The 72,089-nt window shown below is 39.7% G+C and overlaps 1 protein-coding gene across 5 annotated transcripts; it reads left to right on the top strand.

Moving 5' to 3' along the window:
* The first annotated feature begins 18,666 nt into the window (after nucleotides 1-18,666).
* Nucleotides 18,667-52,365, top strand: VSTM2A (V-set and transmembrane domain containing 2A). Of its 5 annotated transcripts, XM_084618327.1 has the most exons (6): nucleotides 18,691-18,760; nucleotides 18,841-19,163; nucleotides 21,212-21,378; nucleotides 22,497-22,547; nucleotides 29,691-30,027; nucleotides 51,207-52,365. In XM_084618327.1, exons 2-6 carry the CDS (start codon nucleotides 19,085-19,087, stop codon nucleotides 51,293-51,295), a joined length of 723 nt encoding a protein of 240 aa, XP_084474453.1. In that variant the 5' UTR covers nucleotides 18,691-18,760; nucleotides 18,841-19,084; the 3' UTR covers nucleotides 51,296-52,365. The 5 variants fall into 5 exon arrangements, with proteins under 5 accessions (XP_084474454.1, XP_084474455.1, XP_084474456.1 ...); XM_084618328.1 differs by having other exon boundaries at nucleotides 18,667-19,163; nucleotides 51,085-51,300; XM_084618329.1 differs by lacking the exon at nucleotides 51,207-52,365 and adding an exon at nucleotides 50,947-51,078 and having other exon boundaries at nucleotides 18,667-19,163.
* Nucleotides 52,366-72,089: the final 19,724 nt, after the last annotated feature.

Here is a 72,089-nt window from a genome sequence, read left to right as displayed (position 1 = left end):
TTTGTGGAGTTCTCCCCACAACAGATCAGCCTGTTTAGGAGATATGTATAGTATTTGCTCCCCAAACCCGTCAGATCTCAGGGGATCAGGTTCAGTCTGGGAGCATCCCTACAGAGACTTTAGCCTCTGTTCACTGCTCGTGGACAACACAGCTCGACTGTTGCCATGCTCTCCTTTGTGTCTTGTCCCTGGATTCCCCACCAAAAGCCAATTCCCTAGTATAGAACAGAACTCTCAGAAAAGCAAAATGGCAAAGCTCATTGACAAATGGGAAAACAACTGCACAAAAAAACTGAGGAAATGTCAAGGTTGTTTGCATTTAGCAGGGTTTGAAATTTACTCATCTACTGTTAAAAAAAAATCCCACAATATTTCTCAACAGAATATTTACTGATATGCTTCTTTATTTAAAGGCTGGGTGTTGGAGGTAAATGTGGTTTTTGGTAAGTTACAATTTTCTATAACAGATTTTAATGCACATTTTGGCAAAAATATGCCTGAAAAATTTGTGGAAAATGTGGATAATGTCAACACCTTTTCACTATGTTTCATTTTTAAAGAAACACTTTTTTTTTTTTTGATGGAGAAGCCTTTACAGGTGAAAAACTTTGATCCATTTCACTAAATGGCCACAAAATGGATTCTCTTTTCCAATTGAAATCAACAGGCATTTGTCACCTAACTGGCATAGGTGCTTTTGAAAATCCCACTAGTCACCTAGGTGCATCTTCGAAGGCTTAAATATCTTTACAAAAGTGCCCTTAAGTGACATAAGAACCCTAATCTTGTCTTCAAAAATTATTTACTCCTGAAACATAAGCCTATAATAAGGGTCAAGATTCTGCTACTGAGAGTATGTCTATGCAGCCCCGGAAGTGAGCCTCTCAGTCCCAGCACTTTGGAGTTGTGGCTCAGGCTGGAGCTCAGGCTCTGAAGCCCACCCCCTGCATTAGGTGTAAGAGCCTAACCTCCAGCCCAAGCAGCAACACCTGCACAACTGTTCTTAGCTCGGTAGCGTTGATCCAGGCTGGCAGGCTTGCTTCTGCAGGCTGCATAGGTGTACACCTGGTGTACAAAACGTGTAAACAGCTTCAGATGTTGTCATAAATATAAAGGGAAGGGTAAACCCCTTTGAAATCCCTCCTGGCCAGGGGAAAGCTCCTCTCACCTGTAAAGGGTTAAGAAGCTAAAGGTAACCTCGCTGGCACCTGACCAAAATGACCAATGAGGAGACAAGATACTTTCAAAAGCTGGGAGGAGGAAGAGTCAACACTTGCTCCTGATATCCAGGCATCCCAATGTTTCACAATGTGGTAGGCATGTCGGGTAAATGACATGTCTCGTCGGAGGTTCAGAGCCCTAAGGTTGAAACCAGACTGCTTGGGTGTTATCCCCATTCTGACTCTCGCCTTGGATTTAAACAGTTCATACTTGTTCATGTGTTCTTTAGGCATTTCAGCTGCCACCTCAGCTAAGGGTCCACTGAGCTGCGGCCTCAGCTCTACCATGTATTGGTCAGTAGAGATGTTGTACCCAAGGCAGGCCCTTTCGAAGTTTTCTAAGAAGGCCTCAGTATCATCACCTGCCTTGTAGGTGGGGAACTTTCTGGGATGGGAAGTGGTACCTGGAGAAGGATTGCTAGGGTTTGTTGGTATATTCTGCTGGGCCTTTATCCTCTCCACCTCCTCCACATGCTTCCTCTCTTTTTCTTTCTCCTCCTCCACATGCTTCCTTGCCTCCATTTCCCTCTTGTGGGCAGCCTCCTGTACCTCCTTCTCCAGCCGCATGAGTTCTATCTGTCTTTCATGTTCCCTTTGTTTTTCCTCAGCCTGAAATTTGGCTAATTCCAGCTGTAGTCGAGCTGAGGATTTGGTCATTCTAACCTCTCTGTTTTTAACTAACTTTACACCCGAGGTTTAGAAATAAACAAACAAAACTTGGCTGTAAAATTTTGCTGTGCTGGAATAGAATACCTATTCTCTGATAGTGACTGTCAGCCTACAGAAAAAGACAATTCCCTTGTCTCTGCTCTGGGCCCAAATTAAAGCAAAAAACCTCCAACTACTTGGATACCTGCTTACCCAGCCCAAAGAAAAAGCAAATGGGTAGAACACACACCGCCTATTTACTTTTAGGAAGAAAAGAAAAAAAAAAAACCTCTGGGTTGGAAGACTGTGAATTTCCCTGCAGGAGTTAAGTACCCTGCCTCCAGGCAAAGAAAACCTGCAATTCACAAGATAATCCCCTTTTGTCTCTGCTTGGCCACAAAGCAGAGAAAAAACAATCTGCTTTCAGTTTCAGCTGCTTTCTGGACTTCCTTTCCAAAGGAAAAAAAAAATTCCTTTTTAAAATCTGTATTTCTAGTTCAAAAAATCTCAACTGGATCTCAAAATGATTTCAGGTTAATCCCACCACTATGCCACCATGTCAAGGTTCCTCCCCCACTCTGAACTCTAGGGTACAGATGTGGGGACCTGCATGAAAAACCTCCTAAGCTTATCTTTACCAGCTTAGGTCAAAACTTCCCCAAGGTACAAAATATTCCACCCGTTGTCCTTGGACTGGCCGCTACCACCACCAAACTAATACTGGTTACTGGGGAAGAGCTGTTTGGACGCGTCCTTCCCCCCAAAATACTTCCCAAAACCTTGCACCCCACTTCCTGGACAAGGTTTGGTAAAAAGCCTCACCAATTTGCCTAGGTGACTACAGACCCAGACCCTTGGATCTTAAGAACAATGAACAATCCTCTCAACACTTGCACCCCCCCTTTCCTGGGAAATGTTGGAATAAAAGCCTCACCAATTTGCATAGGTGACCACAGACCCAAACCCTTGGATCTGAGAACAATGAAAAAGCATTCAGTTTTCTTACAAGACGACTTTTAATAAAAATAGAAGTAAATAGAAATAAAGAAATCCCCCCTGTAAAATCAGGATGGTAGATATCTTACAGGGTAATTAGATTCAAAAACATAGAGAACCCCTCTAGGCAAAACCTTAAGTTACAAAAAAGATACACAGACAGAAATAGTTATTCTATTCAGCACAATTCTTTTCTCAGCCATTTAAAGAAATCATAATCTAACACATACCTAGCTAGATTACTTACTAAAAGTTCTAAGACTCCATTCCTGTTCTGTCCCTGGCAAGAGCAGCATCCAGACAGACACAGACCCTTTGTTTCTCTCCCTCCTCCCAGCTTTTGAAAGTATCTTGTCTCCTCATTGGTCATTTTGGTCAGGTGCCAGCGAGGTTACCTTTAGCTTCTTAACCCTTTACAGGTGAGAGGAGCTTTCCCATGGCCAGGAGGGATTTCAAAGGGGTTTACCCTTCCCTTTATATTTATGACAGGTGTGAAGTAAACAAAAGGTAATGTTCAGAACAAGAACAGTGTGTTTTCTGGATGTGATTTTTATCATGTTTTATTTAAGCCCAGAAGTAGATATTGTGCTTAAAACAGCACATCAACATAATTTTCCTCTAACAATGACAAAGAGGAAAACAAGAGAGAAGGAGCATTTGGATTGATGCCCAAAGTACCATTTTAAGGTTTTTTGGTTTTTCTTGTTTTCCCTCCCATATAACACTAGCGACAAAAGGAGATAAGTTTGGATTGAGCCATAAAATATTCACAGGACAAATCTTATTCACATTACACACAAAGTTACATTAAAAGAACAATATTAAGGTGGCAAAGTCAAGCACTCAAAAGTTGGCAAAACCAGAATGAAGGCTGCAAAAGTAATCTTAATTTGCCCCCCTTGCTCTTATGCATCATGACACAGTCTTTAATTACAGGATCACATACTATTTTTTCACTGGACACTTGCTTCCTTCAGTGAACAGGATTCACAGTGGTCAGGTTTTGTGCCACTGTTTAATCTCTTGTTTTATTATCATTATTCAATGTGTGGCTCTGTGTCTTATCTACTGCACACTACTCAAACCCTGTTCTGATGACAGAATTATTAATGTCCTTGTGGGCTTTTCTATGCACTCATCACTGTAGTATCTGTGTGCTTCACGGATATTAATTTATCTTCATAACATCCCTGTGAGGTGAGGGAGTATTATTATTCCCATTTTACGTATGGGTTATTGAGACAGAGGGTATATCTACACTGCAATTAAAAAAGCTGTGGCTGGCTCGTGCCAGCTGACCTGGGCTCGCAGGGCTCAGGCTGTTTCATTGCAGTGTAGATACTTGGACTCAGGATGGAGCCTGGTCTCTAGGCCCCTGAGAGGTGGGATGGTTCCAGATCTTGCCTGCATAGCAAGTAAACAGTCCCTGAGCTGAAGCCCTGTGAGCCCAAGACAGCTTTTCAATTGCAGTGTAGACCTACCCAGTGTGATTAAGGTAAAAAATATCTACTAATTTTGGATGCCCAATTTCACATGTTTTTACAGAGTTTGTAGCCTTTTATAGCACTTTATATATCCAAAGCACAGCTCCCAGTGATTTCAGCTGCAGCTGTGAGTGCTCAATGCTTCTTCAAATCAGACTCCAGGGTCGTACGTTGTGCACCCAAGAAAATGAGGAACACACAATTGGTGCCTACCTCTGAAAAGGTTGGATTAAGTGACTTGCCTAGCATCATATGGGAACTCGGTGGCAGAGGCAGGGATAGAATACAATTATCCAAGACAACATTCTCCTCCCTTAACCATGAGACCGTCCTTTCTCTTCCTGCAGTCCCCTGCCTTATTTATTACAGACCCTCCAACTTCTGCAATAAATGAGACAAGGGTGCCATAGACAACAGCCTCCTTTAGTACACAGCCCTGCTCCATCTCCAGAGCAGGTCCATCCTGAACATTAAATGAAGCTGAGGTCTTAGGGAAAATAGTATGTGATCATGTAATTAATAGTATGTGATCAGGTAAATTATAGATTATCATAATGTATATTCATTTCCTAACTTCTGAGTGATAGACTTTGCAATCTTCTTTTAATGCAATTGTGACAGGCTGCTGAGAGCCAGCAGATGAATCAGCACTGTGGTCACTGTAAATTCAATTAGTTTCCCTGGAGAGGGCCTGATTAAGGGAAGGAATGTGCCCTGTCACAGCAGTTTTATTTCTCTGTGTGTAATTTCCTAGGTTTTTATAAAAGCAACTGAAAAGAACAGAAATTCCTTCCTGCCAGAAATTCCATACTGACACTTCCATGGTTTGTCACCAGGGTTGGAATCTGTACCTTGAGGGCACAGACCTCTGCCATTTGAACTAACAGGGCAACTGATTATGATAACAGATTAGAAAGGGATGAGAAACACACTTTGCCAGTAGGTTTCGTGGATACTTGCTGACAACTGAGGAATGGTGAGACTCAGGAACCTCTGTTCCTAGTTCTAGAAGGGAGTGGGCTCAGATTCTTCCCCACTTCTCACAAGTTCAACTCATTCTGTCCATCCCCTCCAACCTGTCCCAGTCCCATCTCTTTACCACTCCCATTTTCCTTGTCTACCCAGACCTATACTCTACTCCTCGGGCTCCTCAACCCAATCCCAGTCTCTTTACCTGGCCAGTCCTAGGGCTCCCCCTCTGGATTCACAATCCCACTATTTTCCTGCCCCCACTAGCCAATTGGCCCCCAGTCCGTCCTTCCCATTTTCCTTACTGGCTCCCAGTGTTCCCCACAGGGCTCCCAATCTCATCTCTTTGCACAACCAGTCTCAGCATGGCCTTCTTACTCCCAGTCTCCTTGCCCAGTGGTCCCAGTCTCTCCTTTTCAATTGTGAGGCTATATCTCCACTACAGCCAGGATCGATGCTCTGAGATTGATCCCTGGCTGGTTGATTTAGCGAGTCTAATGAAGGCCTGAAAAATTGACAGCAGATCGCTCTCCAGTCAACCCTAGTACTCTACCCCCGACGAGAAGAGTAAGTTAAGTCAACCAAAGAGTTTTGCCCGTCGACCCCCCGCGGTGTAGACCCCTTGGTAACACAACCTAAGGTACGTCGACTCCAGCTACATTATTCATGTAGCTGGAGTTACATAGCATAGGTCAACTTACCGTGGTAGTTTAGACATAGCCTTAGTCACAGTTTCTCTCCCCTGCACACTACAGGCCCAGTCTCACCAACCAATTTTCTCAATCTACTTTCCCACTCCTCGGTTAGACTTTTTTTCCCCTCTGCCCTCAAATCAGACAGCTTCCTCTTCCATGCTGCCTGATGGCGAGCAAGGGGGCAATTGAGAGCACAGGAGAAACAGGCTTCCTGCTCTTAGTGCCAGTGACCTACCTCACCCTGCCCCACAGCAGCTGGGATCCGCCATTACAGGAAAAGTCTAGCTTTGCCCCTGTAGATCTAGACAGGCGCACACTCAGTAACTATAAGGATGATGGTATGCACAGTCTTGTCAGCTCTAGGAGCAGTGAGAGGCTCAAGTATGCTCAGTGAGGATGGACTCTGGAGATTTTATCTGTTAAAAGCAATGAAGTCTCCACTGAGCATGTGCAAAATGTGATTTTACAGACATATAACTTGGTCAGTTTTAAGTGGCTATTCATGGGACATGGCAAAAGACACAAATGCCAACTCCCTGCCAAATTTCAACTCTCTGCTCCAAAGCATAGGGATGCTAGAGCATTTCAAAGCATTTTAACATGGAAATACAATGTATTGTTTCCTAGCCGTGTTCTTGGAAACAGTTAAACCATTTTGGCTGAATATTTCCAAAAAAAAGTTCAATCTAAGGCAGATACCTGGCATGGTAAATTTCATCCCAAAAGTTATACACAACGGAAGACAGAATGTTATAATGGAAAGTGTTGGGTAACCTTAATAATAGTCAGCTCTACAAGTCCCATCTATAATATTCAAAGGAAAGGTTCATTTAAAAATATATTCTGATTTTTGTAAGCTCCCCTATATAACTCTTAGAAGCCTGTAAAGTTTTTTTTTCTCTGATGATGCTAATGATTTAATATTTGCATTGAAATAGCATCTGGCAGCCTCAATCAGGGATTGGAGCCCTATCGTGCTAGACAATGCCCACGCATATAGCGAAAGGACAGTTCTTGGCCCAAAGAATTTACAGCCCCAAACCCTGATCATGAAAGGTTTATGCATGTGCTTAATTTTGAGTTTGTGAGTAATCCTATCAAACCCTTTGAGACTGGTGCCTAAGTAATTAGTGCTTCGTTAGATTGGCAGTAGCTTTGATAAATTTTCAGCCCAGGAAACCTTGAATAACATTTTTTTCTTTAAAAATGAAGTTTAAGTATCAGACTTGTATTATTTTTAAATTAAATGTTACCAAGATATTTAAAGCAGTGCTATGCTGGTATGGACTTGCATGAGCCCCTTATTAGCAGAGCCAGAAGGGCCCCATGAAGAAACCCAACTTCTTCTTTTTTAAAAGTTTATAGCTCAATTTTTTCTTGCAAAGATATCTTTGAAATGGTAAGTTGATCTCTAGGATTGAAAAGAACAACCAACTGGGCTCCACTTTTGCAGAATGAGCATGAGGCTAAAGATACCTATGCACTGACTGACACACATACACATTATTTTACGCTTACATTTGTATAAAATGAGTCCAAAATTTGGGACATATCCAAAGGCAGCACCTGATAACATTACCCCAAATGCTTAGGCTGGCTTGACACATAGTAATGTGATAATGGTGTCTGGGAATAATTGATGATTGGGTCCCCAAATTGTTTTTTTTCAGGCTCATCGCAAAACAGTAAAGCCAATTCTTATTCAGTCCTTTCTGATGTTGGGATCGAACCAACTCTGTTCACCCTGGTATTTTCTGCTTTGTGAGGACATAGAATCATAGAACATTAGGGTTGGAAGAGACCTCAGGAGGTCATCTGGTCCAACCCCTACTCAAAGCTGGACCAACACCAACTATATCATCCCAGACAGGGCTTTGTCAAGCCAGACCTTAAAAACCTCTAAGGATGGAGATTCCACCACCTCCATAGGTAACCCATTCCAGTGCTTCACTTCTAGTGAAATAGTGGTTCCTAATATCCAACCTAAACCTCCCCCACTGCAACTTGAGACCATTGCTTCTTATTCTGTCATCTGCCACCACTGAGAACAGTCTAGCTCCATCCTCTTTGGAACCCCCTTCAAGTAGTTGAAGGCTGCTATCAAATTCCCCCTCACTCTTCTCTTCTGCAGACTAAATAACCCCAGTTCCCTCAGCCTCTCCTCAGAAGTCATGTGCCCCAGCCCCCTAATAATTTTTGTTGCCCTCCACTGGACTCCCTCCAATTTGTCCACATCCTTTGTGTAGTGGGGGGACCAAAACTGGACACAATACTCCAGGTGTGGCCTCACCAGTGCCAAATAGAGGGGAATAATCATTTCCCTCGATCTGCTGGCAATGAGCCTACTAATACAGCCCAATATGACGTTAGCCTTCTTGGCAACAAGAGCACACTGCTGAATCATATGCAGCTTCTCGTCCACTGTAATGCCCAGGTCCTTTTCTGCAGAACTGCTGCTTAGCCAGTCAGTCCCCAGCCTGTAGCGGTATATGGGATTCTTTGTTCCAAAGTGCAGGACTCCCCACTTATCCTTGTTGAACCTCATCAGATTCCTTTTGGCTCAATCCTCCAATTTGTCTAGGTATATGCCATGACGTCTGCCATGATTATGGTTATGGCAGCTGCTGCAAGATTAACTCCCCAACTTTTGTTGCCTACTAAGCACTAGGAATGTCCTCTACCCCTCCTAGCAGCACTTAAGGACAAGAGGCTAAAAATGTAAATGACTTCTCATATTGAGCATAAAGTTCTAATACATCATTACTGTTCCAACTTAGTGAGAGGTTAACCGAAAAGCAAACAAATGAACAAACTTCTCTAGCCCATGTAACACATGTTCAAGGAGCAAATGTATAATGATTTGTATTTCACCAGGGCAAGGGTCACAATCCAATGGTCAGAGGTTGAAGCTAGACAAATTCAGACTGGAAATAAGGCATACATTTTTAATAGTGAGAATAACTAATTATTGGAACAATTTACCAAGGATCGTGGTGGATGATCCATCAATGAGAATTTTAAAATCAAGACTGGCTGTTTTTTTTTCTAAAAGATATGAGGTAGGAATTATTTTAGGGACAGTCTATGGCCTGTGTTGTACAGGAAGTCAGCTAGATGATCATAATGGTCACTTCTGGCCTCATAATCTATGAAAAAGGGGCAAATGATTGGACAGAGAATGGTATTACACATTCTTCCATCACACTGAACTCTATTTAGTCTTAGCAATAGAGACATTTCACAGAACAGGCTAAACAAATGGTTCCTGAGAAAGCCCTTTTTGTGCTGCTGAGGAAGCCTACATAACAGTGTGATCAGCAAAGCCCTAAGGTACTATTCTGCCTTCAGATGCCCTTTAGTAAGCCCCAATCACTTAAATAATTTAAAACATGAATTGTACAAAAGCATCCTAGAGGAGGATTCATCCCCAACAGTCTGCCTATCAGCATATACCATGACAAGTACTTCATGCAGCTATGACTGTATATGTATGTATACAGACCATGTGGTTATCATGTAATGTATTATGTATGTAGCTATCTGCATGGTTAGGCATGGTACGTAAATGGAAAACATTGCAAAAGTACATGTAGCTATCTTTTTACTTGTATTTTATTCCTGGAAGAAAGAAATCATTTGCTTTACACAGAAAAAATATAAAGGCATGGTTAATGGTGGCAGGGCTCACATCTACGGAAAAGGTTGCACCCTTCTTGACAAGTGCATATTAAAAAGCACATTTGTCCACTGCTACTAACTGGACACCCTCAAGCAGCCAAAGATCCACATATCCTTTCTAGATTGAGTATCAGCCAGCTAAATCTCACCTACATCTCAACCAGATGCTGGACATACTGGTCAAATGAACTATCCAGTCCAAAGAAATAGATATATGGAGTTAGATGACATCTTCTTACAGAAGGCAACACAGCCAAAATAATTTCATTAAGGATCATGGTGACCTCACATAAATATTGAAGGGAAGAGGAGATATACTAGAATCTTGCCAAAACTCTGATGAGAGACCCCCAAGGATAGATGATCAATTGCCCAATACCACCCTCTGGGACCATTCCAAAGAAAGAAATTGAGCCAGACAAGAGCAACTTTGCCAACCCTTGCTAGGATCAGCAGACATGCCAACAATACCTCATGGTTAGGAGTAAAAATAGTCCTCTGGTAGACCTAAAATACTTAAAAGGAACTTCATATTCCTCCATCTCCAAAAGGAGATGAACAGTGCATTGTCCATACAATACCACCACCTAAAACAGGAATGAGCAGTGTCACTCTGTGTGGAGTGGCTCATGAGTGAGAATAACAACCTCAGGGCAGACTGTTAAGAAACAGTACACAAACCCCAAACTGGTTGTGAGTTCTTTACTTAGATTTCCCCAACTGAATAACAAATTTAAACTCCCCAGGCACTATGCAGCTTCAACAGAGTCACAGAGAGTCTCCTTCAGCATTCTGCTCTATCTTGCCACTCAGGCAAGCTTGACTCTGTGACAGATGGTCACTTTACTTCACAAAATAGTCATGTTACTCCCAGTCCCAAAGGACCAGTCACTTACCCCAGGTCAATTTGCACCTTAGATCTCACACCAAAAACAAATCTTGTAGCCAATCCTATAGTAAATTAACTATGGACCTTTTAACTAGGAAAAAGAAATGAGAGTTATTTACAAGGTTAAAGCAGGTAAGCCTATACACACAAATGAGTTGCAGTCAGATTTCAAAAGGTAATCATAACTTCTATACTAAGCAGACTTTGAATATCCTTTAGGACCAACCCAGGCAAAACAGCTGGGGACTACTTGCATACACTGAGGGCTTGCATACACTGGCGAGTTAGAGCACATTAAAGGACCACCGGGCACACTAGCTCACTACCCGTCCACGCTGGCAAGGCACATAGAGCGCTCTGACTCCGTGGCTAGAGCGCTCCTGGTACTCCACCTCAGCGAGTGGAATAATGTTTTGTGCGCCCCCACTGGAGCATCGCGGCACCAGTGTAGACGCCCTGGTCTGTTAGTGAGCTCTGATCAGCCTCCAGAAGTGTCCCACGTTGCCTGTTCTAGCCACTCTGGTCATCACTTTGAACTCTACTGCCCTGCCCTCAGGTGACCAACCGTCAGACCCGCCCTTTAAATTCTCTGGGAATTTTGAAAATCCCCTTCCTGTTTGCTCAGCCAGGCGTGGAGTGCTCTCAGCAAATCTCTCCATGCACCAGGCTATCCCCAGTATGGAGCAATGGCGAGGTACTGGGCCTCATCAGTGTTTGCGGGGAGGAAGCTGTTCAGTCCCAGCTGTGCTCCCGCCATAGGATTTATGACACCTTCGGGCAGATATCAAGGGACATGATGGAAAGGGGCCATGACCGAGACGCATTGCAGTGCAGGATTAAAGTGAAGGAGCTGTGGAATGCCTTCCGCAAAGCCCGCAAGGCAAGTGCTGCCCCTGAGACCTGCCATTTCTACAAAGAGCTGGATGTGATACTTGGGGGTGACCCCACCTCCACTCCGAGTACCACCATGGACACTTCAGAGCCCAGTTCAACAAGAGAGGAGGAGGAGCAAAGCAGGAGCGAGGGTGCTGAGGCGGAGGAAGACACCCCGGAATCCCTAGATGCGTGCAGACAGGAGCTGTTCTCAAGCTAGGAGGAAGGTAGCCAGTCACGGCAGTCGGTGCTTGAGGAAGGACAAACACCAGAGGAGATTCCCGGTAAGCGGCTTTTATTTTGGGAAGGAAGTTATTCGGTGCGGGCTCTTGGGGTGAGGAGGGTTAGGGCTGCATGCATGCCTACATGCAGAATAAGGCATTGATGTGCTCTTGCACATCATGGTAATCGGCCTCAGTGATCTATTCAAAGGTGTCATCCAGAACTTGGGCAATGCGCTTGCGCAGGTTTCTCAGGAGAGCCACTGTGGTCCTTGTCCCAGTAAGGCTAACTTTGTCCGCGCCACCGTGCCATGAGGGGCAGGGGACCATTGCTGCACACAGGCAAGCTGCGTATGGGCCAGGGTGGAATCTGCATTGCAGTAGAAGACCCTCCCTTGCTTCCCAGGTCACCCTCAGCAGTGAGATATCTTCCAGGATGAACTCCCGTGGAAAATGTGGGCTCTCCCCTAGGCACAGAAACCCAGAGGACAGTACAGCCGTGAAACAATCAGTCACGCTTGACCCTGTGCTGCTCACCATTTTGGAGCTCCCGTGGATTATGTATGCTCACTTTGGGATGGGCAAATTATGCTATTGTGTAGACTGTGCTTGCCCTTAAGTATTGGAGAATCGTTGCTCTGTCTGGTGTGAACAACGCTGCCTCTGTTAAGTGTTGCATTTTGCCTTTACAGATGCAACCTTGACATCTCAGCCGTCCAATTATCACTGGCCAAAAGACTCCAAAGAATCAGAAAGAGCCCACATAGAAGCAAGGAAGACATGTTCCATGAAGTAATGCAGCATTCAAGTAATGAAAATCGAAAAGTGCAGGAGTGGCGGGACAGTGAAAGGAGGATCCGCCAGCAGAATGAGGAGCGCCGGCACAAAAGTGCAGTGTTCCGGCAGCAAAGCATGGATCAGCTGATAAGCATAATGGAGCGCCAAGCGGACTCTATCCAGACGCTGGTCGCCATGCAGGTGGAGCACTACCTTGCCCGCCCCTCCCCTCCAGCTCTGTCCCAAAACTCTTTCCCTTGTGCCCCCATGTCACCTCCAACCCACTTTCCCCAACATCTGGGTTCTTACCACCACCAGCTGCCTCCAACACCTGAAGCTTCACTACCTACCCCTGAAAACTACGACCCTTACCCACTGCACTCAACCCCCATCACCATGCAGTACAGCCATCCTGAAGTGCAGCACTCATTGCACAGAACTCCAGACAGGAAGGCTGCGTATGATAACAGGACATACGCAAATCTGTAATTGTACCGTTCCCCACCCCACCTCCTTGACCTTTCTGTTTCCCAAGCAGTTGTGTTTCTTTTCAATAAATGAATTTTATTTCAATAAATGGATTTTTTGGCTTTGAAAACATTCTTTATTATTGCATAAAGTAAAAGATACCTTAGCCTAGGAAAGAAACAGGCACTGCAAGTAAGCGTAGCAAACACAGATTCCTACTAACATTGGAACTACTGCACTTCACTCCCTTGCAGGGTACCAGACATTACTGGTGGCTTTCAGCCTCAGATTGCTCCCTCAAGGCATCCCTAATCCTTGCAGCCCCGCGCTGGGCCCCTCTAATATCCCTGCTCTCTGGCTGTTCAAATTCAGCCTCCAGGTGTTGAACCTCCGAGTTTCATCCCTGAATGAATCATTCACCCTTCCCTTCACAAATGTTATGGAGCGTACAGCACGCAGATATAGCCGCAGGGATGCTGTCATCGGCCAGGTCCAGCTTCCCATACAGAGAGTGCCGGTGTCCCTTTAAATGGCCAAAAGCACACTCCACAGTCATTCTGCACTGGCTCAGCCTGTTGTTGAACCGCTCCTTGCTGCTGTCAAGGCTCCCAGTGTAGGGTTTCATGAGCCACAGCATTAAAGGGTAAGTGGGGTCTCCAAGGATCACAATGGGCATTTTGACTTCCCCTATGGTGATCTTCTGGTCTGGGAAAAAAGTCCCGTCTTGCAGCTTCCTGAACAGGCCAGTGTTCCGAAACATGTGTGCGTCATGCACCTTTCCGGACCAGCCTGAGTTAATGTCAATGAAACGCCCACGGTGATCCACAAGCGTCTGGAGAACCATAGAGAAATACCCCTTCCGGTTAACATACTCGGAGGGTAGGTGGGCTGGTGCCAGAATTGGAATATGTGTGCCATCTATCACCCCTCTGCAGTTAGGGAAACCCATTTGTGAAAAGCTAGCCACAATGTCATGCACATTACACAGAGTCACGGTTCTTCTGAGCAGGATACGATTAATGGCCCTGCAAACTTGCATCAACATGATTCCAATGGTCAACTTTCCCCTCCAAACTGGTTAGTGACCAATTGGTAGCTGTCTGGAGTTGCCAACTTCCAGATTGCAATAGCCACCCACTTCTCCATCAGCAGGGCAACTCTCAATCTCATGTCCTTGCGCTGCAGGGTGGGGGCAAGCTTCTCACACAGAAAGTGGCTTTTCTCATCCGAAAATTCTGCAGTCACTGCTCATCATTCCAGACTTGCATGACAATGTGATCCCACCACTCAGTGCTTGTTTCCCGAGCCCAAAAGCGGGATTCCACAGCGGTGAGCACATCCGTGAATGCCACAAGCAAACTCGCGTCATATGCGTTACTCGAATTGATATCATCATCAGAGCCCTCACTGTCACTTTGGATCATAAGGAATAACTCGACTGCCAAATGTGACGTGCTGGTGAGACTCATCAGCATGCTCCTCAGCAGTTCGGGCTCCATTCCCACAGACCAAAAGGGAAGACAGAGTGTGCAGTATAAAAAACATTGAAAGATGGCGCCAAATGTGGAGAGAAGCAGAGGGATTGCTGGGATGCGAACCGATGCATCACGGGGCGTTGGGACAGAACCCAGAATGCCCTGCATCACTCGCCCCCTTCCCACAAGCCACAGTGCCAGAATGGGAAGAGGTGCTCTGTGGGATAGCTGCCCACAAAGCACCACTCCCAATGCCGCTGCAAGTGCTGCAAATGTGGCCACGCCAGTGCGCTTGCATCTGTCAGTGTGGACAGACTGCAGTGCTCTCCCTACTGTGCTCTCCAAAGGTGGGTTTAACTAAAAGCGCTCTACATCTCCAAGTGTAGCCATGCCCTATTAGAAATCCTCACCCCTCAGAAGTCAAGCAACAAAGGAATACTAAGTTCTTCTTAACAGGCATTTTTATTCTTTTCCCCCAGTGTCCAAGCTGTGATGGGACAAAGGCTTGGGCATATACCCTCTTCAGTGCTGTGGATGAAGCAATCAACAAAGTCTTTGTTCCACAATGGCTCATTTGGATGCAATAGCCCTTCCTGATGGGCAGGAGATAATACCTCTTGTGAAGTATTTCACACTTGATAATGCTTCTCCCCTGACTGTGGGGAATTTACAGTCTTAGGCTTGGTCTACATTACAAACTTATGTCGGTATCAGTACATCGCTCCGCAGTTTGGGAGATCCACACCCCTGGGTAATGTAGTTATACTGGCCTAACCCCTGGTGTAGACAGTAGTTTGTCAATGGGATGGCTTCTCCCATTGATATACCTACCACCTCTGGGGGAGGTGGAGTACCTATGCCAATAGAAGAAGCTCTCCTGAGGGCATGGGCAACATCTAAGCACTACCACAGGTGCAGCTGCTTTACTGCAGTGCTATAAATTTAGACAAGCCCTTAGCAAACATTCTTTGTATAATGACAGAGCAAATGTATTAATACTAACATATAGTATGGGATACAGACATTAGGGTGGGCCAGATTGGTTTCCAGCTATGCGTTTGTCAGTGTTCAGTAAGGCCTGGGACCTTAGCATAAGCTGGCACCTGGTCTTCCAGTGTCACAGCTGGGATCAAAGAAAACTAGATGTTATTAAAGTTGGCTTTCCCACAATTTTATTGATAACTTTCCTCAGAAATGAGAAATCTGAGACAGATCAATAAGTAAGATTTTGCACATCAAGACATGGTTTCTTGAGGAGGAACCTAATGACAGTTTCTTTAACAGATGATGGTGCCCTTCCCTTCTCAAGGAGCTGACAATTTTCTCCAACAATAGATCTAGATAAAGACATACTTTGAATGAGATCAATAATTCACATAGAAAATTCATAATCAATATGAACCTTGAAGTCACTCAGACCAATCAATAGAGGTATACATTTCTTGTGCTTGTAAGCTGCTTGGGTTAGAGAACCCATCTTTCTATGTGTTTGAACAGCATACAAGGACACATTGATCCTGAATGGGTGCTACAGTGATATACATATTAAACAATAATTATAACGAATGACCATTAGAAATTGGCTGAAACTGCAATATTCAGTTCCAGATCAATGGAATTTCTGCTGCTAAATCCTTAAGCACTTTTGAAAATCTCCATTATTGTGTGCAGATGCTCCAGCCTATGACTGAGTGTCCACAGACCCTCCTTGCCACTTACGCATGTCTGAGAGCCACTCTATTGGCAAAAACATCAATTCAGTAACTCCTCCCACAAGCCATCATCAGTGACCTTCACACCATATTATAGGGGTCAGCATAAAAACCCTTTCTGCAGCACAAGAGGAATGCAGAGACTCCCAGCATGTCTGGTCCAAGTAATTCCCTGTAGCCCCAATGTGGGATGTACATGATGCAGTTGACTCTGGGCAACGTCTCTACATCAGAGTGCATTTTACTCGGACAGGCGGAAAAGGAATTGTTTTCCTATGTGAAACTGCTTAAAGCTAATAATTTCTACTAGCAACATTTGGTAACATCATATAACACTATTTCATTTTGTGAATAAAGCAATATACTGACCATAGTCCAAGTTTTAGGATTCTTTTCCCTATTTCAACTTTCTAATAAGTGTACGCTCGCTATAAAATTAACAAGGATAGACGTTATTTTGTATATACAGTAAAGAGTCCCCTTGCTATCATGGTAGCACAAATTTTAGTTACTTCTGCTGATTATAAGACTTTTCTGAGAAATCTGTTTGCTTTCACGTGGAATTGCAAATTGCAAAAATTAAATTTTGTCTGGATTGGAAAAAGATTGCTCTATTTATGGTTCCCTCTTTCCCTCCAAACAAGGTGATGCTGCATAGAATCTTTTTTTCAATCTAGTTTGCATTCAACTTGACTGCTGATAACGTATGTGTAACTTGTAATTTACATTGATGACTGATGACATGTATGTAGTTAAACTGAAGCATATAATCAGTCGGCCTATATTTTCAAAGGTGACTAGGGATTTTGGCAGCTCAACTTGAGACACCTGAAAGGTGCCTGACTTTTCAGAAAATGCTGAGATCCCACCTTTGAAAAATTAGGCCCCTTTAAGGTGTTTCATGTTGGGTACCTAATAACTGAGATGCTCAAAATCACTAGTTCCTTTTGAAAATTCAGTTTCATGGTGTTTAAGGACTTGTTTTTCTCTTCCTTTTTTTGTTGGCTTTCCTCTGATTTTCAATACATTTATCATGACCTCCATAAGCACAATTAAACCTTTATAGCAAAATAAACCCTTCCAAATTAAGTATTTTTGCTGTATCTGCAGTCATTTCTGAGTATTTATAATGTACTCTTTTTTATTATTATTAAAAAACATTGCTATACTTAAAAGGTGACATCAGTGGAACAGACCATTATCATGGGGAAATATCTCCTTCTGCTACATAAATAATGAGGGGGCATCTGATATTTGTAAAATAAATAAACGTTGAGGTGAAATCAAAATGATCACTTTTAAAGTTGGAGACACTTTAGTCCCGTGGTCAGGTTCTAAATAGTTATTTTTCTTCTGTCGAATGTCTAAGGTAAATATAATCACTTGATCTGTGAGAGACTGGTGCAGTGAGTAAAGCAAAAGTTGCTCCTTAACCATTGTGGAACTGCTGCATTTCCATTGTTTTAAATGACAGACCTGCCCAACGTTTCACTCAATGGGAAAACAGTTTGTCCATATGGATAGAATGCAATTGTATGGCTACATTTCTTTCCTAACTGGCTGTAAATGATTTTTGTTAAAAACCTTATATGTATGAATGATATAAACGATCTGGCAGTCTGACTACTTGTCATATATCCACTCCGTGTCCTGATTGTTTTCGTAGTCTTTGATATACATGCAAAGGTATTTAGTGTTTCCTAAATGCAATGAATACTTTCTGGATGGCCCTTTGCTATAGGCAGCCAGATATTTTGGTCAGAAGGGTCTTTTTAAGACTCTTCGAACACCTATTATAGTCAAGTGTTGCCTCTTGACTGCAATATGGTATCATAGTCCTATGAATCCCAGTCGATACAAGGAATGTGCAATGAATACAGTCTGGAAGGAAACATTCTTTATGTAGATAAAAATTTCTCTGTACTATAGATACATAAATTTAACTATGGCACATCAATAGACTATCAAAGTGTCAAAGTCTGATGATTTTTTTTTCTGGGCAAATCACACATACGCATGTATAAGTGTGTATAGGTATTTCCCCATACATATCCTAACATCTTATATAAATACTTGTATCCTATGATAAACTGATTATTTTTAAATCCTGTTAATTTATTTTGGAAAAAAAAAAGCTGATCAACATTTTGAAATAAAAAGATTAGGTGATCATAGTTATTTGGGGCAGTGAACAAGAAGTTCAACAGCATACTCATAATATTTAACTGTTTTCCCGTAAGCTACATTAGAGAGAGAGAGAGAGAGAGAGAGAGAGAGAGAGACCCACTAAAAAACAAACCACTGCATTGCCCTCTTGGTCTTTGACCGATGCCAGACTGGAGATTGTATCAGTACAATAAAGGCTCCTGGGTTCCACAATCATACGCAAAAATCGGCTTTCATCCAGCATGTTACCCAGCCCAAGTAACAGCAGGTAGAAAGGTATAGAGAACCCAGAAGGCGTGAAGGGTTAAAGGCATCATCGCAGCCATTAGAGGGAAAAGTTGAAGCAATGCAAGCACGGTAGGCTCCTCTCCCTTCTTCCCCTCCCCTTTTCCAAACTCCCCACTTCCTAAGCCGGATCAGCGTTTAGGGAGGGCAGTCATCATAACGCAATCCTGAGCAGCTGGAGCTGACGTTGGACGGAGCTGCCAGGTAGCTGGGGGAAAAAAAAAAAAAAGGCAGAGAAGGCAGCTGATACCCACTTTTCAACGATTTTTTTTTTTTTTTTTTAGTCTGGGTCTGGACTTCAAGCATCACAGCGCCCGAGCCAGCTGATCTGAACCCTCAGTGTATTGCAATACCTTCTCTTCCCAAAGAAAAGATTCCACTGAGTAGCAGAATGCTCGCAGTGTCGCAGCCAGGGCTACAGCTGAGAGCCTTTTTGTAAATTTGTGTGTGTGCGCGCGTGTGTGATTCCTTTCTTTGAGGGCACCTTTGCTTTTTGTTACCCTGATGTGACTTTTGCTTCGCTTTGGAATGATGGGGATCTTTCTGGCTTATGTTGGATGCGTTTTCTTTTCCGTTTTGTATATTCAACAAGGACTTTCTACCCAAGGTAAGATCGCGCTTTGTCAAATGTGTGTGCGTGTGTGTACTCCCTAAAATCCGAAGCAGGGCTTCCAAAAAGATGCAGAGGGAAATATAGATTTCAAGCCTTAGAAATGACAAACAAGCAGCAAAAGAGGGGAGAAGTTTACCCCTCGTGAGAATTAAACCGACTGCTTATACTACATTGCAAGGAGGAAAAATGAGAAACAGACGAAAATGCTGTGTGTATATTTGTAATGAATGCATACATACGCGTGCTTGGGCTGTGTGTCTATATATGCTTACGGCGAATAGCCACCCAGACATACATAACTATTACATGCACACATAATATAAGATGGCTAAATCGTGTGCATCCATTAAATATTGAAATCTATATAGGATCTGGCTCCCTTTCCACTCTTTTCCGTGTTCCTCAGTCTCAGCCCTTTGTTTCCCTTTAGTGACTATGTATAGACCTCAAAAAGATCGACTTCTTTGAAGACCCCACTGAAAAGGGCGTCTCGCATTCCAAGCAGCCCCAGCTCTGCAGAATCCAGTTGCTTGGGACTTTGAGGGCTGCAGTGATCATTTCAGCACCTAGGACAGAGCGTCTCAGGCTGCCCGCTGAACGCTGCATCATTTCTGCACACGCAACTCCCGTCTTGATATGTTTTTGTTTAGCACTGACCAGGGAGGAGAACTTCTTTCCATCCCTGTGCATGCAGAATGAAGAGTCCCTTTGCCCGTTAACTAGCTGAATAGCTAGCACTGACTAAAAATAATGTCGGGGGGCGGGGGGGGGGGGTGAGGCACTGCAAAATAAAAGAAATAGCAGCTTTATTATGCCTCTATTTCATAGTACAAGTGTTTAGAAAGCAAAAGGTGGTTCAGTATATTCCCAAACCACCCCACAAATAAACTTCAAATAACGAGCTTGGACGCATTAGGGATAAGGGGGATCACTGCAAATATTTCCTTCTAAGCTTTGTCAGCCTATAACAACACACAGCTGGGACTGGATAACTGACTGTTAAATTCTTTGAGCAATGGGTCTGTGCCTGTCCAGTGTTTCTTAGATTTTAACCAGAAGGTTTATTTATATATTTTTCTTTCTCTGGCCAGGGTGGCGTCTACAAGATTTAGCATGAAGTTTGCTCAATTTTTAAATGACCTACACACGAGCCCAAGGAAAATATCGGGAGGCTCGATGGTGACTTTTAAGAAACATTGGTGTCTTGCACTGTGTGCATTTGTAGGAATTTTGCTCAACCGTAGAATGGTGTTGTAAGATGGGAGTAGTCATATTTAAAGAGGTGGGATGTTTGTTCGCTTTGGAAAGTGAGTCTGCTAGGATGAAGAATGATAAGAATCACTGTTTATTCGTTTCATTGTGCGAGCATGAATTATCATAAAAGAATACGTGACTCAGTTAATGTGTTTGAAACGTGCATTTTGATGAGTGATCATAACCCACCTCTTAGCACATTACACATTCTGAATATCTATTTCAGTTAACCCCATAGTGTTTAATCATTCACAAGGTATACACTCACCTAGCAAATGCAATACATGAGGGGTGCTGATTTTCCAAATTGTCTTTCACTGAAATCCCTCAGTGTGTTTGGTGAAGTACTGCATCCCACCCAGGGATTTTGTATCTAATTATATGTAACTTTCTTAACCCAGGGGAGCTATCAGAGGGGGTACTTAGCTTTCCCATTAGCCGGACTTGAGTACAAGAGCGGGAGTTGTGCGGATTGGGGAAAATATATAAATGTGTGAGACAAAGCGGGGATGGAAGGAAAATGGGGGAGGGGTGAGAGAGAAGGAGAAAAGAGATGGGGAAAGGGAGTGAGAAAAGATGTGGAACAGAGAAATGGGAACGATACATAGAAAGGGAGACTAAATGAGGCAATGAGCAAATGGACAAGGAAACCGGGATGGGAAAAGGTAGCGAGAAAGAGAACATGGAAAAAAAAAAAAAAACAGACGAAAATGGGGGGTGGGGAGAGTGGGAAGAGGAGAGAAGAAGCAGCAGGAGATCCCAATAAGCTGTTTGCGTTTGTTTTGCAGCAAAATTCACCGAGTTCCCCCGAAATGTCACAGCCACTGAAGGGCAGAACGTGGAGATGTCGTGCGCTTTCCAGAGCGGCTCAGCCTCCGTGTACCTCGAGATCCAGTGGTGGTTTCTGCGAGCAGCCGAGGAGCAGGAGGCTGGAGGCGAGGTGACGGGCACCCAGGTACAGATGCGCCTCCACTGGGCTTCCCCCTCCCCCTCCAAGCGGGGAATCCACCCAAGCACGCCAAAAGTGGCGGGGGGGGGGGGGAGGGAGGGAAGTGGATTTCGCCTAAGGCTTAATGTGCTACTCATGAACTAACCCAGCAGGCTGCAGGGAGAAATGCCCACCCCAGGGGATGGGATCTTCGGTGCCTGCCACTCCCCTAGCTCAGCTTCACATTTTAGGAAAGCGACATGGATTTCTCAAGCCTGATTCTCTCTTCAAACAACGCATATGTTAATAGAGTTGCTGCTTGCAGGACTGTATTTCCCCAAGGTCAAGATACTACAACAATCCCTTATTAGCCATTGGGGCACTCGCATTTGTAAGTCTAATTCAGCGGGGGGTGGGGGGATGCTGTTATTGGGGATGCACACCTTCAAAACAAACAAACAAACAAACAAACAAACAAACAAACAAACCATAATTGTAGCCTTCCAAGTCCAGCGTCGAGGTCTGTTTTCTGGGGAGAACCTCGTTTTTTTTTCCCCCTTGCGTTGTTTCTGGTTGATAGTTACAATGAAAAAGATTAAACATCCTTCTAATAGGAATCAGTTTAGGATTTCAGGACAACCACACAAGCATCCACTGGGCTCAGTCTTTACTTTTGTAAAGAAAGGGGAGAGGGAGCTCTCCCTTTGCCTTGAACATTTTCACTGAGATTGGACTGGAAAACAATTCATTGTCTCTAACATTTTAATCCTCCTATGCCGTCCACACGAGTTTTATATTAAGAATCCGTCCTGAAGCCTGATCGTAATAGGATGGAGAGTGACAGTTTAGTCTGACGAGAAGACGCTACGTATCTGTCCTCGTTTTCAATAGTGTTTTTTTCAGTGTGCCACAATCCCATAATGCTGGCTGCCGCAATAGCACTTGCATAGAATTGAAGCTAAATTCAGTCTGTTCAACTCTCCCAATGTGGTTCTGCCTATAGGTGGCACACTTGGCATGCAAGTGTTCTCGGGGAAAGGCTGGCTGATACAATCTGCTTCGCTTTAGTGATTATTTTGCACAAGGGCCAGTAGCCCAGCACTGCACGGCAACAGCTCCTTACAACTGTCATCCTTTCCCAATAGGTGGAGCTCTTACCAGAGAGAGACTTGGACAATGACGGAACAAAGATAAGCGTAAGTATTTGAGGGGGAAAAAATAGAGAGAGAGCATTCCTACATAGTTCATTACTTTACATTTGCCATTAATTTAACATGCACCCAAAAGCCTGTGGGGAACCAACTAATCACAGTCATGGAGCTTACTTTAGTTTCTCTGTTCCTCCCCCCTCACCCCCCCCCCAGGCTGGTTTACAGAATGAGAGAGACTCAGAAAGAGAGGCTTTCCTAGCCCTGTACACATTATCACAGAAACAATACAGCCCCAATGGGTTCATTAAACTACATTGGTACAGATTTCCTCAACAAAAGCAAAATAAGGTCCAGGGCATGCTTGCCCCAAATATTCTTCATCCTGCAAGGAAAGCTGGATCAGTTTCCTCCTGAGCACTGCTCCCCTTTTCACCTCACCCCAGACCTACTTTCCAAGACCCTGCAGAGGGCTCTCCATGGGGCTGGGATCTGCCAGGGGGGAACGGAGCATGCTGAAGGTGGGCAGTGGTTTAGGCACACTTTGGGTAGTGGTGAAGGCTGGAGGTCCCTGTACCAGTGCCATGCAAATCACCCCCCTCCTCCCAGAAATCCTGGGACTGTACAAGCTCTGCTTTGGAGTCTCCTCTTGGCGGCAAGATCGCTCCCCCTCTCCTCCTTTTATGATGGTGCTGGGGGAGCCCTGTTACCACAGTTCCATTGGAGTCATGGTGACAGGACAAGATGGAGGGGATGCAGGGCTGACAGAAGTACATGGATTTCCTTTGGCTGGCCCTGGCCATCTGGGGATCCATTAAATTGATGGGTGCACCCTCTGGCTTATTCAACAGGAGAAAAGCCCACTATGCCCTCTTCCACTTTGCAAATGGAGCAACTCCACAAGGTTATTCTCACCTGGCACAGAATCCCACCCCCAATTAACCCCTCCTGTGGGATTGACCCCTGGAGAGCTTGAAGCAGTCCCAGAATTCTAAATGAGGAATAAATGCTGAAAGTTTGCCCAGAAATGGCATATCCCTTCAGCTGAACAGGTAGCTATTTAAATGGGTGATTTCAGAAATTAGTTAAAGCTGGCAGAGAACAGACATTGATGCTGCTGAGAGGGCAACTGACCTGAGAAGAGTCAGGATGCAGTTCTTCCTGTGGCAATACCTCTATTGATTTTATTGGGTGTGCTCTCTCTGTGCCAAGCCTGCAGGATTGGACTCTATCTCCCATTTGGAGATTAAAGTTTTTACACAATTTTGTGCCCTCCCCTCCCTGCTACCGGACCTGATAGCAGGGAGGGGAGGGCAGAGGAGCTTTTCCCCTCTTTTGCTGTCCCTGCACTCAGAGGAGCTGAGGGACTTCTCCCTTCCAATGCCCCAGAGATTTAAGGAGATGGGACCATTGTTCATTCTTAACAAATACTGCAGTGTACACATCTCACATGATCTCCAAAGGGATTTTGCCTCTCAGACAGAATCCATCTTGAACTCTCACGGGGCAGTGCAGCCCGACACAGGCACAATCTGGCCCTAAATCAGCAACAACCACATTAATCAGCAATATAAGATAATCGTGTATGTTAAAGCCTTCACTCCCTTCTTCTCTGGTGCCTACATGTAATTAGCCAACTAATTAATGGTAGGTTGAAGGACAGTTGGCTATAGTTGAAGTGACATTTTAATGTATATACATTATATCAAACACTGTACGTATTTTGACCACAGCCCCCTCACTCATAGAATCATAGAATATCAGGGTTGGAAGGGACCCCAGAAGGTCGTCTAGTCTAACCCCCTGCTCGAAGCAGGACCAATTCCCAGTTAAATCATCCCAGCCAGGGCTTTGTCAAGCCTGACCTTAAAAACCTCTAAGGAAGGAGACTCACATTTCCTATGTTGCTTGTCACTTTACCCTGTAAACCCTTCATGGAATGGACGATATGTTCCGGCGAGGATTGATGGACCCCTGATTTGGGCCTTTGTGCACTATTGCAATAGAAATACAACCATTACCAATAAACTCATTAATTACTCAGAACATACTCATTCAAAACTCCCACCAAAGTCCATAGAAATGTTGACTGAATAAGAACTACAGGATCTGGCTCATCTTTGTTACAGTTCAGGCCTTTCACATTATACTTGTCTCTTATTATGTGTGTCAATAATTAAAGCCTGGCCATTCTATTATACAGCCCAATATATTCATAGGCTTGTGTAATAGATATTTTATATTTGTAATAAAAATGTTGTCTACATTACTTTGGCATTCTAAATCTACTGACTATAAAAGAAGACTACTTTTTCTTGGATGCCTGAATAGAATTCCTATTAGCTTTAATGGAATGTATCCATACCAAATGGAGAATAAACGGCGAACTGTATTTGATAAATCCTTATCAAGAGACAGTAACATGTAGGGGCTGGGTTTTTAACAATGCTGAATCTCACCATTTCTGGTGATCAATGTCCTAACAGATAAAGCACAATGTGGGACATGAGCTGTTGTCTGCTACAGACTACTAATTTACATTATGCAACAGGACAACCATCTCCTTATGCACCTATCAATAATACGTAGGAAAAAAAGTTGATCATGGGGGACTTCAATTTGAGTGACTGGCAGCATGAGAACTCCAGCATAAGCCATCACTGGAATTTCTAAACATTATAGATCACAATGTCCTAAATCAGCCAATATAGGGAAATTATATATTAGACCTTTACCTAACAGATAAAGAGGAACTGATCACAGAACTAAAATATTTATTTATTTATTTGATGGTCTGAACGTAATTCTTCTTGCACATTTTAAATGTGATCAAGTCATGATGACTTGTACTTAAGCTACCATTAACTTTTATATATATATTGTGCTTTAATATAGCCAGTTTCACAAAACTGAAAACAATTATGAAACAAATCATCTGGGAGAAAGAATTTAATCAGAAAAATGTGATGATAATTGGGAATAATTTAAGAACACCTAACTAGATGCGTCAAAAGCCACAATCCCACAACTGAAAAGAATGTGGTGGTTAAAAACAAAACAACAAAACCCCTACCTCTTTTAATGGGAAATGAAGACAACTATAACAAATAAAAGAAACAAAATATAACAAATGGAAGAAAGGAGAAGTTGATAGTCAAGAATATAAATCAGAAGTTAGGAATTGAAGAAAATTGGTAAGGGGGAAGCCAAGGGACATTAGGTGAAATCTATGGCCTGCAGAGTTAAAAACAATAAGGAGTTTTTTCGATGTATTAGGAATAAAAAGAATCCTGACAATAGTGCTGTTCCATTACTGGACGGAAATGCTAGAATTACCAATAATGATGCAATTGTTCAATAAATATTTCTCTTCTGTATTTGGGGAAAAACAGATGATTCAGTCTCATCATATGGTGATGACAATACTTTTTCCATTCCACTAGTATCTCTGGAGTATATTTAATAGAAGCTACTAAGTTAGACATTTTAAAATCAGCAGATCCAGATAACTTGCATCCAATAATTTTAAAAGGGCTGACTGAGGAGCTCACTGGTCTGCTAATGTTGATTTTCAATAAGTCTTGGAGAACCAGGGAAGTTCCAGAAGACTAGAAGAAAGCTGATGTTGGGCCAATTTTTAGAAAGGGTAAATAGGATGAACTGGGTAATTATAGGCCTCTCATCCTGACATCGATCATTGGAAAGCTAATGGAGTGGCTGTTAAGGGTCTTGATTAATGAAGAACTAAAGGAGGGTGAAGTAATTAATACAAATTGACATGAATTTATGGAAAATAGAACCTGTCTACCTGGATATCTTTTTTTTTATGTTTGTGTGAGATTACAAGTTTTGTTGACAAAGGTAATAGTGTTGATATAAAATACATAAATGTTTGTAAGGTGTTCGACTTGGTACCACGAAACATTTGATAAAAAAAAACCTAGAATATAAAATGAACACAGCACACATTAAATGTATTTAAAAACTACCTAACTGATAGTTTTCAAAAAGGAACTGTAATGAGTGGGTCTGTTTCCAGTGCGGTCCCACAGAGATTGCTTCTTGACTCTATGCTATATAATGTCTTTATCAATGACCTAGAAGAAAACATAACATCATCACTGATAAAGTTTGCAGATGACACTAAAACTATGGGAATGATAAATAATGAAGAGAACAGGTCTCTTTTTCAGAATGATCTAGATCATGTGTTAAACTGGGCACAAGCAAACAATATGCATTGTAATATGGCTAAATGTAAACATATACAACTGGGAACACAGAATGCAGGCCATACATACAGGATGGGGAACTCTATCCTGGGAAGCAGTGACTCTGAAAAAGATGTGGGGTTGTGGTGGATAATCAGTAGAACACGAGCTGCCAGTGTGACACAGTGACCAAAAGAGCTAATGTGATCCTGGGATGTATACACAGGGGAATCTTGAGTAGGAATTCAGAGGTTATTTTAGCTCTGTATTTGGCACTGCTGAAACTGGTGCTGGAATCCTTTCTCCAGTTTTGGTGCCCATAATTCAAAAAGGATGTTGATAAATTGGAGAGGGTTCAGAGAAAAGTAACAAGAATGATTAAGGCATTAGAAAACATGCCTTATAGTGATAGATGCAAGGAGCTCAATCTGTCTAGTTTAACAAAGAGAGTATTAAAGGGTGACTTGATTACAGTCTATACAGGTGTGCTGGAACAATTTTTATAGTGGGGGTGCTGAGAGCCATTGAACCAAACTGTAAACTCTGTATATAATAGAAACCACTTCAAGCCAGGCATCCCCAGCATCCCTAGTTCCAGTACCTTTGAGTCTATAAGTACATGTATGGGGAACACATATTTAATAATGGGCTCTTCAATCTAGCAGTGAAAGGTATAACGCAATCCAATAGTCAGAAGTTGAAGGTAGACACATTCAAACTGGAATAAGGTGTACATTTTTAATGGTGAAAGTAAATAACCATTAGAGCATATTACCAAGAGTCATGGTAGATTCTCCATCACCGGTAATTTTAAAATTAAGATTGGATGTTTTACTAAAAGATCTGCTATAGGAATTATTTTGGAGAAGTTCTATGGCTTGTGTTATACATGAGGTCGGACTATGTGATCACAGTGGCCCCTTCTGGGCTTAGAATCTATGAATATATAATTTGGAAGAGGAACACTATATAATTAAGCATGCTCTCTTTGCATTTTAAAATTTAGAAATGGCTAAAGAGAAAACAAATTCTGCACTCAGTTACTTCTCTGCAACACCATTGACTTTGTTGATGTTGCACGGGGATTCATAAAGGCAGAATTTGGCCCACAGAGACGGTTTACATGCTGACTGCCCTTTCCATTTCTCTTTTATTGTTTTTTTGATAACTGGATCAGTATAGGTATTATATTATTACTGATTAAGTTTAACTATCCAGCACTTTCTGTAGATTTAATGTTGATTACATTATTACAATGATTACAATGATTACATTTAATGCTTGAAACATTTAATTTATGCCGCGAGTAGAGTTTGCCATATAAAATAATTCATATGCAGAGCTGGGAACAATAACATTGTATGCTTAAAAGTCTATCACATTTCTTGCTGCTGACATGTATCCACAAGTTACATAGCAGACTGGATAAGGGCTTTGCCAAAATGGGAACTATGATATGTCAAGCTGTCAGGAACATTATGTTGCATAATCATAAATAACACATACCTGATTGCAGTGTAATACTTTTCCTTTTCCAAGATCGGTCACATCTTCATTATCCGAATGTTTCTCTACTGCATATTGCCTTTAATCTTCTGTATTTACATGAAATGAAGCTACATTTGCACCTGAATTTATATAACGGATATAGGCAGCAGAATTAAGGGCACTCCCTAAAACTCATAGCTTTCAATGATGATGAACCCTCAAACTGGCTTCCTGTTAGGGTAATCCATAAATGAAAAAGTGTTCTGGAATCACAGATATAAAGTAATATACACTTAAATATAAATGACTATATGGAAAGAAGCGTACAGGGGGGGAAAATCTGCTACTTTTGCTAGTGTTTCTTGGTAACTTTCACTTATGAGTAAATTACAATGTCTTGTTATGTCTTCAAAAATAAATAATTTGTGCTTTTAAATTAATTACACAAGGTGAAAAATGCATTATGCTGCCTTAGGATAGCAAAGGTTACATTGCGTGCCTTGGTATTAGCTGATGCCTCACAACATAACATAGAGTATGAGCAATTTTCTATTGTCAAATCACTGTCACAATATTTTAATAAGCACATGCTTCTATAAATAAAAGGGGGGAAAACTGGCTACATGTCACCAGATGCCTCATCATTACTGTTAACAAATGAATTCACAAAGCCTTGCACAAACCTGAAGGAGACACATTTAATGTCAAGTGGTACTTTTTAAAACAAGGAAGACTACAAGATAGCCTAATAAAGTGTTAAAGAAATGTAAACATTGGCAAACATCTTAAATAAGGCTGTTAATGCAGTGGTTCAAAATCTCAATGATTCAACAAAGTTATCTAATTGGAAAGGTTTAACCAAAGAAATACACTATCAGCAGCTTCATGCAAGAAAGCTCATTAAGAATGCTCATGATCTGAAAGAATTAATTAAAGAGCATGGGAGACTGGGTTGTTTGTCTGAGGACAATTAACATTTCAGAGCATACCATCTAAGCAGATTTGGAATTAAGTCACCAGTTGTCCATATGCCTACAGAAAGCAAAATTCATCTTTGGTGTAACTTCACTGAAATAAGAAAAATTACACCACATTGGTTTGGCCCATGGTCTTTTAGGGTATGTTATATGGCAGTTAGACACTTCCAGCTGGCCTCTGCCAGTTGATTCAGGGTCTCAGGGCTTGGGTTTCAGGGCTGTTTAATTGAAGTGTAGACTTCCAGGCTCAGGCTGCAACCTGAGCCCTGGGACCCTTCCACCTTGCAGGTCCTAGAGCCTGGGCTCCAGCCTGAGCCCAGAAGTTTATGCTGCAATTAAACAGGCCTGCAGTATGAGTCCTGTAAGCCCAAATCAGCTGTCACAGGCCAGCCCCAGGTGTCTAACTGCAGACATCCTCTTAGGATAGCTGCATTCTGTATGTCAGTGTATTCTTCATAGAGAAAGAATATGAGAATGGTAATGTCTGATATTTTTTGTTCCTGGAAAATTTGCAGACAGTGAAAGTACAAGGGAATGACATCTCCCACAAGCTGCAGATTTCAAAAGTGAGGAAAAAGGATGAAGGCTTGTATGAGTGCAGGGTGACAGATGCCAACTATGGAGACCTTCAGGAATACAAGGCTCAGGCATTTCTCAAAGTCAATGCTAACAGCCACTCTCGGCGAATGCAGGCCTTTGAAGCATCCCCAATGTGGCTGCAAGATATGAAACCTCGCAAGAACATCTCAGCAGCTGTTCCCAGTAGCGTCCATAACTCTTCCAATCAGCGTCTGCGCTCTACCACCAGCCCCGAAGCAGCAGCTAAAATCCCAAAACAGAGTCCACAATCAGGTATGATAAGCATTTTGAGCATTTCAATGTCTTGCTAACCAGCGTGCAACATGAGGTTAACCCAGACGGGATCACTGTGATAGGGAAAGGTTGGTGCCCAATATATACATATATATGCTAAGAATAAGTAATTAAAACTAAATATTATGGGAAACATTTTCAAAAATGTGTAAGAGGCTTAGGAGCCTTAATCTCATTGGAAGTCAATGGGACTTAGGCGTCTAAACCCAGATCCTCAAACATATTTAACACCTAACTTCCATTGAAATCTGTGGGAGTTAGGTGCCTACGGATGTTTGAGGATTTGGGCCCTAGTGCCTATCTTATTTCTGAAAATGGGACTTAGACTCCTAAGTCACATAAATGCTGTTGAAAATGTTGCACTGTGTATGCTTTAGGAATGGTTGCACAGAGAATATGCATTTGCTATTTGTCAGTCGTCAGACTGAAGACACTAAAATGGTAATGCCTCATTTTCTGTCACACAGAAATAAACCTCTGTTTTATATGGAAGCTATGAATAACCTACACTGGAGTGAGTGTTTGCCATCTAATATACAATGGTGAATGCTACAATTACACATACAGTGTGACTCTCCACTGTTACATGATAGTGATGGTGAGAGTGAGGAAATGAAGAAATAGAACACACAAATGATCAATACAAGCTCTTTGGAAATGCAAAATAACCAAAACAAAGTTTTGAAAAGTCAGCTGTGCAAGTTAAAGCTTCTGATATTATCTCACATGACCTTTTCTTAAACTAACTAGGGAAATATAGCCTACACAAACCTACAACACATTGATGTACTACTGGTTGGAAAAAACATTCTTAGAGAATAGTTATCAATGGTTCACAGTCAAGCTGGAAGGATATATTGAGTGGGGTCCCACAGGGATCTGTTCTGGGTCTGGTTCTATTCAATATCTCCATAAACAATTTTGATAATAGCATAGAGAGTACACTTATAAAGTTTGCAGATAATGCCAAGACGGGAGGGGTTGCAAGTGCTTTGGATGACAGGACTAGAATTAAAAATGACCTTGCCAAACTAGAGAAATTGTCTGAAATTAATAGGATGAAACTCAATAAGGACAAATGCAATGCACAACACTTAGGAAGGAATAATTAATTGCCCAAACACAAAATGGGAAATGACTGCCTAGGAAGGAGTACTGCAGAAAAGGATCTGTGGGGTATAGTGAATCACAAACTAAATATGAGTCAAAATTTTTTAAAAAAAAGGTGAACATAATTCTGGGATATATTAGTGGCAGTGTTGTAAGCAAGACACCAGAAGTAATTTTTCCTCTATATTCAGCACTGATAAAGCCTCAGATGAAGTACTGTGTCTAATTCTGGGCATCACACTTTGGGAAAGATGTGGAAACACTGGAGAAAGTCCAGAGAAGAGTAAGAAAACAATTAAAAGCCTAGAAAACATGACTTATGAAGAAAGATGAAAAATAGGATTTGTTTAGTCTGGAAAAGAGAAGACCGAGAAGGGACATAACAGTTTTAAGTATGTAACAGTTTGTTATAAATAGGACGGTGATAAATTGTTCTTTTTTAACCACTGAGTACAGGACAAGAAGTAATGGGCTTAAATTGCAGCAAAGGGGATTTAGATTAGACATTAGGAAACATTTCCTAAGTGTAGGAGTAGTTAACACTGGAACAAATTACCTAGGCAGTTTGTGGAATCTCTATCACTGGAGGTTTCTAAGAACATGCTAGACAAACACCTGTTAGGGATGGTTCTTAGTAATACTTACTCCTGCCTCTTTGCAAGGTACCGGACTAGATGAACTATTGAGGTCCCTTTCAGTCCTACATTCCTATGATTCTCTGGGTTACTTCCAATTTACCAAAAGAGAATGCAGTTGAGCAAGGCACTTAAGCATGTGCCTAACTTTAAGCATGTAAAAAGAGCTGCTCAAAAATTTTCCAATTGAATGTTTTGCCATCAGAAAATGTCATTTAATTGAAACAGAAACTTCCTATGGAAATGTGTTGATTTCCAAAGAAATTCCCTTTTGGGAAATAAAAAGGGGGGGGTGGGTATTTTGATAAATCAATACATTCCACTGTGACATTTTTGGAATGGAATGTTTTGATTTTTCATGTCAAAATGACCTTTTGTTTGGAAATTTATTTTCATTTATATTGTAAATATGTATGTGTGTGTGTATATATATATATGTAATCTAAAAATGTCAAAATTGAAATGCAATGTTTCAATTTTATTGAAACAAAGTGTTTTCATAGATACTAAGGTCAGAAGGGACCATTATGATCATCTAGTCCAACCTCCTGCACAACACAGGCCACAGAATCTCACCCACCCACTCCTGCGAAAAACCTCTCACCTATGTCTGAGCTATTGAAGTCCTCAAATCGTGGTTTAAGGACTTCAAGGAGCAGAGAATCCTCCAGCAAGTGACCCATGCCCCATGCTACAGAGGAAGGCGAAAAACCTCCAGGGCCTCTTCCAATCTGCCCTGGAGGAAAATTCCTTCCCGACCCCAGATATGGCAATCAGCTAAACCCTGAGCATATGGGCAAGATTCACCAGCCAGATACTACAGAAAATTCTTTCCTAGGTAACTCAGATCCCACCCCATCTAACATCCCATCACAGGCCATTAGGCCTATTTACCATGAATATTTAAAGATCAATTAATTACCAAAATCACGTTATCCCATCATACCATCTCCTCCATAAATTTATCGAGTTTAATCTTAAAGCCAGATAGATCTTTTGCCCCCACTGCTTCCCTTGGAAGGCTATTCCAAAACTTCACTCCTCTGATGGTTAGAAACCTTCATCTAATTTCAAGTCTAAACTTCCCAATGACCAGTTTATATCCATGTGTTCTTGTGTCCACATTGGTACTGACCTTAAATAATTCCTCTCCCTCTCCGGTATTTATCCCTCTGATATATTTATAGAGAGCAATCATATCTCCCCTCAACCTTCTTGACATGATTACATTTTTTCCTGTAAATTTCATGTCACAGGAATTTTAGAAATCCTTTGTTTTCATTCAAAACAAAACTAATTTCAAAATCACAGAATTTCCTTCAAATCAGAACCTGAAATCCTCGAACAGCAATATCTGTGAGTAATTCTACTTAAGTCAATGGGACTAGTTAGAAGCTTAAAGGTAGACACATACTTAAGCACCTTGACCAGAATTTGGACACAGCAGGTAGTCCATTAAACTATTCTGGTAGCATTACAGGTATAAAAGATTCACTAATTCAATAATTTATCCAACATTTTGCCCTGTAAGGGCTGTGTCCTGCGAGTGATCTGGATGCAAAGCTCTCATTGATTGTTACGGGCATTCCAAAATCAAAATAACATTCAGTCATAGCTCTGAGAGGGCAAGACATATGCTTATCTTCATGCTTCAACATTTTCTCAAAATGATATTTATTGTAGGCCAAGTACAGACAGTCCTAATAATAAAGTATTAGTAATTTAATCTCTTACATTCATGTGTGGTTTCTGATGAAGCAAAGTTTCATGCTCCATTCACAAAGCCAAATTCACCTACTGAGGAAAATTGACTTTCACTAGTACTGATTTTGACTCAATATATTGTATGTTGATTTCACCTAATCAACAGTCAAATGCCATAATGTAACTGACAGTGGAGTCTGCACCAATAGTTTAACTTTTGAGGCTCAACATTGATTTTCCTCATATTGAGAAGACTGGGGAATTAATTTTTACTTTCAATCTGATTTGGTGATATTTTAGACCCACTTTGAATTCATTTTACAGAAGTGTAAATGCCTACAGAAGGTACCAGGCAGCGGAGAATTTGGCCCACATGTCTAGTGATTCCAACTGAGGAAGAAGAAGCATCCAATTTTGGGACATCAGAATGGCAGAACAGAGATAGTAGTTATAGGCAGGCACATTGTGTATGATCTTTCTTACTAATGTAATTAATCAACATGTGTCTGCCCTAATTTCCTTATGTGATTCAAAAGAAAATTAATCTCTTTTCCCATATTTCAACATAGTGCTCAAATACAGAAACTAGCAGGAGACTGACATTTTCGTGTTTCATTCAATTTTATGCAGTGAAGGAACCAATCCTAGGGAATGGAAACATTGTTAAAAATTAAAATATACCTGCATAATTCAAATGTTTGTGATTATATTTCATACAATGGGGTAGACTGGGATATCTTTACTTTTGTTGAGTAGTACCTTGACATCAGTGGGACTGCTTGCAGAATAAGGTTTCACGCAGTGTGTGTAACGGTGTCAGAATTTAGTCCAGTATTAGAGTTGGGGTTGTATTACCTTATGACCAACATTAAATTTTCTCATTGCATTGATCAGCACATTGCAAAAAATCTGGGTCCTATAATTACAGGAAAGAGACTTGGGATTTAGGAAATTTTAAATCTATATATTTTGCAGGGTATAGCTATGAGGTAGGCAAGATCAGTTCCTTCTGATTGTATGATGTTTTCGCTGCACAATTTATATTTGAAAGGTAGGCATCACTCTGTTGAACTCTTTCACTGCTCATGTTCACCCAACATTCTTTTAAGTGTCAGTTTTCAGTTGGCAATAGAGATCTAAAAAGTACCACTAGAGAATAATTTCTCAACCCAAGGGCAGTCATTAACGTAAAAAAAAAACATTTGCCAGCTATTACCATTTTAAAGTACCCGAGGTTACCATAATTTCCCACTATACTCAGGAGAAAGAATATTTGTGGTAACTGTGAGGGAACTGTATAGGAATGGTTGGCAAATGATAACTTTTTGATGGCTTATTCTGTATGTATAGTTTATGGGCTTTTATATATCTCTGTGGCTCTTGTATATCCGTTATTTACCTCACAGGATGTTGTGAATCTTAATTCATAAAAGTTCACAAATCACTGTGAAATGTTTAAATAAAAATGCTATATATACTTGTAAAGTATTCTAGTTATAGAAACAGATACAGAATAGACAGAGAGAGTGTGCACCAGAAAGAACAAAAAACATGTATTCCACAAAAAAAAAAATACACTGAAGAAGTATTAAATTCTATTTTAAAATAAAAACAAAAAGGGAAGCAAAAGTCAGAGCTGTCATAGCTTGACCCTTTGATTTCATATGCCTGGGCTGCTGCAAATGAAGTTTGCCATCACGGCATAACAGCAGTCTGACTAATATGACAGCCTAATATGCATATATTCAGAAAAATTCTTATGTAGGTGGAGTGATAGACATTTTCTCTGCATAATTCATAAGAGTGTATCATATGCCAAAGGTAATACTACACATTTCATATATCACAAGGTCTTGTAACTATAGGTAATGGCGTAATTTTCTAGGGGCAAACTGTGAAATTAATTTGGTCCTATGCAACATTCCCTCTAATTTTTGACAGGCCGTGCGTGCAAAAAATGTCTTCTGTTCAAATTTTTGTGCTTCTGTTCAAATTTTTGTGCACAAACAAAAATCTGTTTTTTCTCATTGAGTCTGGGCTGACAGATCACAAAGAGGCCACAGCTACAGATAAAGAAATCATTTCAGGCCCAAATTCTGACTGCTTAAATTCAGATTTCTCAGATTCCTAGGAAACCTGTGTGCTTCTCAGGATTCACTAACTCAAACACAGAACTGGCTACATCTTAGTAACCCTTCTACCATCTTAGAAAAGAGATATCTGAGGAGGAACTCCTTTGATGGCTCGGGGTTCAGTATGTAACCTGGGAGGGAGCAAGCAGGGGAAGATGGGTCTTTGCATCTTGTAGCACCAACTGAATTCCTTGAATCAGGAAGACCCACAGCAAACTTCAGTACCAGGTAGGAGAACAAAGGGAGGAAATTATAACATTATTGGAATCTATTGATTCTGGTAAATGGATGTGCTCCCCCCTCTCCCCGCCATTTGGGTCTATTTAGTCCGTAGTTCCGAATCTACCAGCTTTGAATGCAAGACATACTTTTATGTCCAGATTGTAGTGTTATAGAACATTCACCAACATTTTTTTCTTTCTGACTATATATTATTGACTATATTATATTATATAGACTTTCTGTCTATATATTATAGACTATATTATATATAGTCAGCCTACAAAAAGCCTGCAGCCTTCACTGAGGTCACCGGCAAAATTCTCACTGGTGTCACTGGGAACCCCTTTGGGGATGATTTTTGGAAGTGTTGAGCATCCACAATGCCAGCTGAAGTCAACATATCTTTGGGTGCTCAGCACTGAAGAAAATCAGGATCATAAGTATTTGGGGTTTAAAATAATAAAAAGTTTCAGAGTAGCAGCCCGTTACTCTGTATTCACAAAAAAGAAAAGGAGTACTTGTGGCACCTTAGAGACTAACCAATTTATTTGAGCATAAGCTTTCGTGAGCTACAGCTCACTTCATCGGAGCTGTAGCTCACAAAAGCTTATGCTCAAATAAATTGGTTAGTCTCTAAGGTGCCACAAGTACTCCTTTTCTTTTTTTAAAAATAATAAAGAGCACCATTGATTTTGTTTTCTTTAATCTTTTCTAGATCTATTTAATAATTCCATCAATAAGACAATGTGTAGCTAATAGGCTATCTACTATCTATTACAATTAGATATCTTTACATACCATAATCTTTAATATTTTTTTTACTTAAAAGGACTTGCATATTCACCTTTTCTGATAACAACAATTATTTTTAGTTAGTCTCAAATAACAAAATAAACTGTGAAATTATTAGTTGATACTCAGTAAATGTGAACCTCAGTCTGCAAAGTGCTAAATGCCTTCAGCTCCCATTGTTCTCACTTGTGATGCAAGGAGCAAAAATGATATGAGAAAACAAGAATGAGCAACAGAGGAGAATAAACACCTCTCTCAATCAAGGAGTGATGTAACAGACTCCAAACACTTCTACACACTCTTTTCTATTAAATAAAGTGTGGTCCAGGGAATCATATTTTTCTACTTGAATGGTATACCTTGATCACCTTCAGCACTCATATAGATTGAGATGATTACAACACGTCTTCCATTCTTCTCTTATCTTGGCCTTCCTTCCCCATGTCTGGCCATGCCTTTTCACAATAAAATCTTCCTATCTCTATGGAGGTTAGCTGAGTGGTCATTTCAGTTCCCCTGGGTACCACTCAGTGACAGCTGCAGTCCATTGATTGTCAGTGAGCCTCGCTATATGACCAGCCCATCACATTTTATTATACCTGATTTAAATGACTGTATACCATTCATTTTGACTAAAGCAAAGCAGAATGGTAGATAGTAATTAAAAAATTGATAGAAGTGTCTATACATTGTATTATAAAGCTGTATCTGGGGTGAGATTATTTTTGTTCCAAGTTCTACCTTAAAGTAAATTTTGATGACAAGACTTTGTTAGGCTGGGATTTTGAAAGGAAAGGAAAGGAGTTAAGTTGCTAACTTCCTTAGGGTTCTTTGAAAAACCCAGTTTAATTTATTTTGTATATATGCCTATTCCAGGCTTTGGGCACCCTGGGGGCAATCCTAGTCCTATTAAGGTCAATGACAATACTCCCGTTAACTTCAGTGAGCCAAGAATTCATCTAATTTTCTAAATGTTCTAGTAATTACATGGCTCAGTCCTGACAGGTGGTGAGCACCGTGACCAGATCCCATTAAACACATAAGCACATGTTTAACTTTAAGCACCTGAATAGTCTCACTGAAGTCAATGAGCGTATTCACATGCTTTAAAGTTAAGCACATGCTGGATGTGGGCCAAAGTGCTCAGCACCTTACAGGGTTGAGTCATATAAGAGGATTACTTTTCTGAGGCAAGCGTGGAGAGTAATATTAGTTGCTTTGTTCTGTGGGCTGAGTGCTGAGTAGTTGCCTCCCCTAAAGTCAGCTCCCCTAAAGGTAGTATGTTGGGGTCATAATAGAGCTGAAAATGGAAATGTTCATTTTGAAATACCTTCCCATGCTCAGAAATTCATCTCACCCTTTCTGTGACTACAATACTATTTACCAACACACACCTATATTTAGATCTATCCTATATATGTACATACCACATTTAGTGATCCATCTACCTAACTACCTATAGATATTGCCATGTACGTTCTTAAGCGTATCACTTAATTTTTAGTCATTTAAAAGTGCTTTAACCTCTATGGGTTGCCTCGCATCCAGAGCCAAACATGATAAATTTCATGGGGGAGCCTCTGAGAAATCTTCTTAGCAGAGGGAGCATAGAGCAAATAATTCAGTTCCACATGTCTGGTACAACTGCTAATTAACCAGTGGGAAGAATACACATAGGTCATGCAGTTTTGTTTGTCTGTTCATCCAAATTACTTCTCATTGCTGCTTAGTCTGGTGTATTGCACCGGGGCATTGGAAATGGCAGAGCATGTGAGAGAACGCTCTTAGAAAACAGATGGGGTTTCCTTGCTTCAGAAACCATCCCATTTGTTACCTGACAAATACACAGCATTTTTGCCTGGTTTTGGATGTGAAACAGGGAACTTCCTTTCTCTGATAGAAAAACCCACTCCCTTCACAACGGTTACAATGTAAAATGAATGGGCCAAATTCTCTGTTGGCTTAAATGGATAAAACACTACTGAAGTCAATAGAGTTGCATCTGCTTATGTTAACAGAGAAGTAAGCCCCTGTAAATGTATTTTAATGTTACACAGGGCCATGGGGGTGAGAGTGGAGAGTCCTGGCTTTTACCAGTTCATATTAGGTGGGGAGGCATAACAAGCTGGCTGGGAACTGAAAGAAGAGAAAGAAAGACAAAAGCACACAGCTATTTGGAATTATTTCAGGATTAATTTTTTTCCCCCGGATGGAATCTTTCCTACACGATTCACTCTAAAAGCTTAGCCCTGGTCTGCTCTAAAACACTGCACTCTTAGTAATTAGTCATTCTCTGAAATTTTTCATTGGACTAAATAATTCACAAGGCACAGCAATGCTAACATCAGATACCCTCCTCTGGGTGTGAGTAGTAGCTATAATAAAAATAATTAATCCTGGTTGGTTGTTTAGAAAGTTGGATGTCATTTGAAGAACATATCAGGATCTCTCTCCGCACCATGGACAGGATGTTGGGTGTTTTCCCTTTTTCATTTGACCATTTCATTCACAAACTGTGTATGACACACTTTGTTATTGCAATTTGCTAGAGAGAGAGAGAGAGAGAGTTTATGTGTGAGATACATCTCATTGAAGTTTGACCCCCACCTATCGGTAAATACTACTTGCCTGGAACAAAGCTGTCTAACATAATGAAAAGAGTTAAAATATAAAAGTGAAAGATAATGGCCACAGACTGTATTGTAGATACTACTCATACAGACTCTACATGCTCTGCAACAGTGACCAAAACACAGTTAGGAAACCATTTTGTTGCTGCTGTTTCTTCTGATGCTAATGCTGTTATTACCTTGGCTGCTATTGTTGCTTCCACACACAGTGTCACTGGGGAAACTGCCCAGTGAACTAATGCCTGCAGAAGAGCAGTGCCCATTGACACAACGAAAAACGAAATACACTGCTGAACACTGCAATAGATCTACTGTATTCCCCCTCCTCCAATTCCCCGTGCCACCGAACAAAATGTTAAAATGATAAGATTTGTTGGAGAGAAGCAAAAAAATAAGAACTGAGGAAGAGGCAGTAGGTTGTCACTAAATCATTAAGGGCCTGATTCTCAGCTGATGTAGGCCCATTACCTTAAATGGAGCAATGTTGATTTATACCAGGTCTTAAATATTATAGTACTCTATTTGCCTGAATCTTCATCTGCTGAAATAAGAGCTCACACATTTATTTATTTCTTGAAATATATACAAAAATATATGTGGGTGACCATGCTATGTGCTAGGTGTTTACCACATAAAATACTAGCAAAGGCCTGCCCATGTTCTAACCACCCCTACCCTCACTGCCCTGGGGGAAAAGGTAAAAAATAGATGTAAAGGGAATGGTTGAGAAGCTCAGTGATTTAGAATTTGTGGGATGATGAAATTAAAACATTGAGAGAAACACTCTAGGCCTGATTCTCCCATCACTCGATTTTGACACCAATACGACTTAGTGGATTTTCATGGAGTTACTTCCAATTTACACCAGTGCAAATGAGGGGACAATCAGGCTAACCACATCTAAAAGATGAGGCTGAACATTGGCAGGTGGGTGCAAAAGGTGATATGTAGCACAGAGATTTCTCTGTAATGAGCAACAATTCTTCAGTGTCTGTGACACACACAAGCTTATTTTTGCAGACGTTCTTTTTATAGAAGTGCTTCTGGAACACTTGTGAGATAGTATTAGGGCCAATCCTAGTTAGGATATATATATATATATATATATATATTTAATAATTATTTTTTTTGAGGAATGGATGAGTGGTATGTAGGAGAATGGGACTGGTGCAATTAAGTTTTGAAATGTGACTCACATTTTTGTGGATAATTTGAAAGTCTATTAACCAGCCAGAAGCTGTATTGTTATTTTGGGTTTGGGTTTAAGGAATAAGAAGGTGTGACAGCCATGCTTAGTTAAGATAAAGTTTGAGAAGCTGATCAGCCATACAGCTGTCAACAATTAAAAATGTCAGTTCAAACAAATTCTAGGGCATTGGTAAGCGAGCAGCATTAAAGCAATGGTTTATTCCTTTGTGTATCATGCATTTTAAAAAATGTCAAAGATATTTTAAGACCACTGTTCCCAGTGGGGAAGTAAAGAAGAACACTGTTCAGTGCACAAGGAATCAAATATGAGTATTCCCAGAACATGCTGCCAATGTTTTCCAAATATTAGGAGTAAGTACCAATTTACTGTTTGGGTTTTAGCTGGACTACCAGAGCCTGCAACCTGCTGTGCCTATTCTTACCAACACTGGATCTTGCGCTCCCCCTGAATCCAGTGTGAGTAACCAGCAGTGACATTTCAGAGGCCTGTATAGAAAGGCCCCTTATATCTCAACCCTTTCCCTGAAAAGTATTTACTCATGCAAGTAGACTGTTGAAGTCAATGGGAATAGTCATATGAGTAAAGAATATTCAGTGTGAGGAAAACATTACAGAATCAGGCCCTAAATTAGGGAAGGGAACTCAGATATGGGTCATAAAAGGCTGAAGTACGAGCATCCCTACTCATGACTGAGAACTACTGATACATACAACCTCATACTCTGAAGGGTTAGTCTGAAGTGGGTCAAGAAAGTTGTAAGATCCAGACAAGAAGAGAAGGATAAAATAAAGAGTGACAACACCCTAAATATATAGCTTGGAATGTCCATGTTGAAGCACAGTGGTGACTAGTAGATTATACAAGAATTGAATAGATCCTTTGCTCAAAATTTGGAAAGAGCTCAACCCATTACCTTGTGCCGGGGTTAGGGTTAGGGTTAGGGGTTGATTCACACCCCACCTTGCGGCAAACTAAATGTTTATGTAGACAAGCTGTTAGCCTCACAATATTTCCCAAGACAGCTTAAGTCTATAAGTACCTGGGAGAGAAAAATATTCTTGTTGTTAGAGTACAGGACATTTGGTCTCTAATACTGACTTGACCGCTAATCCTTGCTCTTCCACAAACTCAGGCAAATCACTGGTAATCTCTCTGTGTCTCATTGTACCAATTTGTACAGTGGGTACACTACTACTTACCTTTCTCACAGGATTGCTAGGGGTCTTTCATGTTTTTATATTTGCTTTGAGATTCTTAAATGGAAGGCGCTATAGAAATGCAAAGTAGCAGTATTCTCATGGGAAAAAAGCTGTCCTTGCAAGATTTCTGGCCTCATTTCCAGACCAAAACAAAGTTTAGATAAGCTTCTCATAAGTATTTAAACAGAGTGCTGAACCTAGTGAGTTCATATCATTAGCAGCAACGCACATGAATGCCACATATCATGGGGTAAATGAATTTCCATTAAACAGTTTCATGTCAAGATCTCCTGGTCATGCTTATGGGAAAAATCTTGCCTAGTCATATATGTGTATATAGTAATATAGTGTAAAACAATTTACACTTTAAAATGAAACAGGCCAAACAGTGATTTTTGGGTTCAATGCTGAATGGATACAGTGAATTATAAAATAATATATGTTAGACACGGAACAGCCAATTAGATTGTCCAGCCCATCTTCCTGCAAATACTTGATTGCACCCAGCATCTTTTCTGGGGTTTTGTCCAGTCTAGTCTGACAAGTCCCAAGTGATGAAGCTTCTACCACTTACAAGATTACTCCACATTCAGAGCCTGTGGGATGACACAGTCAAACTGATCTGCAAGAAAGATTGTTTGAACAACAGTATTTTGTAGGGACTGGAAACAGGGACTGGAAGAGGGCAGGGAGAAGTGTGTGACTGGAAGCCCAGTTAGGAGGATACTGCAATAGTCAAGAAGGGAAATAATGAATGATGAACAAGAGCTTTGCTTGAAGGGGTAGAAAGAAAAGGATGCATCTTTAGGATGTTGTGGAGGAGGAAGCAGCATGATTGATTGTGGCCTCCATGCATGGGCTAAGGGCAAGGGAGAACCCAAAAATAATGCCAAGGCTGCAATCCTTCCAAGCCTTTGGTCAATTATGTTGGTCTTCTCTGATTTCCTTGTGATGTCCACAGAACTGAAAGTAATATTCAATGTGCGGTCATAGCAGTGCCACACTGAGGTCTACTAACTTTATGTCTTGCATCTATAACCAACCCTAACATTGCACTAGCCTTATTTGCAGCCATAGCAGATTATAAATGGATGCCTTATTTTCTAGCCACAATCAGTCCTAGCTCCTTTTCATCATTACCCCTTACATAGGTTTCTCCTTGCCAGTTTTGGACCATTCTGCTCCTCCTTCCATTTCAGCAAAGTGAGTCTCATTTTATTCTTTTATGTGCATGTTTGTATTTTCTCTCTGTCTTTGTCCTTACAAGTGTTTTCAAATCCTCCTAATTTTGGGCTAGATTGTAATTCTAGACACAGCTCTGAGCAAGATGTGGCACCAACCCAGGAAGGCATCGTGACTCAGAAACATAATGCAGGCACAGTTCCCTCCCCAGCTTTCCCCTTTGCTTTGAAGGTTGGTGTATAGTAATTTGTTATTGTCCTCCACCAGCAGCAAACACCACCACCAGTTTGCACTGTTTTGCTGTACTAGCCAGCAAGTTGTGGAGCCAGAGCCAGAGTTCTACCCATTCACCTGCCCCACTATTCAGAAGAAGGAAAGATAAAGTGAGCAGAGAGCACCTGATTACACCTACAGGTTTGGACTAAGTCTAGGTAGCTTGCACAGAGGTTTAAGAGGAGTTCTTATGGAGTAGTCCCTGTCATGTTCCTACCCTTAACATTTTCTGATAATTTAACTAATGCTCTGGTTATTCCTTTTTCCAAAACACCAAAAGTCAGAAAGTGACAGACCCTTACATAGGTGTGCAGAGGAGGGGCACACTGATGTATTAGCCGGAGTATTGTAAGCAAAACACGAGAAGTAATTATTCTGCTCTACTCTGCGCTGATTAGGCTTCAACTGGAGTATTGTGTCCAGTTCTGGGCACCACATTTCAGGAAAGATGTGGACAAACTGGAGAGAGTCCAGAGAAGAGGAACAAAAATGTTTAAAGGTCTAGAAAACATGACCTGTGAGGGAAGATTGAAAAAAATGGGTTTGTTTGGGACATAATAGCAGTTTTCAAGTACATAAAAGGTTGTTACAAGGAGGAAGGAGAAAAATTGTTCTTCTTAACCTCTGAGGATAGGACAAGAAGCAATGGGCTTAAATTGCAGCAAGGGAGGTTTAGGTTGGACATTAGCAAAAACTTCCTAACTGTCAGGGTGTTTAAGCACTGGAATAAATTGCCTAGGGAAGTTGTGGAATCTCCATCATTGGGGATTTTTAAGAGCAGATTGGACAAACACCTGTCAGGGATGGTCTAGATAATACTTAGTCCTGCCATGAGTGCAGGGGACTGGACTAGATGATCTCCTGAGGTCCCTTCCAGTTCTGTGATTCTATGATAGGTGTGCAGAGAAGGGGCACACTCAAGGATTCTCCTCCATTCCATGGCTCATCTTATGCAATGGCACGTCACAGTTCCAGTCCCGAAGTTCAGGAATAGATGATACAGTCTGTGTAGCTCCCCGAGTCACTAGGTTCCTTAAGAAGGGACAGCTCACCTATAGGCTGAGGTAGCCCTGCACCGCCACCAGCTCAGACCAGAATCTTACAGTCTGGTGGCAAGGATCTGGAATCTTTAACTCCTCACAGACATACATTAATAATGGGCACTGAAGGCTAAGGGTAGAAAGAATTCCTTCCCCAAAATACAATTCATTCTCAGATTAGTTTAAGGTGAATTTCTTCAAAGTATAGTATGTGTGCACATTTTAGTTGCATAAGAGAGAGAAGGAGTTGAACAGGTCAGGAATTTTTTTTGATAAAGAATGCTTTTTTTTTTTTAATTGGAAAATGCCTTGTTGTTGAAACCAAAGCTGTTTACAAACCAGGGTCAGTTTGATGAGTTCTCCTTACTCATAAAAACTATTGGAAGAAAGTTTTGAAATTGTCACAATATCAAAACATTTCATTGTAAAAAATATAGAAACATGTTTTTTCAAGTCCAAGTGACCTTTTGGCTTGAAATTTCAGTACATATAGATTATTAAAAAAAAAAACGAACAAAGGTTGAAATCAAAATGAAAGACACTGACATTTTCAAAATAAAATGATTGTTTGACCTGGACCAATTTTTTTTCCAGATTTTGGTTCATGAAAAATTTTATGATTTTTCACTTTTAGGCCTGATTCAGGATGGGAATATTTTTTATATATATCTGGTAAGAAAAAAACATAGGAAGGTTGAGATTTCCACAGTTGAACAAGGACAGAGATGGGTAGAATGAGGGCAGAGAAGGAATTTATTCATTTCAGGACTGTGTGAAATAATACACAATCAAAGCTGAAATTAAATGTACCTTCCTGGTTTGACCAGTCTTTACAAACACAATACTCAGGCAACCTTTCAATACATCTGGTTTAAGATTCATAAATAGTTTGAATGAACTTAGGGCAAGTATTAAATTATCCTGGATTGATTTTACATGGAAATTATGCAGAATTTTGACTGGATTTGGCTTTTAGACTTATTTGAAACTCAAATCACACAGAAAAACTGATAGGAGTGAAGGAGGGTCCAAGTCTGAAAACCGTGAACTAAAGAAAATGCCGGCATAAATTTTTGCAAAACAAAACAGCCACATTTTCACACAGTTCTATTTATGATTTAGATGATCAGAAGAATACAAGGCATTCAGTGTAGTTAAAAAAAAAACATTATAAATGTATATACAAATGTGGTGTTGAAAGCCAGGTGATCTGTACTGAGACCACATGATGACCTGAAAAGTTTATGCTTAACTGTACTGGTCCTGATCTCTGAGCACCAAACCTGCACTTTACTCATTAATCTGAGACTTCTCCTGACATTCCAAATCCTGAAGGCCACATTCTTAACCAGCCTGCATTCAGTGGGACTGTCTCAGGAGTAGGATACTATTCATTGTGAGTAAAGTTCTAAGAGGATCTGGCCATTAGAATTTAGTAGATCTGCAAGGTAGGAAGAGCTGGGAGTATGAGAGGCACTCAGTAACTAAGCATTCTGCAGAGGTTAGCTGTTCCTAAGGGTGTACCTAACTAAATTTGTTGAAGTTCCATGCTCCTAGAATCAGACTGCCTTACACCTCAGCTAGGTAAGCATTTTAGGGACTTTGAGCAAATACATCTGCAACTAGAAGGAGCTAAAACAGTTAAAAAAATTATGTAACTGGTATTTTCAACCTTAAGGGAAAACAAAAACAAATGATAAGAAACAGATTTTTTTTAAATCTGACTTTGTCTGTAAAATTGTATATGATCAATAACCAAATGGAAGCTGGAGACTCTACTCTTATTATCAGGTCTGTCAGCCTAGCATGAGTCACATGACCAATTGACCAATTGTATTCTGCAGTTATACTTTTGAAATCATCCCTTCTGCTGAAAAGTAACATTTAAAATGTTGACATTCTAACAATAATGCTAATTATAGAATAAAGTTAATATTCACTAGTATACAGTATATGTACACATTTAGGTTTTTGTACGTATCATGCTTGATATGTACACAACATGGATAGATGTGTCCATGTTAGCTTTAAAGATGGGTTTATTATTTTCAACACTAAGGCCAAAATTTGTTAATTTTTATTTTTCATAAGTGTGTAGAACACTATTCAACACCCCACCATCATATTGGCATTTAAGTAAAATCACATATTTGTATCAAAGGGATTCTCAAAGATTTTCATAGTGTGCACCACATTTTAAGAGTTTCCCATAGAACCCTCTCCTCCCATTCACACTCATGTCTGTGGCAAATAGAATATTTAGCTACATGGAAAAGTAACGTTAGGAAAATATTTAATGTATGTTTCACTTCTTTCAATGCACTTTAGCAGCTGGAACAAAAGGAAGACCCAGCACCATGTGACCAGCCAGCTGTCCTCTCACTATGAGCAAGTGCTCTGCACCAGTGGTTCAAAGACCACAGTTTGAGAATCGCTAGTATACATATTAAGTAGCATTTCTTTAGTAATGTAGCAATAGTGCACACACACGTCCATTCTTTCTTCAGACCACTATCTTGGATCTTGACAATCATGCTCAAGCTTTACACAGCACTCGTGTTGTGCAATAAAATCTCTTTTAGCTGTTAGTTTGTTAATTATAGAAAAAAAACTTTTAGAAATAGTAGGCATATGAGTGATAAACTTTGAAAATCCACAGCCAGATAAATAGTTTGTAACTAGCATTGCTGTGCTCACAGTTCCAGTGGTGCTACTCATGCTCTGGCCAGACATGTACACTAGAAGTCCATCTGAACCAAAATCCTGGATCTGAACATCCTGAACTTCGGGAACGTCTGGATCTGGATCCAGATATGAAGTTTGCATCTGGCTTTAGTCTATATGAAGTGTTGAACCAAAAGGCCAGATTTCCGCTCCCCTCCCCACCCGACCTTTTGAGAAATGTAGATCTGGGTTTGAAAGGTGCACCGCAGTCTATTTCTGTTACATAGTGCTTTATCATATCATTAAAAGAAGAAATTGAGAGGAATAAAAGATAGCTTCCATCAGTGACTTCAAAAGAAACAGGATGGAAACTTAAACAGTTGCTTTTTGTTTTATTGCTTTAATGTGGTCTGTACTTTGTATATGCTTCCCACTACCTGCAAATAGGGAAGAGAGATGTTTGAGCCACTATGAGACTGAAGAAACGTATTCAGTGCTTCAGTGAAAAATCTGAATACATTTAGATTCCTACAGTATTTCAAAGGTATCCTTGAAAAGATAAAAGTTCATTTAATCTTCACCATCATTCATACTCACTCATATTCATTGTAGCTTAGAAATCAATTTTATTTGATAGGACATATTACTAGGAATGTGGTTTTCATGATTGGATGAGCATTTTGAAAAGAAATAAAAGTACTTAGAAAAAGTAAGACTCCAATATTGCATTGGGATGCTACAGGGTCAACCCCTGAGAGTGCTTATTCTGATGCAGGTCCATGATGACCATGTTACATAACTAAGTAACCTCAGATATTCCTAACAGCCTCTTTTTATTAAGAAATTTGAAATATTTTAATGGGATTGTTCCCAATAAGCTCACTTAAGCTTTAACGTGCACATGCTGTATAAAACCTGATCTAAAAATCTTTGAAAAAACAAACAAAACCACCCCAGCACAAACAGAAGAGCCTGCAATTTGTGTGCTGGAAATTATATAATCTGGAGCATACATTTATGCAATGGTTGAGAGAAAAGGATGCCATCTTGATTATTCAGTGCATCATCATTTCTGTGTTCTACAAAATGGTAGCTGAAAAGAAAAGATTGGTTGCAAATATTGCAGTTTTGCCTTTTCCAAAATTGAAACACTTAGGTCAGTTTCATTTTGTAAGGTAGTAGTTTCCTTCAACATCACGCTACGGTTTTCAAACTGTCAAGTTATGTTGTCATTAAATAATTGTTCAAAATAGGCCCCTTTAAAAAATATCCACATGGGATTTGTGAACATTTGTGCATAAACTGTGCTGTAGATCTCATGCAGAGAAGGTGTGATTCAAATGACTTTTTAAAGAATTTGATCGATCAATTCAAATAGATTTCTATGGATAAGACAAAGATCACAAAATGATAGTAAAAATACTTGCAAATATAAAAATAATATGAGCTAGTCTAACTGTAGATAAAAGTCCTCATTTAACTAAGGAACAGAGGGAAATCTCCTGAAAATATGATGAACCATAAGCTTGATTTAAAATAAGGTAAAGCATATAAAGAAAGGGTACATTCCATGATAAAAAGAGATGATGTATATAAGATACTACAAGCAACAAATAAAACTGAGTTGCAGTGGCGTTTGGGTCCAGTTTGTGAACAGTTGTGGGTGTGAGCAATTATCCATAGCGAGTACATCCGTTGCAGTCCTGTGAGCAAATTTACTTATGTGCAGAATCAAGTCCTTAATATCAGATAATATTATATTCTACTGTACATTAGACTTTCAAATGAGAATAAATAAATTAGGCTACCAGCTCTTAAGCAAAGTAAGCAGTCATGGGTTAAGAGGGAAGGTTCTCTCATGGATTAGTAACTGGTTAAAAGATAGGACAAAAAGGGTAAGAATAAATGGTCAGCTTTCAGAATGGAGAGAGATAAATACTGGTGTCCCCCAGGGGTCTGTCCTGGGCCCTGTCCTATTCAACATATTCATAAATGATGTGGAAAAAGGGGTAAAACAGTGAGGTGGCAACGTTTGCAGATGATACAAAACTACTCAAGTTAGTGAAGTCCCAGGCAGACTGCAAAGAGTTACAAAAGGACTCTCAAAATGAGGTGACTGGGCAATAAAACGGCAGATGAAATTCAATGTTGATAAATGCAAAATAATGCACATTGGAAAACATAATCCCAACTATACATATAAAATGATGGGGTCTAAATTAGCTGCTACCACTCAAGAAAGAGATCTTGGAGTCATTGTGGATAGTTGTCTGAAGACATCCACTCAATGTGCAGCGTCAGTCCAAAAAAGCTAACAGAATGTTGGGAATCATTAAGAAAGGGATAAGTAATCAGACAGAAAATATCATACTGACTCTATATAAATTCATGGTACACCGACATCTTGAATATTGCAAGCAAAATAAGTATTTTTTTTCACACAACACACAATCTACCTGTGGAACGCCTTGCCAGAGGATGTTGTGAAGGCCAAAACTATAACAGGGTTCAAAAAAGTGCTAGATACATTCATGGAGGATAGGTCCATCAATGGTTATTAGCCAGGATGGGCAGGAATGGTGTCCCTAGCCTCTGTTTGCCAGAAGTTGGGAATGGGCGACAGGGGATGGATCACTTGATGATTACCTGTTCTGTTCATTCCCTCTGGGGCACTTGGCATTGGCCACTGTTGAAAGACAGGATACTGGGCTAGATGGACCTTTGGTCTGACCCAGTATGGCCGTTCTTATGTTCTCAACTCCTTCTGACTTTCAATGGGAGTTGGGCACACAGGTTCCTTAGCTCCCTTTGAAAATCCAATTTTGGAGTGCAGTGGGTGTCATTACAAAGTCCTCATTTGTTCTACCCCTACAGGGGTATTTTCAATACCTCAGTTAGTTCAGATAGCCTCATGTGTTTACAGTGGGTAAAAATCCTTGTAATGGCAACTTCTGCCTATAAAAGTCACAGTTCGGCCAGTTACTCATATTAATTCCATGTACAATGAGCCACACTTTTTTTTTGCAAAAGGAGGCAGTATATTGAGATCTGAAATTTAATTTGATCTCCATTCTAACAGGGAAAGGAAAGCAAATATTCTTAGCTTTTACCTAAAACTATATTCTCTAGGCAAAAGAGGACAGATATTTAACTGGACAGACATCTGTAAACTGAAGGGGAAAAAAACCCACTTGTCCTAGCATCTTTGATATCACTAACTTCCTTTGTCTTCTAATAATGCATATTATAGCTTTATGAAGTCATACGTGCACTTTTTTTGTGAAAAGAAAATTTAGGGTCACACCTGATGTTGAAGTTCGATATGTAGATAGGTTATAAAGGATTAGTAGCTGTTTTCCTCAATGTTAAATCAGTTATTAGGGTTCAAAACCACAACAGGTTGTTTATAAGCATTGACAGCGCTATCTACAGGTGACCTGACCACCATCTATAAACACATGCTGATCGTATTTGTAACATCTAATCAATCATTTATTAACCCTTTATAAAACAGAACTTTAATGAAGAGTATGGCCAGATTCAGTTTACAACTTTCCCCTAAAGTAATGCAAGTCCTTTATGTATTTATGATGTACAGCAGTGGTCTCACACTTTAACACCTAGCATGTCACACATCTAGAACTCCAAAATACTTGCTATGCCACCTTTTCAATTTTAATTAGCATAGTTCTAAGGGATCTTACATTAAATCTAGTGCCACAGTTTAAGCATCATTCTCTTAGCTTTCTGAAGAGAAAAAAAAACATCAAAAGATCTCATTACTCAAAAATAAATATACTCCAAACAGTTGAGCATACATTTCTTCCCTTACACTGCACTGCCATTCTCCCAGGTTCCTTAGCATTGCTTTTATTTTGCAAGCAAATATTTTGCTGTCAACAATAGACTGTTTTGTTAGTAAGAAAATACTCTCATTACAGAGCAACTTCAGAAATTATTTTGTAAGGAATGTTTTGAGGTGGAAGGTGTTTAGATTTGTTTCTCTATGTATATTATAATTAGATTACATTGTTTAAAAAGACATACAAAAAAAAAAAAGAACCTCCCTGGGACTGAAATACTTTGTATGTGTTGTTATTTGCAGTGCATGCCAAGACATTCATGGGCACCAGAGCCAAGCTGGCGAGCTAATTAAATATATAAAATGTATGTGTTTAAACAGCCTTATAAGGAGCATTGGAAATCTGCAAGATGAGCGAATATCTTATAACTTCTTCCGCAGGTGCGAGGATAGCTACAAGCCATGGACTTTCTGTCCTGCTTCTTGTTTGTGGCTTTGTGAAGGGTGCTTTGCTTTAATCTAAAAGTGCTGACTTTTTCCAATATCACTTTCTCTTCTTAAAGCAAAGAGCAAATCGCCTGTAAAATCCACGGAGCGGACAGCAAAGTTGACCCTAACCTCCAACCACCACTCTGCACCCAATGTACTCTAATTCTCTACACATGGAGCACCTTCAGGAAGTACAAAAAACAAAACAAACAAATATATATATTGTTTAAACATATAAATATATATATGAAGAGGATACCACATTTTCTTGGTCTATATTATTTTCTTTGCTGTATCACTGATCATTTATTTGAAGAGAACTGGTGTGATGTAACGGGACATTTTGTAACAGCAAGCCCTAGTTTCCTTTTCTTTCAGCAAGTAGAAGCATCATATCCTTGACTGCTCAGGGGTTGGCTTGCAAGTCATTAGTATTATACAAATTCACTCTGGATGATATTTGGTTTCCTTCTTTGAAAGAACTGTTGCAGCCATGAGGCAAACAGTGGCCAAAAATAAATAAATAAAACCAACAAAAAATCCCAAGAAAACAAAATGACTCAGCATCACCGCTGATGTCAAAAACCACCTCAGAAACTTTGATGAAAAGCTTATTTTTTGTGGGGGTGGGGAATGCAAAAAAACCCACCAACATTGCAAACCAACTAACAGGACTAGAGGACATTGTTTTTGAAGACAAGCAAGAAGCACTATTGAAGGTTTTTTATTTCACTTTTTTGAATTTTTTCCTCTTTTTTTTCCCCAACCCCTTCCTTTTCCTCTCTTTTCTCTTGGTTTGTTTCTTGTCCAGTGGTGGCAGTTGCTGACTTAGGCCAACCCCTACTGACTGTGTGGTGGTTATATAAATACATTTTTTTGTGTGTGTGTTCTATATTTCGATGTGTTTTCTCTAATTTTGCAACTCCTGTATATGCAAAACTAACTTCAATTCTGTAAATTGCTTACAGTATGTGTGATATAACTTCACAGTAGACATACCATTGTCCTCATGCAAGACAGTTTTTGATATTATCTATATGTCGTGCCACCAACAGACATTTTTGTTTCCTTTTTTGATGAAGCATTATTTTTTAATTTGTAATTCAGTACTGTGTGGATTTTGTAATACATGCATTCACTTCCACTGGTTTGACCCCTTGCAGATGGCAATGCAGCCCTCTGTTTACTCTGTAAAATGCACATTAAAATTTGTTATGGTCTCTGAACAATGAATTATTTTACTTGTGTGTTTGCTATGTTGTAGTCTGGTGGCTGAAAGCCCTTTTAATTTATTATGTTTATTGAGGATGAAACGATTTTATCATCAGAGAATGTAAAATGTCTCTAGCCAAATACTGCGTGCAAGCAAAGTCAAGAGAAAAAAAAACAAAAACAGAATGTGCTCCTGGAAGATTTTCTTTTAATGATGAGTTTTAGTCAAGTGAAATTTCTACAGTGATTCACTCAAGAACTCTTCCTGCTATGGCTAAAGAGGTACCTTTTTTCTCCCTTTCCATAGGTGGCTAGCCATTGTTCTTTCATACTCTTCATTACATTTCTTTATGCCTATGAAGTGAAAATTAAAATGTTTCTGTTGGCTGGAAGTAATATACATAACATGAATTACATTAATTAATGAAGGAAGGGAAAACTACAAATATTTGTTTGTTAAATCAGCTAGGTAGCGTTTAATGTCCTTTCCTCTTTTCACCCAAGTTGAATAATCCAGATCCTTCCTGCTGTTTCATATTCTAACACAGACAAACATGTTACAATACTTTACATGGTGCAGTGTACTGTTTACTAGAGGACTCTGTAACTATGTCTGGTCAGCCTTAAAAGACTGACCTCTCAACATATTTTTTCCCTTATAGAGAAGAAAAACGAGCTTACCTACATTTAACATCCTACGAGGATAAGGACTTTATATTAAATTTTAAAAGACCCACAAAGTCCCTATCCTTTTGCCCTACTGTCAATAACAAAACTCCCACTAATTTCAATGGGAGTAAGATCAGACCATATATCTCCAGGATAAAAGAGCTATGCACTAATGCTTTGTGTCTTAACATATTCATAAATGATCTGGAAAAAGGGGTAAACAGTGAGGTGGCAAAATTTGCAGACAATGCAAAACTACTCAAGATAGTAAATCCCAGGCAGTCTGCGAAGAGCTACAAAAGGATCTCTCAAAACTGGGTGACTGGGCAACAAAATGACAGATGAAATTCAATGTTGATAAATGCAAAGCAATGCTCATTGGAAAGCATAATCCCAACTATACATATAAAATGGTGAGGTCTAAACTAGCTGTTACCACTCAAGAAAGATATCTTGGAGTCATTGTGGATAGTTCTCTGAAATCATCCACTCAATGTGCAGCGGCAATCCAAAAAAGCGAACAGAATGTTGGGAATCATTAAGAAAGGGATAGATAATCAGACAGAAAATATCATACTGCCTCTATATAAATCCATGGTACGCCCACATTTTGAATACTGTGTGCAGATGTGGTCACCCCATCTCAAAAAAAGATATATTGGACTTGGAAAAGGTTCAGAAAAGGTCAACAAAAATTATTAGGGGTATGCAGCGTCTGCCGTATGAGGAGAGATTTATAAGACTGGGACTTTTCAGCTTGGAAAAGAGATGACTAAGGGGGGATATGATAGAGGTCTATAAAATCTTGACTGGTGTGGAGAAAGTAAATAAGGAAGTGTTATTTACTCCTTCTCATAACATAAGAACTAGGGGCCACCATATGAAATTAACAGGCAGCAGGTTTAAAACAAACAAAAGGAAGTATTTTTTCACACAACACACAGTCAACCTGTGGAATGCTGTGAAGGCCAAGACTATAACAGGGTTCAAAAAAGAACTTGATAAATTCATGGAGGATAGGTCCATCAATAGCTATTAGCCAGGATGGGGAGGAATGGTGTTCCTAGCCTCTGTTTGCCAGAATCTGGGAATGGGATACAGGGGATGGATCACTTGATGATTACCTGTTCTGTTCATTCCCTCTGGGGCACTTGGCATTGGCCACTGTTGAAAGACAGAACACTGGGCTAGATGGACCTTTGGTCTGACCCAGTTTGGCTGGTCTTATGTTCTTATGTCTGGATAATATAAAAATGCAATCCTTTTTGGGCTGTTCACAAAGGCATTTCTAATTACTTCATTTGGAAGATTCACAATAGTAAATCAAGCACAATTTCGAGCATAATTTTTGCTTGAAAAAAAAATATTCAGTGCATTCCTTATGTATCCTAACATTAGGCTCTTTGACTGCCAGTGCACACTGAGAAAATATATTTATTGAGTTAGCAACATGATTGTCCAGTCTTTTTTCAGAGCAGTTATAGTTAATTTAGAACCCAAAATATACAATTAATAGTTCAATTAATTCCTTCTAACATACATTACTTTTCCTTTGTCAACAGTGAATTTCACCTGTTATTGTACTAGCTAGCTGTATTAGGCCCTTCTGAACTTCCTTCCAGTCTTCTCTAGTCTTGACTAGTGCTGGCTAGAGAACAAGAAACTGAGGGGTTTTGCTTTGTTTTGTTTCAAAAGAGGTTTAGAAATTTGTTTTTTTGTTCTGCATTGAAATGATACTGAAACCCTTCAAAGATCGAGAGAGAAGGAGAGCCAAGTGTCATGGGCACTCATTTAGGCTGTGACAGACTTCAGTTCAAGTTCTCACTTTGCCTGTTCTGCTGGGCTATTGGCTCCTCTAGGATCAGCTGTTATTTGCTTTTCATCAGAAATTCCATCTGGAACCTAAAAAGTGTCACCAAACCAATGCGCTTCCACAAAGTTTCAGTTTTGACCAATCAACATTTTCCACCCCCCCCATAAATAAATTTAAAAAATTAAAATTCTCACACACACAAAAATTCCTGACCAGCTTGAGTCTTGACTAGCCTAAATAACTGTGTCATCTGCACATTTTGCTTCCTCATAGTTTATTTCCTTTTTGCTTTCCCTGATAAATATATTTAACACCACAGACCTTAGCACAGACCTATGGGGCTCACCGCAGTTAACTTTTTGATGTGTGAAAATTGACTAGGTGTTACTCTTTGTTTTATATTTGATAGACAAAAGTTAAAGCCACTCAAAAAATTCAATACCCAGGTATGTAAATGCTTGATTGGAAGGTTTATAATATTCATTTTAATATACAGTACCGTTTCCAGAGTATATTATAAAAGAAAAACATTACAAGATATTTTAATTACCCTTACTTGGTAATCATAGAGTCAAATCTCTCATTTCTGTCTATCAGCATCTCAGCAACCAGAAGTCCCATTGATTTCCAAAGGAGTTTTTTTTTTTTTTTTTTGGCGTTCAAGTTGACTCAGGGTCAGGCACTTTCAGTAGGCATGCGTCATAATATCCAGCTTAACTTGCTGTGCTCTACTTCTTGGTCCTGCTTTGAGCAGGGGATTGGACTAGATGATCTCCTGAGGTCTCTTCCAACCCTAATCTTCTATGATTCAATGATTCTATGTGATGGAGATTAATTTGCTAATGATATTTTCATACCATTGTGCAAAGAAATAATACCTCTACCCTCCAATTTTCCACTTCATCAGCAATTAAATATACCAAAACAGTATCTTCCAAACCCAGAAACACATAGCAAACTGTATGCAAACGAGGACAAACTGTATGCAAAATAGAAAGAGCTTGATGTATAAACAAATGGAATTAAAGAAAAGGAGAAAAGTAGAGAAAGGCAAGAGGCAAAGCTACAAAATAAAAAGTGGGAGGTAGAACTGAAATTAAAAATGGGGAGGGCGAATCTGCAGATATATGGTATTCCAAGAAGTGTGTCCATTTGTGGCATATGCTGTGGTAACCATTATCCAATTCAAGTTCATATAAGACTTCATCCTGCTAGGTACTGAGCACTTCCTGCAAGGTCCTCTTCCTCAGTGTCCTCAAACCCTATTGGATGCATTAGTAGCTGAGATAACTCCACATCCCATAAAAAGTTCCACATTTTACAAGATGAGGCCCATAAAGCATTGTTTTCCTGGGGAAAAGTAAAACATGCACTACTTTGTAAAGTGCACATTTTGAAAAAAATATTTTTCTGAGGGATTAAAATCCCAGTCCTCTGGAGAGGGGAAATGGCTAATACAAGGAACTCAATCAATGGAGCATATATGTTTCAGGGGAGGAAATAGTGGTGCTACTTTTATCTAACACCATTTCATCACTGTTCAGTAGTTGTCATTTCATCATTTCTTGATCAGTAAGAAGAGTGTAAAGAAAACATGTTATCCTTCTGCTGAGGAAAAGGAATGCCTTACCTTGTGCAGATTCATTTAATGTACAATTCTTTGCATCTCGTGTGTCCACTCAAGCTGTAGGTCTAGACATTTTTCTTCTACATAGTAAATTATGTAAACTAAAATATCACATACTAAATGATTAGGTCTCTTATTTGAACCAAATTTCAACGAAAGAATAGAAATTCCAAACTTCTCTTAGGAGAGTATTATGGCAATGCAGTAATTTCCTTTCCTGTGTAAAATATTAGGATTTTGTAGATTTCAAATTAGTTACCCATATAAAAGCTGGTGATGTTTCCTTCAAATAATTTTAAACATGGGTTATGGTTCAATGTACATTTCACTTCATTCATCAGATATTTGTTCTGTTCAAATGTTGACATGTACTTCACGTATTAACATAACACAAATGACAGAATGAAACCACTGGAGATAGGCTGAATGATTCAGAAAAAAACACTACTCTTCTATGTCTACCTACGGAGGTCCTCCTAGACAATATTGTTGTTACCCACATATAACTTCTTATCAGTAAGGCAATCCCCAAAGATACAAAATCATGAGTCAGATTTCCAACATCACAAAGGCAGCTTAAAAAAATGAGATTTAAAAAAAAAAAACGATTATTTTAAGGTTCTTGTTATTTCCCTTATTAGCTGCCTCTGAAACTCAGACTGCACATTGGTCACCCAAAATCTGAAGCATTCAAAATTAGTAGACAGTCTCTACCAGGTAAGAAAATGTTGGCCTTCGTGTTTAAAAATATCACAAATCAAAGTAACTCTTAAAACAGTTAACAGTGAAAAAAGTCAGATTAAATTAAATGAGTTAACTCAGTGCCTTTATGCCTGAAGTAACAAAATAGGTCAGTTGCAAATCCTGCAAATTATAAACAAAGGTTTTATATACAGTGCACTGAATCCTGGTGAATTCACTTTTAAGACAAATTTATTACCTTCTTTTCACATATTAGCATATGGGTTACAGGAGACTGACTTTCGGGAATGAGCATTATTATTTTCTCTGGCATTCATACTATAAAGATATTTCAGTTTTATCTTTCAGTGCATTGAGACCAATATGCTACTTGATAATCTCTTACAAAGGAAATCAATATAATACCTTACTGACTGAAGCACAGTCAGTTAGTTACAAACAAAGATTCCAAGCCAGCATGGTACTTTAGTACCATGGTAGCTTTAAGCATGTGAGCCGTCATGCCATTGACTTCTGGAGGACTATTTGTGTGCTTAAACGCACACATTTGGTTACATATGCGGCTGATTCAGGACACAAATGGACACTAAGATGAAATAACCAATTTATTATCTTCAAGTTGCTTCTTAACACATATCATAGAGTGGTCAAAGCCAAAAAGTCAGCATTAGCCTAAAATTGCCATATGGCAGTTTTAAATAGTTGAACTTCTTAGTAGTAATCTCTGCAGTTATGTCATCATATGCTAAAAAATAAAGAAAATGTTCCCTCCGTCACCTCCCAGCCCCAAGAGGGGAAAAAAAATGCCAGCCAAAAACTTTGTAGTGGAATGTTTGTGCCTGACATTACTATTGGTAAATGTCAAATGTTGTTCATAGAGCTAAAAGTATTAAGATCCAAGAATGGGATCAAATACCTTGCAATATAAATTTTTAAAGGTTAATCTGTCAAGATTAGCTTTGCTAAACAATAAGCACACAGAAAATTGTTTAATGCAGGTCATCAGAAACTGCATCAGTCTGTTGTTTCAAACATCCCAAACATTGTTTTATTTGATTTCCTAGATATGAAGTTTTGTTGAAGACATAATGGACAGAAAAGGCTATATAGTTGTCTGGTACTCTTAATGTCACCAATTTGAGACAGCACTAAAAAAAGAAGAAAGCTAGATTAGCAAATGGAAGAATTACAGGCAAATAAAAGACAAAGAGAAGGATCAGTATTGTTTAAAAAGAAAGAATGTTTAAAAATAGACGTAATAGAAATGTAGGCCTGGCAGGGACCTCAAGAGATCATCTAGTCCATCCCCTCATGCTTAGGCAGAACCAACTATACCTTAAACATCCCTGACAGTTGTTTGTCCACCCTGTTTTTAGAAACCTCGAATGATGGTGCATCTGATGAAGTGAGCTGTAGCTCACGAAAGCTTATGCTCAAATAAATTGGTTAGTCTCTAAGGTGCCACTAGTATTCCTTTTCTTTTCTCGAATGATGGGTGTTCAGTAACCTATTCCAGCTCTTAGCTATCCTTTTAATTAGAAAGTTAAGTAAGGGACCTTGTCAAACATAGGTTAATATTTTAATTCATTTTCTCCATTCTACAATATTCCTTTCTGTTGATATTACCCTCTCAGACATGACAATACTGCACTTCTCTTCTACAGCATAAGGCAAAATTTCCTTTCTCGTTTATGAAAGGAGTTCCAATTAATTAGGCCGTTTCTGTTTAACAACAATTTAAATCTATATAGTGTTATATCATGTCAAAATATTTTTGATGGAGTGGTGGGATTTTTATTTTGGGGGAGGGGAGAAAGTAGCTTTATTTTTTACCATCTTGGGAGGCAGGCCAGTCCTCGCCCCCAGACAGCCCGCCAACCTGAAGCATATTCTCACCAGCAATGACACACCACACCATAGTAACTCTAACTCAGAAACCAATCCATGCAACAAACCTCAATGCCAACTCTGCCCAGCAACACCATCACAGGACCTAACCAGATCAGCCACACCATCACCGGTTCATTCACGTACACCAATGTAATATACGCCATCATGTTCCAGGAATACTCCACTGCTGTGTACATCGGCCAAACTGGACAGTCTCTACGCAAAAGGATAAATGGACACAAATCAGATATTAGGAAAGATAATATACAAAAACCTGTAGGAGAACACTTCAACCTCCCTGGACACACAATAACAGATTTAAAGGTAGCCATCCTGCAGCAAAAAAACTTTAGGACCAGACTTCAAAGAGAAACTGCTAAGTTTCAGTTCATCTGCAAATTTGACACCATCAGCTCAGGATTAAACAAAGACTGTGAATGGCTAGCCAACTACAAAAGCAGTTTCTCATTCCTTGGTGTTCACACCTCAACTGTTTGAAGAGGGCCTCATCCTCCCTGATTGAACTAAGCTTGTAATCCCTAGCCTGATTCTTGCTTGCATATTTATACCTGCCTCTGGAAATTTCCACTACATGCATCCGACAAAGTGGGTATTCACCCACGAAAGCTCATGCTCCAATACCTCTGTTAGTCTATCAGGTGCCACAGGACTGTGCCGCTTTTACAGATCCGGACTAACACAGCTACCCCTCTGATACTTGACATCAATCATATTGTCAGTGCAGTTCTGGAAATACTATTATTTAATTGTAGCTGGAGAGCTAAGTACAAAAGCCCAACAAAATGTATTTGGTAAGCTTTACAAATGTAGTTTTAAAAGAGATTGTCAGCAATGGACTATTCAGAGTGTTAAAAATAATATTTTTTTACATTTCAGGGAAGTTCCATGATCTGTGTTATGCAGGAGGTAAAACTAGATATCTAATGGTACCTTCTGGCCTCGGAATCTATGAACTATGAACCCAGAATACTTTCTCTATAGGATAAAAACAGTTTCAAGAAGGCCAGAAGTAAGGCCTAGAAAAAAATTGAGAGAACACTTTAAGCTAGAGATTTTTGAAAAATCTCAACATTTGAAAATTTTCAACACAAAAAAAAAGAATTTTGGTGAAAATATTTTTCTCCCATTTCTGCCTGAAATTCTGTGAGTTTGAATCTCATTTACACCACTCAAGGAATGTCAAAGAGCCTTAAAGTGGGAGCAAATGAAATGTATGCCCATTTAAAAGCACCTTTCATTGGAGATATTGGTGTGTGAAGAGGTCTTAGTATACATGAGAATCGTGCCTTGTATATATTGATAGCTCACAATGAAGCTGGAATGTACATAATAGACCACTAATTCCTCTGTACTCTTTATATACCATGTAACTTGAGAAATACCACAGATGATTGGGTTTGACAACTAACTACTTAAAATAAACTGCTTAATATAAATCTCAGAAGGAAGAAGAATCTCAAGTATTTCTTTGACAAAAGTCACCCACAACAATAGTCTTTCCTATGATTATTTTATTTTTCAGCTTTTGAAGCAATATTCAGTGCAGTTTACATGAAACTTTTGTTTATAATTTGCAGGATTTGCAACTGACCTATTTTGTGACTTCAGGCATAGAGGCAATGGGTTAAAGCATTGAATTAATGCTAACTTTTCTGAATGTTAACTGTTTTAAGAGTTACTATAATTTGAGATATATTTAAACACCAAGGCCAACATTTTCAAAAGTGGCTATTGCTTTGGGGTGCCTGAGGTTTTGGGTGACCAATGTGGGGCCTGAATTTCAGAGATGTTAATCACCCACACCTGTACTAAAAGAAAAATACCCACCCACTTTATTTCTGTAATAAAATAAACTCTGTTAAAATTTACCTCACCATTATTTGAACCATTTTAATTTAATTTAAACCAGACATTAGAGCAAAAGCTGTTTACCCCGTGTGCTATCTGCTTACACAGGAGGTAAAGAAGTTTGGAGAAGTATTCTACCTGGTTCGCCTACTAATTGGAGTCTAACACAACACACAGAAAATGGAGGACTCAATTCCCTCTAGTATCCTCAAACAGCTATTGAAAATGATGCTGACAGGCCAAATCTTTACCAAAGCAAAACATCCACTGATGTCAATGGTAGTTTTCTCCAAGTAAAGACTGAGCTCCTCATCCTGTAACTGACGGTGTGTGAGTGGACTGCTGCATTTGGCAGAACCCTATTGACAGTGGGGTCCCATGCATATCAGATGCAGAATCAGGGCCTAATAACTCAAGCCTTGTGTAGGGGAAGGGGTCTGCTTGCCTAGGGCAGCAGTTTGACAAGACCCTAGAGGATTCAGCCCCTCCAAAATAATACCTCTGTAGTATACTTGATTGCCAGTGATGAGGGTACTTAGAGAAGGAAAATAAGGATTGTGTAACCCAGTTCAGCTCATTTCAAATTAATTAAAAATATATAATTATGTAACTATGTTTTATTTTCAGCTTTGACCTAACTATTTTATGGTCCAGCACTTCAAATCCTTATATCAGTGCTCAAGTTTATGCCTGGGAACACTCCCACTGAGTTCAAAATGGATTACTTTTGTGAGGATTCCTGTGAAGGACTGAGACCTAAAACAATGAGGTTTGGGTTTCAGAGCTGTTGCCAACATTGTTGCCAAATCATGTGATTTTCTCACAAATTTTCCAATTGTTGTACTTTTAGTTAAAAGTTTATGTCCTGGACTCACGTGAAAATCTCAGCTTTCTTTTTTTATTTAGACAGAGTTTCTATCATTCACAATTGCAGGGAAAAAAAGGTTGAAAATGTGACCTGAGTGCCCCGTTAGGGCTCAAAAAGCAGAAGGGAAATAAAAAGAACTCCAAACAATTGTTTTTTTTCAAATCTACTTTTTTTAAACTGCTCATGATGTTGGAAATGTGATTGCCCTACTGATAAGGAGTTGTGTGGGTAACAACAATAGTTGCTTCCGTAGGTGGACATAGAAGAGTAGCATTTCTGTTGAATCATTCAGCCCACCTCCAATGCTTTCATTCTCTGTCACTTGCGTTATGTCAGATATGAAGTATATGTAAACTTTTGAACAGAAAAATATCTGATGAATGAAAGGAAAAATACATAGAATCATAACCCAGGTTGAAAGTTATATGACAAACAATCACCAGCTTTTATATGGGTAAATCCTGTTCAAGTCAATGGGAATTCTTTTTTCACAAGGAATATATGATCAAACCCAGATATTCTTTTATTGACACTATAATTAAAGAGTAAGGGTAATTACATTAACTTAGTATGATTTTAATTTTTATAATTATATCTGCACTCTGGAAACAGTACTATATTTTCAAGTGAATATTATAATCCTTCCAACCAAGTATTTAAATACCTGGTATTGAACTTATTTGTTGAATGGCTAACTTCTGTCCATCGGACAGAAGAACACTAAGAACACATAGTCAATTTACACATAACAAAAGGTTAACTGTGGGATGCCCCATGAGTCTGTGCTAAAGTTTGTATTGTTTAATATATTTATCAGGGATCACAAAAAGGAAATAAACTATGAGGAAGCAAAATTGGCAGATGTCACAAAGGTATTGAGGTTAGTCAAGATTAGAGCTGGTCAGGAATTTTTTGGGTAAAGGTTGTTTTTTTTTTAAATGTCAATTGGTTAAAACTGAAACTTTGTAGAAGTGCATTGATTTTGGTGACACTTTCCAGGTTCAGGGTGGAATTTCTGGTGAAAATCCAAGAACAACTGAGCCCAGAAGAGACAATATCCTGGGGAATCAAGCAGAGTGGGGATTTGAACTAGAGTCTGCTCCAGCCCAGGTGAATGCCTGTACCACTTGGCTCTCCCTCTCCCGATTTTTGAAGTCTCAGCTTCATTCCAATGAAAAACAAAAATCAAATCTCAAAACATATTTGTATTGTTTTTTCTTTGTAAAATGCAGTTCTTGTTTTCCAGCCAGCACTAGTCAAGACTAGAGCAGACTGGAATGAAGTTCAGAAGGACATAATACAGCTAGGTTGGGTAGCACAATAAGAAATGAAATTCACAGTTAAGAAAGACAAAATAATATATGTTACAGGGAATCATTTGAACTTCCAACTATATATTTTGACTTCTAAATTAGCTGTAACCACTCTGGAAAAAACCCGGCCATTAGTGTTGCTAACTCAAACAATGTCATCACTCAGTCTACACTGGCAGTCAGAGAGACAAATGTTAGGTAGTATAAGGAACAGAATGGATAATAGACCTGAAAATATAACAGTTTTTATAATGCTGTTATTTCCTGACGTGGAATACTGTTTGCATTTCTGGGCACCCTATTTTAGAAATATATTGGGAAAAATTGAATGATATAGTCTTATCATATAATTATGATACCCCTCTTTCCATTCCACTAGCATTTCTGAAAAATGTTTAATAGAAGCTACCAAGCTAGACATTTAAAAATCAGCAGGTCCAGATAACTTGCATCCACGAGTTTTAAAAGGTCTGGTTGAGGAGCTGAGTTGACTGTTAATATTGATTTTCAATAAGTCATGGAGAACTGAGGAAGTTCCAGAAGATTGGAAGAAAGCTAAAGTTGGGCCAATCATTTAAAAGGATAAATGGCATGGCCCAAATAATTATAGGCCTGTCAGCCTGACATCGATCCCTGGAAAGATAATGGAGTGGCTGCATGGGACTTGATTCATAAAGAATTAAAGGAGTGTAATGTAATTAATGCAAATCAACATGGGTTTATGGAAACTTATTGCTGTCAACCTAAAAATATCTTTTTTGATGATATTACAAGTTTGGTTGATGAAGGTCATGTTGATGTAACAGACTTCTGTAAAGTGTTTGCCATGGTACCACACAACATTTTGATTAAAAAACTAGAATGACATAAAATTGACTTGGCACACATTAAAAGGATTAATAACTGGCTAATTGATAGGTCTCAAAATGGAACTGTAAACTGGGAATCGTCATGAAGTGGGTGTGTTTCCCTTGGGGTCCCTCAGGGACTGGTTTTTGCCCCTACACTATTTAACATTTCTACCAATGACCTGGAAAAAATATGAAATCATCATTGATAAAGTTTGCAAATGACACAAAAATTGGAGTAGTGGTAAATAATGAAGAGGACAGGTCACTTACTCAGAGTTATCTGGATTATTTGGGAAACTGGCACAAGCAAATAATATGCTTTTTTAAAACTACTAAATGTAAATGTGTACAAGTAGGAACAAAGAATGTAGGCACACTTCCAGAGTGGGGGACTATACTGGGAAGCAGTGACTCTGAAAAAGATTTGGGGGTTGTGGTAGATCAGTGGTTCCCAAACTCGTTCCACCGTTTGTGCAGAGAAAGCCCATGGCGGGTCAGGCGGTTTGTACCTGCTGCATCCGCAGGTTCGGCCGATTGCTGCTCCCAGTGGCTGCAGTTCGCTGTTCCAGGCCAATGGGAGCTGCTGGAAGCGGCGCCGGCCACGGGACGTACTGGCCGCTGCTTCCAGGAGCTCCCATTGGCCTGGAACAGCAAACTGCAGCCACTGGGAGCCGCGATCGGCCGAACCTGCAGACGTAGCAGGTAAACAAACCGGCCCGACCTGCCAGGGGCTTTCCCTGCGCAAGCAGCGGAACGAGTTTGGGGACCATTGCGGTAGATAATCAGCCAAACATGAGCTTCCAGTATGATGCTGTGGCCAAAAGAGCTAATGCAATCCTGGGATGCAGAAAGAGGGGAATCTTGAACAGGAGTAGAGAGGTTATTTTACCTCTGTATTTGGCACTGGTGCAACTGCTGCTGGAATACTATGCCCTGTTCTGATGCCCACAATTTAAGGAGGATGTTGATAAATTGAAGAGGGTTCAGAGAGAAGCCACAAGAATGATTAAGAGATTAAAAAGCATACCTTATAGTGATAGTTTACCAAAGAAAAGGTTAAGGGGTAACTTGATTAAACTCTAAGTAGCTACACACAAACAAATATTTAATAATGGACTCCTCAGTCTATCAGAGAAAGGTAGAACACTATCCAGTGACTTTGAAGTTGAAGACAGACACACTCAGACTGGAAATAAAGGTGTAATTTTTTAACTGTGAGAATAATTAACCATTGGAACAATCTACCAGTGATAAGGTGGATTATCCATCATTGATAATTTTTAACATCAAGATTGGATGTTTTTTCTAAAAGAGGTGCTCTAGGGATTATACAGGTCAAGCTAGATGATCACAATGGTCTCTTCTGTCCTTGGAATCTACAAATATATATCTAGGTATAGATGTGTGTATAACAGAAAAATGAAAGAGTTCCATAGTGAGTGTTGAAAAATGATTAGAGCTATGGATGGACTTGCATTTTAAAAAAATGAAAAAAAAATAGCACTGTAACTTGAAGAAGAGACAAGTAAGAGTGGATATAGAAGATGAATACATAATAACAAATGGTACAAAGGAGGTTATAAAAGACACTCCTATTTACCCTTTCTCATTATTAAGAGAGATAGAAACATTTATAAATGGTAAAAGGATTTTTTTTTTAAGAACACAAATTAACCTGTGAAACTCATTGCCATCAATAGTGGTAAGGCCACCACTTAGTAGAAAGGATGGTCTCCTGTTTAGAGAACTAACCTGGGACTTAGGAGATGTAGGTTAAATTCCCTGTTCTGCCACAGACTTCTGTGTGATCTTGCTCAAGACATGGCCTCTTTCTGTTCCTCAGTTCCACATCAATAAAATAGGGAGAATAGTCCTTCCTTACCTCAGAAACGTGTTGTGAAGATAAGTGCATTTAAAGATTGTGATGTGCAGTTGTAGAGGCCATATAAATAGTTAAGATAGAAAGTAGGATTCTAAATAGAGCTGATTTTTTTTTAATGGATAATGAGACTGGATACATTAAAAAGGTTTTTAAAAGGTTTGTGTAAATTTATATAAAATCCTTGGGCTTCAGACCATAAGCCAACCAGTAGTTGTTAGTAGTTAGGAAGAAACTAACTTATAGGCATCATTCAAAGAAAGGATATTGCGTTAGGGGGACCCCTTGTCTGACTTCGTATGGCTGCTTTGGATAACAGGGATTCCAGAAATTATAGAGATTTTTCAATGTAATTAATAAAAGAAACTGGGACATAAGCATGTCCAGGGAGTTCTTTTGGTAGTTGCAGTTAGGATAGTCAAAACTGTATCATATTAAACCTTTCTTACAGCAGACCCATAGGTTTACACTATACATTGTTATCAGCACTGAAGGGACCAGGAATAGGTCTGGCTGCTAGTCGGAGCTGCCATTAAAAATACACAACAGATCAGGATTAGCAAAATCAGGTGGCTTGGAAACAGTATAAGGGCATATGAGGTTTTGCCTTTTTTTATTAACTTTATAAGATTCAGTAGTAGGCTAACCCTTGGTGAAGGCTATACTCTCAACTTAGATGAATTTCTCAAAGCCTGCCAAAACAGTTAGAATCTATTTCTCAAAACTAAGAAAGAATGTACATTTCCCTTAGAGTATAATATTTTCACACAGCTATGAGAGGCATAAGAGAACAACAGTGCAACCATACCTATGCATTGTGTAGTTTGTATCTGCTTTGGCTTATTTTCTGCCCTTACTACATGGCATATACTGTAATAAGAACAAACAGCCCAATCTTTCTCCCACGGAAGTCATTGGAATCTTGCCACTGACTTAAATAGGAGCTGGTGAAAACAGGTCATGTCTGAAAGTGAGGAAGCATAGGAATAAATATGTAAAGACTGAGCAAAGGTAGATTGATAGATGAATTACTTTACATTATTATTTCATCTCTACCAGCTCAATTCAGTCTTTCAGACAGACACATTGAAGAATACTTTTGTCATTATTACCCCAAGCTGCTAACCCTTTCCCCCCTCTTTTCTTTTTCTCTGACATTCATATATTGCAGAGAAATGTAAAACATCCAGCACTCAATTATTAATTTTATATAATTCAAGCCTGGCAGGCAATGCAAGAAACAAAAATACAGAGGAGACTTAGAACCAAATCCCACTTCTAGAGTTTTGCCTAAATATAGCTAGCTTCTGTATCAGCCACATTCTTTGACTTTTATCATTGAAACATCAAGCTAGAATAATAAAAAACATCCAAATCCCAAAGGATATTTTCTTTATTTGATAGGGCAAAGACATATCTGTATCCAAACTACTGATCAGACATTGTAACTGCTTGCTCCATAGAATGTAGCAACAGGATTTTATCACCTTCATTAGGGATGGAGGAACACAGCATGCTGAGTGTCAGACCACTTGAAAATCAAGGAAGTTGAAATAAGGAACAAGATTCAAACTAAATTTTGAAAACATATGTGTGACTTTGGTTGCTCAACTTGAGAAACCTTAAAGGAAACTGATTTTCTGATTGAGGGTACTCAGCACTTTCTAAAAAATGGGGCTTTATAAGTGTCTCATATTTAGCACCCAAAAATTGAGGCAAGCAAAATCATTTCACAGTTCTGAAAATATAGACCAGCACCTTTTGAGGAACAGGTGTTTACTACCAACCAGTAGTGGGCCCAAGTTAGGAGCACATACTGTTACACTTCTCTACGCAGGACACTTCCCTTCCTCCCACCCTACAAGAAGATATTAGGAGAATAAACTTTCCATGCTGAGATGACAAAAGAGGATTCCCCTCACCTGCTCCCCTTCTCATGGTCCCCATAGAAGAGGAAAGAAAAGAAATATACACTGGCTAGATTCCTTTTTCTGCCACCTTTGTTGCAAAGAGTGTGTAAAGATGCCTGGCTCACTCTTCCTTCATCCCAGGGGGAGGAAAGTGAAGATGGTTCACTCCAACATCTGGATCCTCCTTCCCTCAGGTCCAAAGCTCACCTCTCTTTCCATTGATGTCTTCTGTGGGGATCTAGTGGCCTTCTCCCTATTCTCTTTCATCTGCAGGGGATCCATACAACTTTATCTTGGCTGTGAAAAAGTTGGATATGGGCCTACTGATCCCCCCAATCCAAAGAGAAGGTCTTTTGGGTTTAGACAGCTTGTCCTACAACCCATTTGGTAACAGCAACGTTGACTGAACATTGCAGTGAGTCCTGCTGCACTGTCTCTAAGATATATTAGTCCTGTTGCCACTATTAATAGGTAGGGGATCAGTTAATAGGTATGGATAAATAGTCTGATTATTTACTAAACAAGTTCAACAAGTTCTTTGTGAGGATCAGCTGTGCCCGCTTCCCCACATTGTTCATCCAGCAGTCCTCAGCATTGTCCTGGAAGGATCATCTCTAGGATGTTAGAGGTCTTCTTGCCTACCCTGTCATTGCCTGTCTATTGAGACTGCTGACCAGGATGCCAATTCCTCCCCATTATCTTGAGTGTTTTCCTTTACATCTCTTTGTTGTTAGTATTTTTGTTAGTTCATTCACTCATTTTTCTGTTTGATTCTTTGAGTCTCTTCTGTGATAAGATGCATCTTGATGTACCTACAAATATTTGTCCCCATATACAGTTGAGCAAGACAGCTTAGTATGTGAAGTATGTGAATACTGTGTCAAGCCTAACAGAGAAAATAAGACTCTCTCTTCACTGGAACGTTGCCTTTTAAAAATCTTGAGAGCAACAAATACTAATGCTTCCTGTAAGCCACGTGAGGCTTGGGATTTGGAGAGCAGGGAGCCCTAAAGCCAGACAGAGACAATGACACTTTATCAAAGAGGGAAGCTTATGAATATAAAATAGCCTTTACATTAGCTATTATGAAGGGGGAAAAGGACTCTAGAGGAACTAATATTTAAGCATTTCAAATGATTCCGTAACCAAATTAAGATAAGATTAGCATTGCTAGCTGAAAGTGTGTGCTTAAGCCAGAAACAGGGAGTAGTCACATTAGGGCTAAGTCTGATGTTTTTACTCTGTTCTCATTCAGGCAAGAGGGAATTTTTTAGTGGACCGGAGGCTTTTTAGGGGCAAATTTTCCTCTCAGATGAGAATCTGGCCTGAAGTCATGTTTAGAATGACCAATTGTAGGTACTGCGTAGTTGACTTTCTATCTGCTGCATCATCAGTTTCAGCATCTATTAGTTCCATGAGGAGTCCTGATAAAGGTACCATTAATAAGCAAGGTGATGGTGTCTAAAAGTGGCACTGCACCGAAGCAGAGGAAGGTGAAAATGACTAGAAGTCTTGGTGTTCAGAGGCATTGAGGGCAGGAGAAAATCTTCACAGAGTGTGAAGATGATAGAAAAGAGCACCTTAATACAGGGGGAGAAAGAGGGAAAACATGACAGGACAAAAAACTGTCAGCAATTGTTTAGGACACGGAAAAAAGCATTGCATATTCTTTGATGGAATGGCTGATTATCTTAATAAATAATTGCTCCATCCCAAGAACTATACCTAAGACAGACTATGGTGCTGTTTTGTTTCTTCTTGGGTTTTTTTCAAGGTATATTAGTTCTCAGGGATCCACAAAGTTGTCAAAATACAAACCTTTGAGAAAAGACAATTTATGAAAGGAAATATCTATATATAAGGACAATGAAATTAGCGTAAGTATACAAGAATGAAACAAAGATTACAAGACACTACACATGTGCATCTGGAGTTGTAGAAAAGGTTGTATATCATCTTGCATGCTTACACACACACAGTGTGCCATGTGAACGTTGTGTATGCAATCCTAACAGTGCAACTACAAACATCTCTTTGCATAGGTTTTAGTATGGAACATTATTCTCTATGAAGTGTTATAATGCAAACTTTTTTTCTGTGTCTTGACTGGGTAGGTAATGCCAACTTTCCCATGAATAAGACCATGAACTTTCTTTGGCTGCCTTTCAAGGTGTCAAATCTGACTTTAGTATCCAACTTCAAGAGCCTCTGATTTATCGTTGGCTCGATATAATTTCCTTATTTCTCTCTCAATTATTACTATTTCTACTACTATTAATAATAATGACAACTTAGATTTATACAGTCTTTCCTCTCAAAGGGTCCTAATGCACTTTAAAAATGATATACAGTACTGCAATCACTTTACTTGCCACCAAATTGCAGCCACCTCTGAAATGAAACCTGGCAACATTTTAACAGCACTCTGCAACACTATCACAATAGTTTAAGACAGTGGAGATTACCATATCAAAACAAATTTTATGTGGATGGCATGGAACTATGCAAGTTGGAATATGGCCAGACCACCACCTAAGTCTTGCAAAGAGTGCCATGGAAAATGTATTGACTGCAAGTGGTCACAGCTTTTCATCTTATTTGACATTCTTATGATTCTCCATCTTATTCAGTGTTCACTGTTAAAAAGTGAACATTTACCACTCAGTGGTGCACGAGATAAAATATTTATTCTCTGCATTGAGGTTAGTGAATGGCTATCACATTTCAGAAACCACCCGTATGGTAACTGCTGGAAAAAATGACTTGTAATGGCAACAACTCTATAACACTGGTGTAAAAAACAACCTAGAAAAAATGAATAGGTTATTGTAGCACTATGCACAGTTTGTTTGTGTGCAAGAACAGTAAGTGTCTGGTAGGGCATTGGAGTCATATTTCTTAAGAAAGAAAGACTTCCAGATTATAAGAGTAGAAGGTGCCAGCCTGAATTTTTGTTATTCAATATTGACTTACAGCCCAATTGCATTGGAATCCTGGGGTACAGACGATGCAACGCTCCATTATCTTCATTGACTGAACCCCCAATACGTCCTTTATTCCAGTGGTGGATTGCTCCAAACCAGACAGGAACCACAACCCAATGCCATACAGGCTATGTGGCTATTAAAAACCAACCCACCGCAACATCTGAAAAGTAATGCAACAATTTGCTGCAAAATCTTGATAGTCATCATGGCAGCACCATAAAAGCTTTTGCATAAAATATTGCTAAACATTAAAAAAAAAAATCTTAAAACTGCCTCAATTTCTCAAATCTTTCACCAACTCAAACCTGGACAAATTTTAACGTAAGCATCACAGTTAATATTTCATTCAAATCTATTTGATGTATTGATTGATCTGGTGTCATAATTTCACTATCCATTAACAAACTTCTATAATAGTCTTGAAATCAAACTTCACTCATAAAGTTCAATCCATGGCAAAGTCAAATGGTAAGGATGACTTGTGCACTTGTGCCAAACCAAGTTAATGGCAGCCTTTCAATTGACTTCAGTGAATTCAGGATCAGTCCCCTTGTTAGAAAATCCAAAACTTTTACAATGCTCCTCATCTCATACAGATAATAGATATTGCAAATAACTTTATATATATACACATACATACACACACACACACTCCATGGAAAGTATCACACAGTAGCAAGTAATCTCAGTGATCAAATGTTTTTGAAAAGCTATGTTTAGGGCCTACTATAACCATTCTATGATCTGTTGAAGGGGAAACATCTGGATCATTATAGTATCTGTGTGAATAAAAAAATAGTTGATTTCACAGCCATTTTTTACTTCTGAATCATTTCAATCTGACTATGCAAAAACTCTTCCCCTAGAAGACAATAGCATTGTACCCAGGACAATTATTGTACCCTGTCAATGAATGGTTGCTGAATAAGTGATTTAGCTCCTTGCAAAATTGGTATTTAGATTTGGCATCTGTCTTTCTTGGCTTCTTTCTCTGCTGAGTCTGCAAGCTTCTTAATCGAACTTCCTTTCTCTTACATCCATAGATGTTTTTCCTTTACCTTCCAATTTTCTGCAGCGAACAACATATTAACTTGTTTGTTTTTCTATGATCACCTTTTCAGATCTAGTGTGTAACCCCTAATAAGGATTTTCCAAGATTCAGTATGTTGCTCTTGTTGGTTTTTTGCTTTATATTGCTCCAGATGCAAAAGAGATGTGAGATCAAGTGTGGAAAGGTGTTGGTCATGATAGGATATTTACAAGTTAGCATGGATTTTTGTTTTCAATGCACACACAGTAAGTACTTTATTAAACAGATCACCAGAACACCATAAAAACAAGATTCAGAATCAACAGCTTCAGCACTG

Source organism: Lepidochelys olivacea (assembly GCF_965140295.1).
Source record: "Lepidochelys olivacea isolate rLepOli2 genome assembly, chromosome: 2".
NCBI lineage: Eukaryota > Metazoa > Chordata > Testudines > Cheloniidae > Lepidochelys > Lepidochelys olivacea.
This window is presented reverse-complemented; position numbering and strand designations above follow the sequence as displayed.

Excerpts from the sequence above, each read along its gene's own strand:
- VSTM2A (XM_084618326.1), top strand. The coding sequence starts at position 19,085 with ATGATGGGGATCTTTCTGGCTTATGTTGGATGCGTTTTCTTTTCCGTT. Across the intron at positions 21,379-22,496 it reads GCGAGGTGACGGGCACCCAG|GTGGAGCTCTTACCAGAGAG; the intron begins GTACAGATGCGC and ends CTTTCCCAATAG. Across the intron at positions 30,028-51,206 it reads AAAACAGAGTCCACAATCAG|CAAAGAGCAAATCGCCTGTA; the intron begins GTATGATAAGCA and ends CTCTTCTTAAAG.